The sequence below is a fragment of the Mytilus edulis genome, chromosome 1 (assembly GCF_963676685.1).
Source record: "Mytilus edulis chromosome 1, xbMytEdul2.2, whole genome shotgun sequence".
NCBI classification, from domain to species: Eukaryota; Metazoa; Mollusca; class Bivalvia; order Mytilida; family Mytilidae; genus Mytilus; species Mytilus edulis.
In genome coordinates, this window is record NC_092344.1 from 22,880,596 (window position 1) to 22,952,684 (window position 72,089).

General features: G+C 33.5%; 2 protein-coding genes across 2 annotated transcripts; one reads left to right on the forward strand and one right to left on the reverse strand.

Moving 5' to 3' along the window:
• The first annotated feature begins 3,028 nt into the window (after positions 1–3,028).
• LOC139528278 (heavy metal-binding protein HIP-like) lies at positions 3,029–8,577 on the forward strand. The gene is made up of 2 exons (XM_071324188.1): positions 3,029–3,457; positions 8,145–8,577. The coding sequence occupies exons 1-2, from the start codon at positions 3,142–3,144 to the stop codon at positions 8,543–8,545; spliced, it is 717 nt and encodes a 238-aa protein (XP_071180289.1). The 5' UTR covers positions 3,029–3,141; the 3' UTR covers positions 8,546–8,577.
• Positions 8,578–11,875: 3,298 nt separating this feature from the next.
• Positions 11,876–51,223, reverse strand: LOC139528271 (degenerin-like protein asic-2). Its single transcript, XM_071324175.1, has 13 exons — positions 50,967–51,223; positions 42,077–42,451; positions 30,955–31,118; positions 30,443–30,523; positions 29,778–29,869; positions 21,181–21,344; positions 20,094–20,183; positions 19,520–19,646; positions 17,537–17,615; positions 16,221–16,278; positions 15,341–15,429; positions 14,326–14,401; positions 11,876–13,805 (listed from the first exon to the last, which is right to left on the reverse strand). The coding sequence occupies exons 1-13, from the start codon at positions 51,084–51,086 to the stop codon at positions 13,530–13,532; spliced, it is 1,791 nt and encodes a 596-aa protein (XP_071180276.1). The 5' UTR covers positions 51,087–51,223; the 3' UTR covers positions 11,876–13,529.
• Positions 51,224–72,089: the final 20,866 nt, after the last annotated feature.

Below are 72,089 nucleotides of genomic sequence, written 5' to 3' on the forward strand. Positions count from 1 at the left end.
AGAGCATTGAGGATTCAAAATTCCAAAAAGTTGTGCCAAATACGGCTAAGGTAATCTATGCCTGGGATAAGAAAATCCTTAGTTTTTTCGAAAAATTCAAAGTTTTGTAAACAGGAAATTTATAAAATGACCACATTATTGATATTCATGTCAACACTTAATCGCTTAAGTGTTGACTACTGGGCTGGTGATACCCTCGGGGACGAAACGTCCACCAGCAGTGGCATCGACCCAGTGGTATAAATAGTTATCAAAGGTACCAGGATTATAATTTAGTACGCCAGACGCGCGTTTCGTCTACATTAGACTCATCAGTGACGCTCATATCAAAATATTTATAAAGCCAAACAAGTACAAAGTTGAAGAGCATTGAGGATCCAAAATTCCAAAAAGTTGTGCCAAATACAGCTAAGGTAATCTATGCCTGGGATAAGAAAATCCTTAGTTTTTTCGAAAAATTCAAAGTTTTGTAAACAGGAAATTTATAAAATGACCACATTATTGATATTCATGTCAACACTTAATCGCTTAAGTGTTGACTACTGGGCTGGTGATACCCTCGGGGACGAAACGTCCACCAGCAGTGGCATCGACCCAGTGGTATAAATAGTTATCAAAGGTACCAGGATTATAATTTAGTACGCCAGACGCGCGTTTCGTCTACATTAGACTCATCAGTGACGCTCATATCAAAATATTTATAAAGCCAAACAAGTACAAAGTTGAAGAGCATTGAGGATCCAAAATTCCAAAAAGTTGTGCCAAATACGGCTAAGGTAATCTATGCCTGGGATAAGAAAATCCTTAGTTTTTTCGAAAAATTCAAAGTTTTGTAAACAGGAAATTTATAAAATGACCACATTATTGATATTCATGTCAACACTTAATCGCTTAAGTGTTGACTACTGGGCTGGTGATACCCTCGGGGACGAAACGTCCACCAGCAGTGGCATCGACCCAGTGGTATAAATAGTTATCAAAGGTACCAGGATTATAATTCAGTACGCCAGACGCGCGTTTCGTCTACATTAGACTCATCAGTGACGCTCATATCAAAATACTTATAAAGCCAAACAAGTACAAAGTTGAAGAGCATTGAGGATCCAAAATTCCAAAATGTTGTGCCAAATACGGCTAAGGTAATCTATGCCTGGGATAAGAAAATCCTTAGTTTTTTCGAAAAATTCAAAGTTTAATGTTACTACATTAAACTTGAACATATGGTGATGAAGAACACTTAGTAAATGTAAAATGATTTGGTATAAAGCCACGTGAAATCAGCGACGTCACAGTTCTGTCTGCGTAAAGATATTCCCGTTAGTATAGACTTCCCTGTCTAGAGTTACGCCCTTTATAAATTTAAAAATTGCAATTTACTTTCGTTTAAGAGCTCTGACTTAATTTTTCTAATCCAAATTTTATAAAACTCAAATACAATGCCGGGAGCTAAAACTTAAGGACAGATTTTAAATTAAAAGACAGTGAATCAATAACCATGCTAGAGTTATGTTCAATTTTATACTTGGAAAATTCTAAAACGTTATCGGGGGCATTCGTGTTATCAGCCACATTCTTCTTTTAAGCTGGGGTCACAAATTCACGATTTGTACTGCCGTCCTTGACAGGACCATTCCCGATTAAAATTTGTCAAAAGTCTGCAGCTGATCATGATCCTGTGAATCGTGGATGGAAATTTAAACTTTAATTCAAATTTGTAAAACAAATAATTTAATCACGACAACAATCAGATATTGTTCAGGAAGCGTCGATATTCCACCGTTTTAAAGCGAATTTATCCCGATTATCCCGTTCTCAATCCGCTTCTAATCCAATTTGTATATCTCGCCTGGTAAAATTCGACCGAGTCTGCCACAACTGCGTCCCGATTCTACCGAATGTAATCCGACAGAGATCAGACAGAGACCAGACAGTGAACCGACGGTGACGGAAGTTATCCATTCGAAAACTGTCGGCATACTCGGGATGATCAGGTACTGTCGGAACGTTATCCTATCACGGTCCGCTCTATCGCATTGAAAACGGCTTTGTCTGGTCTCAGTCGTATTGTATTCTATAATTGTCGGGACTCTAACGTGGGTATCATTGACGAATTTCGTAGTAATAACGGGATTGTTCCGGAACGGTTTCGGCAAAAGCGGTTCGCAATTGACAAGATCTGGATGCAATCTGGACTCAATCGGCAGAAAAACAGCAATGATGAATTTCTCCAGATTGTAATCCGACTAGACAAAATCGGCTGAGTTTCCCCGAATGTTACGGGACGCACCTAACTGTCGGGGTGCTTCGTCGAACTATTCGGACCCTTCCCGACCCATAAGAATCTGTTACGAACTTAAACGACTGCGTTTAGACAGTGATAGGACATTCCAGATAATTGAGGATAGTAATCCGACTTTTTCACTTTTCGTGTCGTATTGCTGTCTGATCTCAAACGGGAACAATAATCGGCAATGTGTAAACCCCACATTATGTTATCTAAATTTCTAATTTAAACAAATCTGCTGATTAAAAGGAAAACGGTACTATTTATTCTTCCATAGGCGACAATATTAACATTTTCTAAATTTACCACATTTTAAGATAAAAACCTGGATAAAACAGGTTTATGTTGTGTTAGTACTTTATTATTCTGTTTTAAAAAATTAAAGCCAAATAGTATCATGACCAACTTCCAACAGAGCTTGTTTATGTTATCCATGCCCACCGTCATTTTGCACCAAATTTATGAAATTTTGGATGTCTTTTCGAATAATTCTCTAGAAAATATTTCAATAGGTTTTAAAATTTATATTTTAATTATACACACTGCAGTTATTAGACTAATACAAAATATATTGTACCCTAACATCCAATCACAGCGCTCCTAATTTGACTTCCTTCACTTGCCGTGGGTACACAAAAGGCCAACCTTATGCTGGGAAAATTTAATACTACCGTTTTCCCTATACACAAAAGCGAATGCGTAAATAATCAAATTCAAGGTCGTTCAAAGCGTTGTTACGATCATCCGGTTTCCGGCTGACGGAAAACCAATGAGGCAATTACGATATCTGTTTCGTTTATATACAAACTTGAGCACCATTTGAAATGATAAAACATTTTTGGAAATAAAAGAGCGTCATGTGTTTTTTAATGGTCACTACCGTTTTTACATGTACATTGTATCTCCTGTTAACCCCAGTACAGGGTAATACATGTACTGGGGATAGTGACTGTGAAGATATCGTTACCATGCCGTTATTAGATAATATGAGAGCGACATTAAAGGCGGACTTAGATGTAAGGAATATGAATGATCATCTGAAGACATATATTGCGTCGGAGATAAAGAAAGGTTTTGAAAATGCAATGAACGATGTTATGAAGCAAATAGTAAACAAAGGAATTGAAGAAATCAATGCTACTATTGCAGCAGCCATTCAAGAAAGTCTGGCAGGTATTTGTTAAATATTTATTAAATTTAGATATTCAAATTGTCACTTACTTCTTTTGGTTTTAGTGCGTGTAAGAAGTAAGTGCTATGTACCAATACATCATTCCATTTTTTTCTGTTGTAGAGCCCATATTGGTTGATGTACAACTCCTCATAATTTTTCATCATTCTATTTTTCTTTTCTTCGTTCTATCATGTTTGAATTTGTACATGTATGTCTTGTAAATTAAAAATTAGTGAATCTGGACAAATGCGTCGTTTTTTTTTACGCAAAACATATCTCTGTGTTCACAGTTTACTTGTTTTGGACCAATGTGTATCAGACTAGACATATACAACTCGTCTAAACATCAACCCAACAATGTTAGATCTGTAAATTTGCTTTCGCAAATTTTTTGTTCTTCCCTCGCTGGGATTCGAACCCATGCTACTGAGATATCGTGACACCAAATCGCCTGCACTATAGCCGTCCCGCTAGACAACACGACCACCTGGGCTTCACAATAATAAAGCTTTCGGTGGTCGTGTGTTACCTTTCGTCGTCAGTTTTAATCTAGCGTCGTACTACAGTACATGATATATAAGGCATGGAGATGTTATTATTACAGATCAGCTCAATTATCTATAGTAAAGGATCCTACAAATTAATGCAAGATACAGTCACAGAAAATAATTATATTTATAAGTACGTCTGAGTCAGTGACAACTCTACAATAGATTTATCCATCGGATCACCAGCAATGGTGGTGATACATGGCTGTGTACATTATGTATATACAACTCGTCTAAACATCAACCAAACAATGTTAGATCTGTAAATTTGCTTTCGCAAATTTTTTGTTCTTCCCTCGCCGGGATTCGAACCCATGCTAATGAGATATTGTGACACCAAATATGCAGTTAAGACAAATCATTTGGTCCCTTTCTCAAATCAAATAAATGTAAATGTTTGTAGTTTTCTTGCGTTACGTTTTGAGATTGTACAGTTTAATTACACCTTTTAAGTTACACCTCTGATAAGTGTGCTTTATCATTCACAAGAAAATATCGACAGCATCTTTTGAATCTCTTTGCATAATGTAAGCAATAATTCATATCTCATAATAATATACTTAAATATTTAACCATAAACTTGATACCAAGAGAATTAATTCAGATGCTTGTACATGTTGCATCTCATAAGACCAAAAATTAAATAAAAATAAAACAGATCAAATATCTAGCGAATTTGTGAGCAAATAATTGTGTTAGAAAGTTTTAGAACTATTCATAGCTTTTGTCTTTTTCGAACCCTTCTAGAGAAAACCCAGTCGAGAAATATCACTTAATAAAGACTTGATAATTTGGCAATATTTGCCAGTTATATTTGTTGACATTTGATTAGGAACTTTCCGTTTTGGATTTTTCTCGGAGTTCAGTATTTTTGTGATTTTACTTTTTACATCCACTTCATTTGAAGTTGTCTCATTGGAAATCATACCAGATCTACGCAATTTCAAATAGTGTACAAATATATGTAATGCGCACACATTGTTTGTCGAAATAAGCCATATCCGTTCGTTTGGAAAGCTAAAAACATACAATTCAATGTACATTTAACTAAGCCAACCAGCGCAGATAACCTGAAATCGTAGATGTTCATCTGTGTTTTCAAGAGTTAGGACTATCACACTGAAACGCAGTTGCATTAAAAAAAATTAACATAAAGTTACACTTAGCCAGGTTCAGACCACCATTTCTCTTGAAATGTCCTGTACCTTTTCATGAATATGGCAGTTGTTATCTAATAGTTCCTTTCTATGCATGTTGCATTGTCGTTTGTTTTTTGTTGCTTTTCAGTGTTTCGGTTGTTAGGATGTTTTTCTCTTATAGTTGATGTGTTTCCCTCGGTTATAGATTGTAACCCGGATTTGTTTTCTCTCAATCAATTTATGACTTTTGCACAGCGGTATACTTCTGCTGCTTTCATTTAGCCAAACCCTTGTACAATATTTGTTTTAAGCAGACATGGGATCAAATATGCTTTTTTTCGTCGGTAGTGGCATTATTTAATTGCTACATTTCGTCTGACAATTCGTGTTTATAAATCATATTATTCTATCATTAAGTTGCACATTCCACCTGGGCAAAGTTTTAATGGTTTGGCTGGCATATTATTTATTTTGTTTATTTTTATTTCTTTTTTTTCAAAACTGTTGGTCATTAGGTTTTAATCCCAATAACTTACATTCTAATATTCGTATAAACCCAAATCTATGGTACATTTTATTAAGGTAACTGTTTGATGTATAAATAAAGGCAACAGTAGTATACCGCTGTTCAAATTCATAAATCGATTGAGAAAAAAAAAAACAATTCGGGTTACAAACTAAAACTGAGGGAAACACATCAAATATCAGAGGAGAACAAAATCACAACAGAAACACAACTCTAAATGCAAAACACACAGATTCTGTATCACAATGAACAAATCAAAAGAACACCGTAATTGGAACTAAAACAAATAACTATGGCATCAATCTCCCTAACTTTATTTTATAGGTCATAAATTACAAATAAACTAGAAATCACTCCTCTTGAAATGTATATTGTTGATATTCTGTTAGCACTAGGAAGGTTTAATTTTATTATTATTTGCAAAATCATTGTTATTCTTTCCAAACAAATCTCGTCTACAGAAATAATCATTGATGTGTTGACAGTTTTAGACGTCAACAAAAAAGCCGACCACTTTTTACCACAACAGTTCTATTTTTTTAGCAAGTCACCTGTTTTTCAAGGATACTTTTATATATTCTGCCTAATTAAACCCTTTTTGTTGTATATGACGCAAAGAAGGACAGAGTTGTGCAAATGACTTGTTGCATAAAAGAACTAAATACCTGGAGTCGGTTTCACCAAAAAAGTACGAATAAGATTGATCGTAACTAATGGGCAATTCAGTTTACTAAAGATCAATCTTAGTCATAAGTGTTTTCGTGAAATCGACTCCAGTTCGATTTGATCGACAGAAAAGCAGGATATGGTTGTTCATATAAAAAAGAAGATGTGATATGATTGCCAATAATACAACCCTCCACAAGAGACCAAATGACACAGAAATTAACAACTATATGTCACCGTTCGGCCTTCAACAATGAGCAAAGCCTATACCGCATAGTCAGCTATAAACGGCCACGACATGACGAATGAAAAAAAAAGAAAAACAAGAAAAACTAACACCCATTTTTATGTAAACAAATAGAACGAAAAATAAATATTTACCACTTTAACAAACGACAACCACTGATGTGCAGGCTCTTGGCCAGGGACATGCACGTATATACAGTATGTGACGGGGTTGAACATGTTAGTGGGACCCCAACCCTCCCTTAAGTTCGGACAGTCGTGTTACAGTACAACATAAGAACTAACTATACAAATAAGTACTATTATAATAACAATTTCTTCTATGTTTAGGTTAACGAAAATGTGGAATGTGCTTTCACTTAAAAAGCGTCGGCACCCCCTATAACAATAAAAAAAAAGTAAGAAAATAATTTGTGTGACTAATATTAAAAAAAGAAGATGTGGTATGATTGCCATTGAGACGATTCTTCACAAGAGACAAAATGAGACAGAAATTAACAACTATTGGTCACCGTACGGCCTTCAACAATGAGCAAAGCCCAAAACACATAGTCAGCTATAATAGGATAAGCAGAAAAGCGCGACTTCAATGAACTCGGGTACGGATTCGATGGAATAGTCTAACAGGTTCTTTTTTAAACCGATGAATCTATATTTAACTTAATTAGCGACGACGGAGCCAGGGTCTATTAGAGGCGAAATGAACGATATTCTGATACGTGCGTACAGGGAACAGATCGGTTTGGTGGTTGCGGAATTATGGTATGAAGCGGAATAACCTACCAGTAACGCACCGAGCTGAAAATCATCTTGGTGATTTGAACGCAACAAGGTATAGGGACAAAATTCTGGCTCCAGTTATTTTTGCGTTTCTTCGCAGACATCGTTTTAACAACGTTTTTCAGCAGGACAACAACCGTTGTCACGTGTCACATTTCGATTAACTTTTTGGAGAAAAAATATATTCGTGTGTTGCCATGGCCAGCAAGGTCTCAAGATTTACCGCCAATCAAACATCTTGGGGACGAACTTGGACCACGTATCAGAAGTAGCCGAAGTCAATCGGAAACGCTCGCCCAGCTCCGAACAGCACTTTTTAGGGAATGGAACAACATCCCTCAAGACTTTATTCGTCGTTTTATTGATTCAATGTTTACTGTTTAATCGAGAAAACTTGTTATTGTTCTCTTAAAATTATGTTAGCTAAGACAATAACAATCAAAACCAAGGAGTAAACAAAGACACAAAAACAAAGGACATTTACATCAACAGTTATAAATAATAATAAGAAACAACACGAACTCTACTTAAAACCGGGAGTGAAATCAGGAAGGGTAAGCATTTCCTGCACGGTATACGGCACCTGTCGTGTTATTTCTTTAACTTTAATATTGTGATAGTTTTTTTGGTATAAATAATATAAATGATTTTGCAAGAATGCAGCGTTTCTTTTTTTGCCTAGTATATATCCTATAAAATGACGAACAATTGCGTGCATTTGTACCAAAAATAATCAACATAATTGTGAATTATAAAAGTGTGGAATAAAATTCTATTTCAGATGATGACAAGGCAGCATTTTTGGCCAGATTGGAAAACAACTTATCTAGTCTATCAAAGCATTCTACCCTGATCTTCCAGACCGTCCTTACTAATATTGGAGATGGATATAACCCCTCAAATGGAATGTTTACAAGTAAACGTAAAGGAGTATACTTCTTTTCTTGGACTACTTTGACCAAGATAGGAAACATGTTTCCAACAGAAATTGTACTGAATGGTAACCAGGTAGGGGTAAAAAACCATGGCTATGGGAATAGGCATTCTGACCATAATCAACCATCTACTCAAAATGCAGTTGTTGCAATGCAAAATGGAGACAGGGTCTGGATTAGGGCCTCAATAAATAATGGATACTGCTTTGCAGATCAGTGGACCAGCTTCTCTGGATTCGAAATATGAATAGTTCAATAAACCCTTATGATTAATATAAATCTTTTATATATTTATTTATTATCCCCGATGAAACGTTTGTGGTCTTTTTAATCATTTTTTATAGACATTTTAGAAATGTGATTGCCGATTGGTCAATTTTGCTAGTCGTTAGTTTATGTGCTGCTAAATCAATTTAAATTATGCAAAAGTTGATCTATATCATATAATTATTTATCATCTATTTTTTTTCACATAATAATAATATTGATAAACAAGCAAACAACACTATAGAGTCTAGTATACCTAATCCCTATTGTACAGTCGTCACGATAATTACTCTGCTGCGGTTAAAAGATGACATCATCAATGTATATATCGTACATTTTCTATGCGGTAATATGTAATTGTAAAGTGAAATCAAAATTGTTTGCCAAAAATCTAATGATACGAAGCACTACTTTCCAAATGTTTTTTTTTAACCGACTGGGACGTCGCCCGAGTTACCAAGGTCCTCTTTTGCTACACGGTACACTGTAGCATTTGATTTATGTGTTCCACGGAATCTGCTCTGGGATACCCCAAATTTGACGTACGTTCAACCATAAGGTTTTTACTACTTTGAAAATTCAGATACTTTTCATAAATTAAACAGATATAGGAAGAGGTGGTATGAGTGCCAATGAAACAACTCTCCATCCAAATAACAATTTATAAAAGTAAACCATTATAGTTCAATGTACGGCCTTCCACACGGAGCCTTGGCTCACACCGAAGAATAAGCTATAAAGGGCCCCAAAATTACTAGTTTAAAACCATTCAAACGGGAAAACCAACGGTCTAATCTATATAAAAAAACGAGAAACGAGAAACACGTATAAATTACATAAACAAACGACAACTACTGTGCATCAGAAAGCCTAGTTGCGTTGATATTTTCGACTGTTTAAATACACGTGCTACAAATAAATCAACAACTATCATTTCTTCTTGTAAGCACAAAAAAAAAAAAACACAGAAGGAGAAAGTGTAAGACATGTAATATGTTAATCACAACTCCTGATTTTACCAGTAATTTAACAGGAAAAATCTTTCGAGCCTCTAGACTGTTCTTAGCAATCCTTTCCAGAAAGATAGAGAACATTTCTTGTTAAGGGAACTAGTCCAGCATACTGTGATGTTAATGGAATGAGTTTATTTAATACTACCCAACAAAACCAACGTAATCAAGGCCAAAAAATTAACATTAAAAAAAGTCTTCCAAGTTTAGATGGCCCTCTGGGAGCTTTGATAACGGTCTTTCACATTTTCATCATTAGCTAGGGTTGTATAAAATTAGAACTATTTTTCACTGCCTGCTAATTTGTTTTAAATGTTTGAGAGATTATGCATTTAACAAAGGATGCATGAATACATTTTTTCCAATTTACAGACTGATTTGTATTATTTATGATGTAGCGCTTTTCCGACTTTTTAAACCAATAAGATGAGGAAAAAAGGAAATTCCTTTCTGTTTACTTTACCAATAGATGAATCTATGCAGTCAAAATCAGCAACGTTCTACATTTGACTGTTCCCACTCGCCTTATAATTACAGCCCTCTGGCCATGTTATTATTAGGGATCTAAACATAATTCAACATGAAAATCTCTGAAAGGTGATTTCTCATGATCCTAAGCTGAGAGAGCCCCATCACATCAATTGGAACCATAACTTCAAAATGATTATGGATTCTATTGAGGACTACGCCAGAGCATGGGCTAAACGAGAATAAGATGAACTGGATACTTTGTCAGAATGGGTCAAAACAATCAGGTCTCTGATAAAACGATCCATTCTCAAGTTGAAAAACCGGTGTCAATACCTTTGGAGTTCATCTGATTCTCTTAATTTTTCTTTATTCTCTTGATTTGTCTTTTTAGTCGATTTATAAAATGTGCCTATTGGTCAACTACTGTTCACTGACTTACAACATATAACTTAGTATTAAAAACAAAAGGGAAATGTTAGTGAGCAAACTATCTTGTTAAACTAAATCAAAAACAAAAAGTAGCGTGTGTGTTGATAAATCTTTGTCTGTTAAAGATTCAATTTACTAGTATTCATTCGTATGTTTTAGTGTCTTATTTATTAGTCTTTGTACTTTATAAGTTTTTTTGTCTATAGTTTTGGTATTTCTTTTACTCTATTGTCATTTCGTCAGTCTGAAAGACTCATCTGTAACGCTCGAATAAAAAAACAGTTAAAAATCCCAAATACAGTACGAAGTTGAAGTGCATACATCTATGGTAATATATTCCTCAGGTAGAAAAGCCAACGTATTTCAAACAATTTATAACCATGACAATATCAATGATAATTCATGTCAACATAGAAGTGCTCACTATTTAAAGTTATTCTGCAGAAACGAAGAGGATCAACGAGAAACGTTTGTATTAAGTATTTGAGTTTCAAACATTTTGAACTAAATCAATAAAGAGACTTTATTAGTCGAAATATGCATCTGGTTTAGTAAAAGTGGAACCGTGACCGTAACTGTTATTTATCTAATAATTCTATTGAAAAATAAAATAAATACTGACAAATAACCAAAGTAAGTTATATCACAAAAGACGTTTATAGATACGTGAATGCGAGATGTTGGAAGATGCACTGGACAGGTTTTCTTCAATGACAAAGTGTTGAAATACGCATGACGATGGCAGTGGTTTGTGCACACGTAAAATGTTCCAAATTAGACTATATGTACGGGGTGTTACATGTGTAATCTATGATGTATGTCTTTGTTTGTACTATCTTTCCGTCTGACTGATGAAATTACTTCAATCAATCATCTATTCGAGCCACTAGGATTTACAGATACATTAGTGATTGAATTGATTGTTAATGGGACGACTAAATAATGTTTGATGGTACTTTTAGAAAATTGCCGATTTAAAAGGCTTAAGCATATAAATAAACATCAATAAAAACGATAATGATGTGTCAACATTGGTTCCTTGTCATCAAACGTCAACTTAGTGTACTGTTTTGACAAATTGATAATATTTGTTCATTTTTCAATTTAGAAATTACCAATTCTTGTTTGTTTGAGATTTTATCAAGTTAGAAAAATCTTGACGACAATGCATTTACAGTCAGAAGTTATGTTATATGAATAAAGCTAGCAAATAGTTTAATTGCAAACAGACAATTAAGCAGGATACAGGTTGGTACTTAGCATTGTGCAATTACGCAAATATTTATTTCGTGTTTGCATTTAATTAAAGGTATTCCTGAAACAATGTTCGAGTCCAATTAAGTCTGTAACATAGTTTTATAACAAACATTGCGGTTCAATAAAAAAGTACAGACACACAGTTTATTGTATATGATATGTTTTTTTCTGACCTAGCTAGTCTTACAGCGTTCAGTGTACGATGTTTACATACTTGTTAGCCTTTTACCCTGCCCAAACCTAGGTTAGTAGAAAAGCACTTAAACGTAAGGACAAACAATAAAAATCAGTTCGGAAGGACTGTATTTGTCTAATTGATATAAAGCACAAAAAAGATGACAACCGACACTAATGCACTGGTCTTAGAGTATTCAAATAAATATAAATATCCAGTTATACTACATTTTTAATTTACCATGTGTTTTTCAAAGCAGACTAAGTATCTCCAGCTTAATGTAAATGCAAATGTTATACAGTCTTGAAATTGTATAGTATCGAACGATGGGTCGTCACACAAGTGTATATTTTGTTTTCATATTGAGCCAATATTACACATATATGAGTTCAAATGTCCCCTAGAGACCCTATTTTTCAACAGATTTACTAAATATATTTTGTATATGACACCAGTTTAAGTATAACAATTGCTTTGGCTGAACACTTATGCTTCAAATAGTTAGTGATTTTTTTTTATAAATATCAATCAAATGCAAAATCGAACCTTTTCTTCCCTCGCGTACCAATGAAAGCATTTCAAACATGTTCACACATATATCAAATTCATGTAGATGGTAAATATGCTTTCGAGAAATGGTGGAGACATGTTTCGAGGTCAACTCGATAGTTAATTAGATGGCGTCTAGACTAAAATACTACACGAATTGATGATATAAATTATTCAGCTCATGCCTAGTAAATTGTTTAATTTATATTTTTTATAATTTGGATGTACGTTTTAGTATTTGATAAATTAATGTGAGAACTTGAGTCTAACCAAAGATCATTGACAACCACTGCCCCTTTAAAGAAATACTTTAAAACAAACTGTTAATACAGACATATGTCTTACCTTTAATCATTTGTAATAGTATTTGACAAATGTTGAAATTTTATTGGCAATAATCAAACATGTAAAATATGCCAAACATGCAAGGTCAATGAGCCATGAATGGAGGTACATGCGTAAAATTTGATGAAATGTCATTGCTTTTACAACTGCATAGCAAATACAATTGATGTATCATGACAGGCTCCCTTTAAGGCAATATAAATACACACTAACACATGCAAACTAAAGTCAATAGACCAGGACTTAAAAGTTTGTGCCAAACATTAGCTCTGGAAATGACACTTGCAACAGCTAATACATCTGCGTTCCAAATATCATTGACTTAACATGACTGGTTCGACACAAACTTGAACATGTAATATATGCACTATCCAAAGTCACTAGACCATGACTGAGGGAGCATGGATAAACTGTTAATTTGAATTAATCTGGTATTTATATCAATTCTGTAATTCACCAGAAACATCAATATATTTGAACGGACTGGTCTATATTATTTCAAGAAAAGTTCAGCGTAAATGTTTTAAACATTATAATGAATAATAAAGTATGATGATGAAACAATGAAAAACAATATGAAATTAACTATGTGTGCAACATATGTTTCTGTTGGAAGTCAAAGGTTTGTATAACTCAAAGCAATAAAAGCATTTTTACTACACATAATTTACAGGTTTTGTTTATATACAATTTCCAACACCAAATATTTATATCTTAGATGGTATTTGTCACACATGACTTTTCCAGTCACTGTAAGGATTGCCATTTCCATTAAAATATTGTTTCGGCAGTTCCTGCTGTCTTGTGTCCTTTCTTACTGATGGGTTAGATTTCCCCTTATATCTATCAGATTGTTTCTTCTTGGGTACAGGTGGTGTTCTGCATTTATGAACACCAAAAGCACAACATTCCAACATTAATTGGAAAAGTTCAAACATACTAATTATAGATAACCCAATCCATAAACCAATAGCACCACCGACATCTGAAGCAAACTGTTGTACCTAGAAATGAATTATAAAATAAATGTTGTTGTATTTAACAGGGATAGGGCACATGAATAGCAAGATTCTGACTTCATAAAGTCCATTGAATCAATAGTAACTTATTAAGATTTAATTTTTGCATATTAGTGAAAGAAAGAAAATCTTCATTAAAAACTAAATTATAATTTATAAAAACAAGAATGTGTCCCCAGTACACGGATGCCCCATCCGCACTATCATTTTCTATGTTCAGTGGACCGTGAAAATGGGGTTAAATCTCTAATTTGGAATTAAAATTAGAAAGATCATATCATACAGAACATATATACTAAGTTTCAAGTTGATTGGACTTCAACTTCATCAAAAACTACCTCGACCAAAAACTTTAACCTGACATGGGAGAGACGGACGAACGGACGAACGGACGAACGAACGAACAGACGGACGGACGGACGGACGGACGCACAGACCAGAAAACATAATGCCCATAAATGGGGCATAAAAATATATTAACAATGAGTAAGTATAGACAAATTACCTCTATTTCTGGTGTCTCTTCAATTAATTCATAATTCAAATCTTCAAAATATATTTTTATCTTGACAAAGTTATGCCTAAAATAAAAATGATTACATGTTAAGATTTTTAAGTGTGTTGGAGCGCACGTGTAATACATAAAAGTGGTAATCGACATCATTAGAATTATCAATCAATTCACAGACACACATAAGTAAACAACTTTAATAGCAACCGAATTACGAATAGGTTAGTTGACGGGTGAAGCATTTTCTGCTGTACCCTACGATTTCGATTTCAAATTCAAACATTGATAATCAATTTGGTCATAGATTATAATCCTAGACAAAGCAGACAAAAATGAGATTGAAATTGCGTGAGTCCCAAAAGAAGTTAGACTAGACATGGGGACAACATAACAAGGAAAACATCGATCTCCTACTATAACTGCATAATAAGTCTGATGGTTCATAAAAATTATATCCATTGGCGCATGTTTTAAGAACTGAAACATTGCAAAATTGGTAAGGTAAAATGTCGGTTGTTTCTAATGACTAGCTGTTATTTCAAATTAATAGTAGGAGATCAAGGATATGATTGATACTTTTCAGAGAAGTATATATCGAATCGCATGTAACACTTGATCAAAGACACACTGGACTGGGCTTATAATTTCGCCAGACGCGCATTTCGTCTAGATTATACTTATAAGTCACCTATTTCGAAATGTTCTCATCTTTGAGCTTAATTAGCAATTGTTTTTGACATTTGATGCTATTTATGACGTAAAGCCACTTGAAAAAAGTGAAAACCAGATAAGTAAAAAGACATTACAAATTACAGAAGGTGAACTCTACTTAAATATGAGTGATACAAGATATTCCAACATCAGGAATTAATGAAAACAAGACGAATCATCGAAATGACTCAGCAGAAATTGAATTTTACTATATTGTTACATTGCTACATGAAATTGTTTTCAGCATTGGATAAATTGATAATGTATATAATTAGAGAAGAGAAATATTAGTTCTTACCCTAAAGCACGATAATCGTTTGCTTTACTTGTCATTTGATCGCAAGCCTGTTTCGGGAGTTTTTCACATACGCCTTCCATTAAAACATTCTGTAATATAAATCATGTTTAGGATAAAGGCAGATAATGCAGTATGGGAGTTTAAAAAAATAATTATTTGTTTATACTTTGAAAAAATGTATATCAAATACGAAGATGTGGTATGACTGCGAATGGCACAACTATCCAACAAAGTCCTAACGAATTATACCTACCAATATTTACTCCTACTCCTGAATAATTCGTTTAAAGAAGCAAATAATCATATTCATAATTAACCAGGTTACCGATTTCGAGTCCATAAACTACCACGACAGCACTGATCCGATTCAACATGTCATTTGTGAAATAATATTTCAAAAAATATCATTACCATACATTTTTAACATAAGAAAGGTGAGTAAGAATTTTTCATGATTCAAGGTCATCGGGTACGAACGCCAAAAAAGTAGTCAGAGATGAATTGATGCGTAGAAACGTAAGGAACGATATGACAAAAAGTTATAGATCATAGTTTTATCATGTATGTTATTAATAGAGCTCAAATTACAAATAAAAAGTCAAGGATTTAATAATAAAATGAGTGTTTTACATCCGAAATTTGATTTTTTATCAAGAAAGTAAAAGAGAATCGTGAAGTTGTATTAAGGTGTTTTGTATTGTTTTATTTTTTGTTATTAATATGAATTAAATGCACTCTGAATTTCTATCTCAATTCATTATTTTCAAACGTATCATTCCTGTCGTCTTCCTCTCCTACAGTCTACATCGCTTAATTAATTCCATGTATATCACTGTGACAAACGGCTGACCATTTATGAACACAAACTATGTTTACTTACAGCATATTCGTCAGTAGGCCAGTTCCTTGCACTGAAAGATTTCCCAAACTGAGTTTCTCTACAATATTTAAATAATTGTATTATATTCAGTTTCTGGTCAGGTAAAAGCACTAAATTCAATATAAACTGAGTACCCTGAAAACTGTTTATCAACACTGTATTCTGTGCATTTACAAATTATTTTTCGTCAAAATGCCGCTGAGAAGATGTCGTGAAATTCTTTGATATTAAGAGACCGTAATCATAAAATTTAGACGTAAGACCAAGAAAAAATGATTCGCGTGAGTTGACGACACAAACACCAACTGGTAAAGTTCTGATTTTTGTTGTTTTTCCTGATAACTACTTGAGGATTTTTTTTTGTAATAGCCCTTTCATGTTACCGTTGTGAGACATGCGTGATATATCAATTCAGATAATTACTTAGTTCCTATCAATTTGACAAAAATGATAAGATGAGATTTTTTTTAATGAGAACTTTAGTAATCCTGCCAATGCGGTATGAGAATGAACCTCAAGGTCTAGGGATATGCAAACAATAGGATTGACTAAGTAAGGGAAAAACAATTTTAAAGGTTCTTTTTGCATTTGTAGTATTGATTCAAGATTTATCGCCATAAATAACGCATTGAGCCAAAAGTTGATGAGTATTGACCACTAAGTTATTGACAAAAAGATTAAAAACAGTTAAAGTTTAATTACGATGTTCCTATTATCATTGGATGCAATTCTGGGTGTTATCTTTATGAAAATTTCTAAAAACTAATTTAAAAGTTGAAAGTTTACGTGATTCAATGAAAAAACCGTTTCTAATTAAAAAGCTCATTCAAGACCATCAACGGGTAACTTCCATACTATGTAGATATTTATATCAATTATTCAGGTCGTGATTATTCTATGACGAATTGCAACAAATTAAAGTACGAACACACTATTTTATATAGGATATAAAAGTTAAAAAAAGACGTCAGAATGAAGGAAGACATGCCGGCCTTATTCATAACTGCACGAATTCGATTATATTCTGAAGTTCATCTTTTTTTAGCAGAGCTGGCACAGTGGTTCTTACTTGGTTTACCATAATATGATATATATATATATATATATATATATATATATATATATATATATATACATGTTTAAAAAATTCAATAAAAGATAGAAAAACAAACGTAATGTTATTGGGAGAATTCTATGACATATGATATATGAGTTCCGATCCGACACTCTTACTGTTTGATATTTTCTTTGAATAAAGATTGTTGGTTAAGTCCACTACGGCTAAATTGTATGCTTCAAAAATGTAGACAACTTACTGACAAGGCTTTACACATTCAGGACATTCAAGCGTTCTCCCTTGCAAGTCTGCTTCGAGCTGAGCCAAACACACCCGTTCTACCAAAATAAAAATAACAAATGTAGTCTTATTTATAAGTCCAAACATTTGATTAGCAATAGTAACACAAAAATAAAATTTATATAAAAATAAATGACATGAGGTATTTCCTATGTCTATTAGGCAAAGATTCACCAAAAGACATAGTGAAGAAAAGATGTAAACTCATTTACTTTGTGTATGTATATCATACAAAATATCATACTATTTAAATGTTTATATGCAAATATATATCATAAAATAATAAGAACAGATAAACAATGCGTTTATTTCACGAGCATGTTTACTAGTAAATACATTTTGACCTGGAATGGTCGTTTTGACCTGGAATGGTCGTTTTGACCTAACAAATGAAATATTAAGTTATTGTAAGTCTACCATTCATGTTTAAGACTTATCCATGCTGTTCAAACAACTTGCTATAAGTCAATAATAAAATATTCAGTCTATGTTCAGTAGTTGCTAAATTGTCTGAAAAGGTATCGAACATAACTGAATTGTCTAAACAGTAATGCATTTATCGCAAAGGAAGATATGAATATTGATTGAAAGACTGAACCTGACTGAATAGATAACTGTAAGAGTTTTCAGCTGGTTTTAAGACAAAAATTACCGTTTGAGACTAAAATGCATTTACTAGTGGTTTGAATAGGGTAAACCAGAGTGGACATACTGCACTGTCGCTAGCAATTATCTAACTGATTATGACTCAACATCAGTATTTTGATTATCAACATCAAAGTCGTACTGCATTGAATAATGTCGAATACGTGGTAATAATTCTAAAGAATAAATATCAATGATCTGTTATACACAATAACGGAGGAATCGTAAAACTGGGAAAGTAAAATAAAGATTCAAATACGTTAGGCAACACTTCGATGTTGACATGAATATCAATAATGTGGTCATTTTTATAAATTTCCTGTTTACCAAACATTGAATTTTTAGAAAAACTAAGGATTTTCTTATCCCAGGCAAAGATTACCTTAGCCGTATTTGGCACAACTTTTTGGAATTTTGTATCCTTTATGCTCTTTAACTTTGTACTTGTTTGGCTTTATAAATATTTTGATATGAACGTCAGTGATGAGTCTTGTGTAGACGAAACGCGAGTCTGGCGTACTAAATTATAATCCTGGTACCTTTGATAACTATTTACTGCGAATGTAAAATAAAGATTCAAAGACGTTTACTTATCTCTATAACACGAAAAAAAAATCATTTTGACAACATTTTTTAGCATTTATTTAGACTGCTTTTCATAAAATTCCCTAACATGTTATGTTCAGGGCCAATAAACTTCAAAGATACCATTTCAACACATTTCAATATTGTGGACATTGTAGATACTTATTTTTAAGCCTTGTCCATTACTATTTATAACGTTGAAACTACTATTAAATAACTAATTTCTAACATGAAGCCCCTCAATTTAAAAATGCAGTGTTCGTAAATTATTGTGGTGTAGAAGCGAGTAATAAGAAAATGTCTGCAAGTTCAACACTTTTACAACCCTATTAAACTACTAAAGGAAACATTCAGTACTTATTATTACATTTATTTGGTAGGATAATGAAAACACGATTTATATCAAGCTTTTCTTTAATTTACCTGTGCGCTTTATTGTGGAAGTTCGTGTCGTCATGAATGTTATATTTGATTTTGGAATGAAAGCTAATTTCAGAATGCCGCGAGATTGAAAACGGACGAATGTTTTACACAGACATGCCGGATTTGTTTTTTCTTCAATCGATTTATGAATTTCGAACAGCGGTATACTACTGTTGCGTTTATTTATGTTGCCTCCAGACATTATTTTTCTAGTTTCATACATATCCAAAATTTCGGAATTTGTACATTGATATTAATTTCTTGTTTTCAACTCCACAAAATGATTTACCTGTTTCACTCAAGCATGGTACCACAGAAAACGTGTAATTTAAAGTGAAGAATAGGTCCGATTCTGCATTATCAAAACAACCACAGGAATCCACAACCAATTGTTGTTTACAAAAGTTCTGGCAAAGCTGTAACATACATGTAATTGGATGTCATTTTTAAAACATATAGAACGAAACGTACATTATTTACGGTATGTTGATGATATTGTATTTTAGCAATGATCGTTTTAAACGTATTTTTAATCATTGCACTTCTAAGTAGTTTACTTATGGCAAGATATTCCCGTCAAGAGTTTAACCCATATTTCGAAAATTTTACACACTTAGATTAAAAACCTAAAAACACTCACTGAGAATTAAAAATGACACACTGATAGTTCTTAGTAAAAAAAATATTAAATGTCGAAAAGAATTGACTGTCAGAAGGGATTGAAAACTATATGACACTTTGACAACTTATAGGTGCTTCTATGGGTGTTTTTCGTATAAAAGTAGAATATAGAATTATTGGAGCAAATTGTATCACTGATCTGACAAAATAAATGTTTATTTGAAGTACCTTAACTATCTTACCGTTCTTGTGTATTTAGCACCATAATTGCTTTGATATGCAGTCACATCTTGACATTCTCCGTATGGTGACCCTTTACGTATCAATTCTACCTTAAATTGAACAGAAAACAAATAATATTAAAACAACAAAAGTGAACCAGCAATATTCCTACCCTTTACAGCATTTCTGACAGTTTAATTTGGAACTAGGAGTTTCTTGTAGCTATGGTGCTATTAAATAAAATATTGAATATGAATCTGCTCTTTATTTCAAGTTGATTGAATAGATATTTTGAAATGTATTAAAACAATCACACTTTATTGTTAAGGAAACAGTACGCTTCTCAATGATCAAAATTAGTGTTTGTCAAATTGCTATATATTCAATGAAATATTTCTGATAGGGTGTGTGGTTCAAATATTTTGAAATCCTTATATTTTTATCAAAGGGTGAAAGTTGATATCTTGTAAAAAATTTATGAAAATTAAACAAGCCAAATTAATTTTAGTCATGGTGTTTGGTACCACGTTTATCTTTTCAATTTAAGATGACTTTAAAAGAGGGACGAAAGATACCAGAGGGACAATCAAACTCATTAATCGAAATAAACTGAAAACGCCTGGCTAAAAATGAAAGAAGACAAACAAGCAAAAAATAGAACACATGACACAACATGGAACACTAAAGACTTAGCAACACGATCCCCACCAAAAACTAGGGGTGATCTCAGGTGCTCCGGAAGGATAAGCAGATCCGGCTCCACATGTGGCACCCGTCGTGTTGCTTATGTTATAACAAATCCAGTAAATAGTCTAATTCGGTAGGTCACATTTATTTAGCCTGTAAGAGTTTCAGAGATTTCCAATACGGCAAAAAAAAAATCGAAATTCGTATGAAAGAAAAATTACAGCTGTTGCACATATGAACACGTCAATCATTGTTCACAATAAAGTCGTGTAACATTCTGAATTATAAAATAATCTTTGTAGATTGTCTCAATCATTTTCTCCTGGTAATTGTTTGAAACAAGTTGAATGGATAAAAATATTACTGCTATATCAAAAGTAGTAATCCTGACGAAATAATATAGTCACATGATATTCATACTTGTTTTAATGCAACGTGAGTTTCAAATCCGGACGCCACGTATTCTCCCTCATCTGAAGGGAATGGATAAGTATATAGATCGTGAATCTGTATCCGAGCACCATATCCTTGTGTAATACCAGTCAGATATTCCTCTGTTTCTGTGTACAATGTAAGTTCTAAACCTTAAAAAAAAACAACACATTTTGCAAACACTTCTCTTAGTTTGAATATACCAAAATTTGATCAGAAACAGTATTGTTGAAAGGAAACAATTATATCGAACTTGAACTGATATTTGACCTTGCTAAGATTTATCCTAACGAACGAATAGTTATCTAAGAACTCATTAAATAGAAAGGATTCAATCTCATTCTTTTTACATGTAAAGTCTGTTGATTTACCGCGAAACCTCTCAGATATTCAATGATTTATCGAAAGCAATGCTGCGTGATAAATATATGCTGTATACTGTTATTAAAAGATTAACAATAAAGATAAAAAAAAATACAAAAAACAAAAACGTATTATCGCAAGCTGTGTAAGTTAATGGCATAAACTAAGCCGCAGATTATAAGTGAAACAGTCCTTCATTTTAAAATGTTGTTTCAGTTTTGGAATAGTTCGAAATATCGGTATTCTGCATGCTATGATTTCAGAGAACAATGCTTGTCTTCGCTATGATATTGTTGGCTCTGCATCTCATTAAATACTTCTTTATCAGTTTATTATTAACTGCTTCAGTCTATGGAAGAATCGAATCGATAAAAACGTTTCTTATATCAAACAGCTATATTGTCTAATATGAATTGTAAATATGCAGACATTCCATGCGGGAAATGTTTTTTTCGGCAACGAAAAAATAAGAAAAATATAAATTCCACAACTGCAACAAGTGTATTACGATATTTTTCCACTCGAGACATTTAAATTTTAATATTTAAAGCGCGAGGCTTGCCGAGCTTTTTAAAAATTAAAATTTAACTGTTGAGAGTGGAGAAATATCGTAATACACGAGGTACAGTGGTGGAATCTGTTTCTCTAATGATTGTTATCCTTCCTTTTCAAAGATTTGAGGAAAGTTGTCTACTTTTGATGTGACGTCATCAGACATGGTCGCCTTTTTTCATGACGTCACAATTTCACAAAAAATTAGAGAATGCGAAGTTAAAAACTTATTGTTCAAATGTAAATAACAATTAAGTCTAAATATACATTCAGAAGTTAGTTAAAAGCAAACGTTTATGTCCGTGTAAAATGTGAAGTGCTGTGTTTTTATTATGTATATAAATAAATAAATGCTTTAAATTCTAAAATCAATGCAATCCTTTTAAAATATGATAGTAGTGTTTTTGTTGTATCAATAATAGTGATTATTAGTATTAATATTAGACTGCTATACCAATATTTTGACAATTTTACCTATTATGTCTGTTTTGTTCGCGCATCGTTGTAAAATTTAGATATAATGGAATTTGATGCGACTGTCATACAAATGAAAGATTTAGCGCTTTAAATCCAGGTTCAATCCACCATTATCTACATCTTAAAATGCCTGTACCAGGTCAGGAATATGACCGTTGTTGTCCATTCATGTGGTGTGTTTTATCATTTGATTTTGTCATTTGATTAGGAACTTTCCGTTTTGAATTTTTATTTGGGGTTCAGTATTTTTGTGATTTTACATTTTAGAAGTATTGTATGTTAATATGCAGTTTTAAGGCCATTCCTAAAATTCAAATTGTTTTTGGTAAAATTAAGATTGGAAATGGGGAATGTGTCAAAGAGACAACAACCCGACCATTTTTATATCATTCTATTCTACTATTTTAGTAATAGAGCAGTGCAAGTGCATGGTGGATACCTTTTCTGTAATAATTCGATTTATCTAATCGATTGGGTTTTAGTCGGCATTTATATTTTCTCGCAAAACGTTCTTGAGATATTCCTCCGCGTGTGTCAACATAATTTTCCTGTACGTGTACATATATAAATGATCTTTTTAGAACACAATTAAATGATATGTAAACGTTTTGACGTTAGATATATATATATATATATATATATATATATATAAACGTTTACATATCATTTAATTGTGTTCTAAAAAAAATTATTTTATAATTATTCATTAAAGAAATGGATTTATAACAAGCGATAAGTATTGTTATTTTGCACTCAAAAATGTCCGCGTATTTCCACGATCGGCTACCAGTCAAAAACGAAAGATAAATCTCTGTGGCAAAATAAATCGGAATGCCCTCATGGTCATGATGTAAAAGAGCGTCCACGCGTCGAGCTGATTATGTGCATAGAGATATCAAATTTCGAATGGGAAAATTCTTTGATATCCAACAAGAAGTGTTTTCCTTCTCAATATGTTTTTCTCTGTTAATAATAAATCCATCTTCTGTTTGACAAGATTTTTCATTCGTAGTATCTGACGTTGTTTAATTTAGTGTCTGAGGCTGCTCAATTGGTATATTCAAAGTTTGGGACATCAGAATTTGTACATTTTTCTTTGTTTGGAATTTTTATTTTACCATTTAAATATTCCTTATCAAGTGTTATGGGGAACCTTATTGGATTGGATTGTTTGAATGAATTTTTTCCCCCTTTTAAGTAATGACATTTTTTGTCTGTTTCGATATTACCAATGTAAATAGGCTATACAGTAGCAGTGTGACCTATATTAGAATATGTATAATATTTACAGTAGACGCATTTAAATTCCGCCATTGCATCATCAGTTCAAATAGAGTTTGTCGGTAAAATCATATGATCGGAAACAATGGACTAATCAACAATCAATAGGGTCAAGCAACATTTTCGAAATGATAAGCGTTAATTTTGATACAGGAACTAAATTTGAGTGATATTGGGAATCAAACATTAAACCGGTCATGAACTATGGTTGTGAATTATGTTTGTAGTTTTCTTGACATACATTGTAACGTGTTATCGTATTCATTTTATATGAGAAAACTATCGCAGTTATATTAGAAAAGTATGGCATTAATAAATTTTTGATATTAAAATCACATCGCTATTATATAAGAAAATATCCCATTGATATAATAAAATATAGCAGTATCTTTGACTTATAGGTGATATTGGCTTATCAAACAATTGAATTCATCTCAATTGCATTCCACTGGATTTGCTACATGGATGTGTACATCTACAAATGATAAATCGTGCATATATATGGAACGCCATGACTGCCTTATGTTAATGATCAGCATTATATTCAGTGCTCACAACATTATATGCAGTCCTCACAACATTATATTCAGTGCTCACAACATTATATTCAGTGCTCACAACATTATATTCAGTGCTCACAACATTATATGCAGTGCTCACGTCATTATATGCAGTGCTCACATCATTATATGCAGTGCTCACAACATTATATGCAGTGCTCACAACATTATATTAAGTGCTCACAACATTATATTAAGTGCTCACAACATTATTTTAAGTGCTCACAACATTTTTTGCAGTGCTCACAACATTATATGCAGTGCTCACAGCATTATATGCAGTGCTCACAACATTATATGCAGTGCTCACAACATTATATTAAGTGCTCACAACATTATATTAAGTGCTCACAACATTATACGCAGTGGTCCAAACATTATATGCAGTGGTCACAACATTATATGAAGTGGTCAAAACATTATATGAAGTGCTCACAACATTATATGAAGTGGTCACAACATTATACGTTTTTTGTTGTATGATGAGATTGATGTATGATGAGATCATTCGGTAAACTTCGTTTTTTAGCGGAAATTACCGAATCCATAATTGGTAAATTACGGTAAATTAATGCCCAGCAAACAAATTTCAACAGTTATTATTATATATGTTATCATTAAGGCAGTATACAATATTTAAAACTGATTGAAATAAGTAAATTAAGAAGTATGGTCAATTTAACACAAATTTATTCCACACCAGGGCAGTTTCAATTTATTTTAAGGATCAGTTTCACCATATTCACAACTTAATATGTATATAAAATTATATTTAAGTCTTTATTAAATTGCTTCGCCGAACGCAGTTGAATACAACCCTGAACCGTTCGGACAAAAATGGACACACTATTCACACTTGATTGAGGTCTGAATTTGGAATGTAATTAAATATTTGACACATAATAGGTTTCTGACACAGAATAACTGTAGTCAAAGAACTAAAAATTGGTTATATAATTTGAATTTATACTTATTTTTTTTGCTTTTGCAATACGCTGTTGCGAATTGCCCCACCCCCTCCAAAAATTAAAAAAATACCCTCCTTTTTTTGTTGTTTTGTGCAATATACTATGCTGTTGCATACTAACCCCAACCTCAAGAAAAGAAAAATGTATCCCCCACTTTTTTTCTTTTTAATTTCTGAAATGTGATATGGGAAATAAAATCTTTACACATAATTTTAAAGCAGTGTAAGGGAGGTAATCAAACATGTCTGGATTACCTTCATATATTTGGATTACCTTCCTTACACTGGTTTCAAATTGTCTTAATTGACCATTAACCAAGAAACCCTTGTTTTTCCCTCTTTTTTGCCTCTAATTCCTAAACGGTTTGAGCCATAACACCTCCCCCCACCTACCCCTCCGAGCAAATCATAACCATCCCTTTTGTAGTTTGGAAACTTGTGGTATAATTTCGGAGAGATTCAATACACTTAATGACTGGAAACTACAAAAATGTTTATTTCGACCCCCTTTTTGGCTCCTAATTTCTAAACAGTTAAGACCATAACCCCCCCCCCCCCCCCAAATAAATCCCAACCTTTCTTTAGTGGTTATAAACCTTGTGTTAAAATTTGATTGATTTCTATTTACTTAAACAAAAGTTATTATCCGGAAAACATCTGTCTTCGGCGACGCTGACGACGACGACGTGATAGCAATATACGACCATTTTTTTTTCCATTTTTTCTTGCAGTCGTATTAAAACATGTAGATTTATACACATATATTGCGCATTTCTGAATAAATATATTCAGATTACTCGGGATTGTAATTAAGATATGTTATGACCCAGTATTTTTCAAGGAGAACCAAATATCTGTCAGAAGTATACTGTTCATTGCATTTTTTTTTATCAATGTTGGTCAGCAATTGCAAATAGAATTTTACTTAAACATTTACGATTTATAATCATATTTTAAAAAGGCATGTCACAGCAATGTTTGGTGCAAAATAACAAGTTTGTGAATTTAAATTCTTTAAAGAATAAAATTCGGACTATGCTATACATAAAAGTCAAATTAGTTTCGACAATTTTCCATTTTTTTCCCGTGAGTGATCCATATCCATGAGAAAGAAGCCCCACAGAAACAATCAAGATCCGTCGTCAAAGGTAACTTTCCAGCTAACAAAAAAAAAAATATTCAGATATGAAATTTTCAACCTTTTACATTGATCCTAACATGGGGTATGGAAAAAAAATTAGTAGCAAAAATAACAGAAATCCCCCGACTATAGACAAGCTTGTATGTGAGAAGAATTAGAACGCCAATAACAACAACGAGAAGAATTCACAGTAAAACAATACTAGAAGTTTTCCATTAATATAATTATATTACAATTGTATATTGACATAATAACGAGTATCGTTTTTTTTGTGTGCTTCTGTTACAAAATAAATTGTGTGGACTTAAAATAAAATCAAAGAAGTGCTCAGCAACAAATAGCATTCCTCTTTTATGTGTTGTTGCTATCATCTGGACCTAAACACAAATTTGAATCTTTTTTCGAGGTCCATTGTTATCAAAGAAGTGCGATCTAAAAGATATCATTCTTCTATGACTTGTAGTTGATTATATTTTGTATCTTAATGTACCTTAACCAGAATTAATTTAGGTCAAGTAGTTATCAAAGGTATCTTGATTATAATTTAGTACGCCAGATGCTCGTTTCGTCTACATAAGACTCATCAGTGACGCTCATATCAAAATATTTATAAATCCAAACAAGTACAAAGTTGAAGAGCATTGAAAATGCCTCTTTTTTCATGGACAATCGTTACTATCAAATAATAGTAAATCATTCTTTTTTACTCACAGTTTGTTTCAAATTTTACCTAAATGCAAAACTTAGATGCATGTTTTTTTAATTAGTTGTTAGTGGCTTTGAACTAGCTGTCAGTAACTGCGAGTGCTCTCAGATCAGTACTTATAGTGTCTTTTTGTTGTTGGGATATACAAGTACCCGCCCACGTCCACTCTATTTTCTTGTTAGATGTATTTATATTTGTACCCATCTGATGAGTTAAGCATTTTACAACTGATTTTCATAGTTCGTTCTTATGTTGTTCTGTTACGCCACTGTCCCAGGTTAGAGGGAGGGTTGGTATCCCGATGGCATGTTAAAACCCGCCGCACATTCTGTATATATGTGGCTGTCCCAAGTCAGGAGGAGCCCTTATTTCAGTGGTTGTCGTTTGTTAATGTGTTATATACATGTTAGTTTTTCGATCGTTTGTTTGTACATAAATTAGGAATGTTTTAGTTTATCATTTCGGGGCCTTCTGTAGCTGACTATGCGGTATGGGCTTTGCTCATTGTTGAAGGCCGTACTGTGGTCGTTAATTTCTGTGATGTCATTTTGTCTCTTGTGGAAAGTTGTTTCATTGGCAAGCATACCACTTTTTTATATATATTAACCGTGCAAACTGACGAACAAACGTAGTAAACGTTTTATTCATCCCCACAAACTCAGTTTTCATAAGAGATGATAACTTTAAATAATGATGTTAAACTGGGTCTTGAAAGGGTAAATTTTTCTTATGAAAGTTTATATTTCTATATAAGACTGCTGATCATACTTAGAAGACAAACTACTTGGTGTGCTAAAATGCTTGTAAAAGACATGGAATAATTGATGTAAAGTTATGTTAAACACCTACAATGAAATGCTTTAAACTGCATTTTCCATATCTGTTAGATACTTATTCATGTAAAAATGCCAAATTCTGAAAATCGATGCCAAAAATGACTCTATCATGAAATAATAAGCTAGCGTAATATGGCACTTATGTGTTATAGAAAGCTGACTGTTTTATTTAAAAGGTAATTAAGCTTTTTAAAACTGAGTACGGACTATAAAGTGGCACCTTGCTAAAGTTCTTCAGTAGGAAATGAACTCGAGGAATATATCATACAAATTGTCCTTCGATATTTCATTAAATAAACATTTTATTATTTAACTTACATTTTGCCATTCGTATTTCTTACAACGAACAGAACTACTTCAATCATTCACCTCTTAGTTTCATCTTTTCCTTACTTATTTCAATCAGTTTTAAATATTGTATACTGCCTTATGATAACATAACTGTTTAAATTTGTTTGCTGGGCATTACCGTAATTACCAATTATGGATTCGGTAATTTCCGCTAAAAAACGAAGTTTACCGAATGATCTCATCATACATCAATCTCATCATACAACAAAAAACGTATAATGCTGTGACCACTTCATATAATGTTGTGAGCACTTCATATAATGTTTTGACCACTTCATATAATGTTGTGACCACTGCATATAATGTTTGGACCACTGCGTATAATGTTGTGAGCACTTAATATAATGTTGTGAGCATTTAATATAATGTTGTGAGCACTTAATATAATGTTGTGAGCACTGCATATAATGGTGTGAGCACTGCATATAATGTTGTGAGCACTGCATATAATGCTGATCATTAACATAAGGCAGTCATGGCGTTCCATACATATATGTTTCTTTTAATCATCAATACAATCGTCTCGTATCAATACAACTTGCTTGTTATTATATCACACAATTCATAGAAATATTACAGGTCAGCAGACGTATGTCGTGTTAAATGTCACCCTGTTTTAATAAAAGAGTCATTATATTATACAGAGAAATCATCCTTTCTTCATACAAATGTTAACATTCGTCTGAAATTTCCCACAATGCAACTCGTTAATATAAGAAAATGTCGCTATTTGATATAAGAAACGTTTTTATCGGTTCGCTTCTTCCATAGACTGTGCTTTCAATATTTATTCAAATGTTGAGTTTTTATACAAATTGTTTTTTCATCTAGCTCGTATTTTTATAACTTGTAAATTGTTATCACTATTAACATGCTGTCAGGTGACCCATAGAGGCGTCTATTACATGAACTACTGATGTACGTATATTCTAGATAATTATACTAGCATGATTTCAGTTTGTTCTTATGTTGTTTGTTACCGCTACTGCTCCAATAGAAGCTGAGGGAGGGGTCGGCGCATTCAAACATGTTTAACCCAGCAACATTATGTTTGAATCTGTCAAAATTAGTTAGGTGATTGTCATTGGTTCAGGTCAGTCATATTTGTTTTTCGTAATTGTTTTGTCATAATGTCAGTGAATAGAATCTAAACTTCAAGACCATGATGTATTATGTGCGAAGTTGATACGGATTATTTATAAATAAGGTCTCGGTATCTTCCGTTGAACTTTTTTTTTTATATAAATTCAACTTAAACAATAACCTTGGGTCGTTCTGAACGTTGATTTGTTAGATTTTTCGAAGGACGTCTCGAAACCCTTAAAGGAATCTCTGCTTTTATCATGCTTACCACTATCTGGACCTGCTGACGTGACTACAAATTCTTCAGACTGAATTGTAAAACAATTCCCATAGTCCTCTGTTTGAAACCATGTAAAATTTCTGTAAAATGTATTTAGTATTTATATACGAATTTTAAGCAAGCAAGTTTTATATCATGACGTTTTAAATGTTTCAGATAATTTCTCATAACGTAGCTTGATATCAAATTGGTTAGACAGACAACACTAATGCAGACAATGCATAACAGTCATGCAACTTAACTTAAAAACACTTGGTATATCTTAGTGTAACGGTATATTTTTTAGGCGTGAACACAACACCGTTCGATATTCTAATTCATAAGATATCGCACCTTTTATGTTTACTTGACGCTTGGAAAACTGTTTTATAAAGTTGTATTTCTGATTTTTGGCAGAAAGTTTAAAAAATCAAATCATTGCGAGTGCAAACAACAGATCACTTGAACAGAGAAACTAGCACCGTCTTAGGCTTTTTTCTTTAATTGTTGATTGTTTGACGTTCTTCTGATCAAGAAGTTCCACGATTTTCATTTAAACAACTTATTAATTGCTTTTTGTCAGTTTGCTTATTGAAATTAGGATACAGTCCAACCGAATTATTTGACCTACTTATGCGTTACTTATTTTCTACTGAAAATGTTACTTTACTTACGATTGATAGCATTGATATCCATCAAATGAACAACCAATCAACAAATTATTTAACTGATGCCCCGCCTTTCGTCTGGTTGACCTAAGAGAAATATGTTCAGCATTTCAAGGTTAATGTGATAGGTGAAGGTTACAATAACACAAAGTAGTATTCTTCATTCATTAATTGTGTTAGGACTGACTGTAGTTTATTATGATTTATTTTGTTTATGAGTAACTATCAACTCGAATCGTAAGGACTCCTGACGATTGGTGTTTATATTTATTCAGTAAGTCAATTGATTGGCTTATACCCAATATCTCCTTTTATTCATAAGTATTCAATCGAGCAACTCATTGGAAAATATCATATATCTCCTTTAATTCATATGTATTCAATCGAGCAACTCATTGGCTTATACCCGATATCTCCTTTTATTCATATTTATTCAGTCGAGCAACTCATAGGCATTTATTTGATAACTCCTTGTATTCATGTATTTGGTACAAAAGTGTCACGAGCCAATATATTACCTTGGATGTTGCATGTATAGAGCTTGAAATGTCTGTGTTATCTGGAAGTTGTTGTCCTTCTTTTGACCGCCTTTGTTAGTAAAATCGTAGCTTCTGGACAGATTGTCGAAGTTAATATTGTCGAATTCATCAACATATCTCTTCTTTCGTTTCTTTCCAGGAGGCTACAATTTACAAAATACATTTGTGTACTGCAATTATTGTAGGTTATATAGTCACTCCTTCTGCTAATGAACTGCTAAAATAGTTGTTCCCGATGATATCAGCGGATGAGTAGTCAGTGCTTTGGAACTGACATGATTTATAACACAACATTCTGAAATTCCCTGTAACATATCATTCAAACTCGGGATAAAAAGACCTGAGGTTGATTTTGGTTATTCTTTTCCTGTTTAGTATTTATACATGTCCTTGGCCTTTCTAATTTTTTGATTTTATATAATGTTCCAAAGCCGACGAACCGTTCAATAATTAAGTCTTGCTAAAGGAAAAGCTTTGATAAGTTTACCCAGTTGAATTGAAAAATAATGTACACTATAATGGAGCAACTATTTTACTTCAAAGGGGGGAGGGGGTATGTTTTTTTTCTGAGTCCGAACATTTTTTATTCAATATTTCGACGCAATCAATCCAAAATTTAACACTAAAAGGTTGGGGAATTATTGAATTTTTTTTTTGGTCATCTACTTGACCAAAATATTTGTTTTCATTAAATTATGGAACAGATTTCTTTTTTTGAAAAAAAAAAACCCATTACCCCTCTCCCCCTCTCTCCTCTGAGGTTAAATGGTCGCTCCCTTATAGTACGGCAGCTTTGTGAAAAATTGTGCACATCCTGCTACAAGCATGAAATTTGACATAGACCTTCCTCAGTTATTACTCTTTTATTTCAGATAGGGAAGCATTTGAAAAAAATGTCTCACTTCCGGTAAAATCCAAAATGGCGGACATGATACTTAAATCAGCCCAATATCAGAGGCCAGTGTGTGAAAAGGTGATTTTATCATGCTGCTGTAATAATATTTGGTGCAAACATTTGTTATGTACTACTTTTGGGTATATGATATAGATAAGCTGTCTTTAGAATCCAACATGGAGGACATTGTACTAAAATATGCTTTGTACTAAAATATGCTTATATTTTAGGGAGGGTTGATTTAAATGTGTTTTGTACGTACTGCTACTATCAGTAAATTAAGCAGGAACCTTTCTATGATGCTGCTAATGGATACAATGTATAAGATATATGTCTTTGAAACCCTTACTTCCGGTTATATTCAACATGGCGGACATAGAAATAATATGAGGCAGACATTAACTGTGCCGGGGACGAAGTCTGTATTATTTTTTTTTAATTTAAACATGTTGATAAAAAAAAACCGGAAATACCGTAACGTTTCCGATATTGGTTCTGTTGTTAGGGATTTAGTTGTGACGTTATTCAAGTTATGACGTCATATTCAATGTATACAAAAAAACGCTGTTATCAAGGTAACCTTTTTTTCATATCAAACAATTAAAAATGATTGGGTGTTGAATTCCTTCCTATATTTGTTGATATGTTGATAAATATACATTTTATTCAAAGTCTCATGCAAACGATGCAAACAAGACCGGAAACGGAAGAAGATCAAAAAAAAAAAGTTAACAATTTTGAGTTCATTAGTAGAATAAAAAATTCGGGAAATTTTCCCGATTTTTTTTTTTTTTTTTTTTTTATTGATTTTTCTACCGTAATTGGGGACTTCGTCCCCATATCATTATCTTATTTTGATATTCAATTTTTTTGCAAAATGTAAAGAAAATATTTTTTTTTGTGCTGGTCATTAAACTTTTGGCTTTAAGTTATCCTCTAAACCACTTATTCTAGTCTATAGTTAATGTTTAAATACAAAGTTAACACTTCCGGTAAATAACACCATTATGGCAGAAATTTCAAAGATGAGTCTCAGTCCAGATCTTCGATGTAAAGTTGCTTAAAGTAAATTAAATCACTTAAGTACTAAAACATCTTTAAAATTACTGATTTATGACCGCAAATACATGTTTATTCACAATCGCAGAGCTGATTTTCCTAATTTACAGAGACCGTGGTATTGTTGTCTACATCAATAATGTACAAGCTCCTGATAAGGTGGAGAGACCTCACAAAGAGTTATCCAAAAGGGTTCCAATGGATCGTTTTTTTTCCCTTCGCCATTCATAAGCGTCTGGACTAGTAAGTATAGGAACCAATTCAAAGCTTGTTACTCATCCACAACCGCCATGGTATATTGCACGTTTTACATGCTAAAAAAATAGACCGCGTCGTTCAAATATCCTCATAAGCGTCTGAACTAGTTAGCATAGGAAAAAATTCCAAGCTTGTTGCTCATCCACACCTGCCATGGTATATTGCACGTTTTACATGCTGAGAAACACTAGACCGAGTCTTTCAAATAGCATCGATAAGTCTTTTCTCTTCCAAAAACATGTTTTCTTGCTTCGTAAACCCCATCTTAAAACTTTTTTCGATATTACTACAAAACCACATATCGTTTTATCAATGACATTATCAAATCCATATCTGGTGATGTTGGCTGACCAATCATCATTCTAAATCATAAAGTCACATCTTCAAACGCCATCCATGTCAACAACGAAGTTCCCTTTCAAGTAAACGTGCATTTGAAAGGTCATGAATTGATGTATATCTAAAGCTTTTCCCACTTCCAAATACAAGCCAAAGTTCGTCTGCTCCTATGTCACGGAATAACGAAACAGTAATGACAGTGTTTTGGACGTATCGATAATAAAAGCGAGTAAACACAAAAGCGTCTTCAATGTTTCGTATGCTTTACTAGAGTCTAAGATATACAAAGAGACGTCGTCAAGTGACGACGTTGCGGGCCTATTGTTACGTAAATGGCGGTAAAACGTTAAGCAAATAAAAGAGTATAAAATACTAAACTGAAACTATAACTAATTCACAACATTCTGGGGGCCGCAAAATGCAATTACTGTTCATGTATTGTTCATAAAAAAGGGTATTGAAAAAACAATTAAAGTTCATATTTCCAATGGCACCAGTTTCACAATTGGTCTTGTTGTAATCAGTCCATTTGATGTACGAAGTTTGACTGCTCTCACTGCTCCATCTTTCCCGGTGATCAAATCTTCTATTACTGCTAGTTTCCACATCATTCTCGGTGAATTGTCCATGATTTGTACGACGGAACCGATTTCCACATGTGCGCTTTGGTCTCCGGCGACGCGATGAAATTCTCTTAATCCGGTGAGGTATTCCATTCTCCATCGTTTTGCAAAGTGTTCAATCAAAGTTACTTTATGATTAAAACGTTTGTTTGCTTCTGTGAAATCTAAATTTAAATTATTGTCCTCTGAATAAGAATTGTTCTCTTGTGATAATCTTCTTCCCTGCAGTAGATGTGACGGCGTTAGCGGCTCTGGATCTCGGATGTCGGACGACACATATGTAATCGGACGATCGTTGATTACACGTTCAATTTCTATCAAAGTTGTTCGTAATACGTCAGAATTTACTTGAGATTTCCCGAGCACTTTTTTCAATGTCGTTTTCGTAATTCCAACTAGTCTCTCCCACCATCCACCATACCACGGTGCTGCTTTCGGAAGAAATTTCCAATTAATCTGAATGTTCATTTCCTTCGGAATATCATGTGAAGCGGAAACAAAGGTTGGTGCATTGTCGGAATACACAGTACTGGGAATTCCTCTCCTACTAACGAATCGTCTAAATGCTAATTTGAATGATTCGATTGTCATATCTGTAACAAGTTCTAGGTGTACGGCACGAATACAAGCACATGTGAATAGGCAAATATACGATTTTGTAACAAGTCCATTATCATTAACGAATAGTGGTCCAGCGAAATCAACACCAGTTGTCGTAAACGGAATCGTATCGGTGACTCTATCTTTCGGAAGCGGAGGTGAAATTTGCTGTGGAAACGCTTTTCCTGTCACTTTTCGGCACTTTACACATTTTTGTACGATGTGGTTTACGCACTGTCTAATGGAAGGTATCCAATATGATTGGCGGATTTGCGTTATTGTCTGTCCAGCTCCTGAGTGTAACATCTGCAGGTGCGCGTTCAATATAATTAAGTCCGTAAATTGATTTTTCTTCGGTAGTAACACTGGAAACTTCGCGGAGTCGTCTAAAGGTGAATTGTGTATGCGCCCGGCGCATCGAATAACACCTTCTGTATCTATGAACAAGCGCAATTGTCTTACTAAAGGTAGATTCTTGTCCTTTGACGGGTTCACGAGTTGCTCCTTTTCACTACTAAATTTTCCATTTTGAATATCTGTAATCCATGTACGAGTTGCGCGGTCGATTTCATCTTTCGTTATATATTTTCCGTGTCTAGCATATTTCCTCAAGTTATACGGTCGCTTACTTTTACATAGATTCACAAATTTAAACACGTAGCATGTAACTCGTAGTAACTTCTTCAATGACGAGAATCTTGATATATCGATTATTTTCGAAATTCCATTTAATACACACGGATTCATCTTTTCGTTGTCATCTGTTGTCGTTAACAAAAGAGTCTCTTGTTTAACTTGTGGGGTCCATGTAGGCCAACTGTTCTCATCCGATATCCATGACGGTCCTTGCATCCACAAAGTCGACTCCTTGAATTGTGTTGATGATATTCCTCGAGTTTGAAGGTCGGCTGGATTTGAGTCTGTTGGTACGTATTTCCAGTCGTAGTGCTGTGTCGTTTCTTTAATTTCTATCACACGATTCTGAACAAATCTTCCAAATGATTTTAAAGACGAAATCCAGTGCAGAACGATCTGACTGTCACTCCATAGTACTGTGCGTTGTGGTTTTAGGGTTTTCGTGAGGTTTTTAGCCATTCGAGCTCCTATTACTGCAGCCATCAATTCTAGCTTTGGTAATGTCATTTTGGCGAGCGGAGCGATCCGGTTTTTTGCAACTACGAGAGATGAAGTGTTTCCTTTACATAAGTAGGCACTGGCTCCATAAGCGCGTTGGCTGGCATCAACAAAGACATGTAATGTGATTTTCTCGTTGCTTTCGTTCTCATTTTGATCGTTGAAATAATGTCGTGCGATTTTCGTATTAACTGTTACATCTCGGATGTCATCTAAAATTTCACACCATGATTTAACTATGTTACTAGGTAACACCTGGTCCCAATCGTATCCTTCTTTCCATAATGTTTGTACCAGTAGCTTAGCTCTTACAGTCACTGGTCCAAGAATTCCGAGTGGGTCGTAAATTGACGATGATTTACTCAATATTTCTCTCTTTGTCGCTTGTGAATTGTCAATATCTATACGATCTTCATTTAGTTTCGCAAAAGTCAATATGTCTGACTTCACATCCCAACGCATTCCAAGAATTTTCGTCTCGCTATCCTTATCAAGTACGTTTGCCTTTGTAGCTTCGTTGCTAAGTTGATTGCTATTTGACTTCCATGTTCTCAAATTGAATCCTGCATTTGTCATGAGTTCTCTAGATTCTTCAAAGAAATTTAAGGCGGCTTCTTCCGTATTAACACTTGTAAGTACGTTGTCTACATACAAATCACGCTTGAGTATTTCAGCAGTAGCACTTGTAACCGTTGATAAATGTTTCAATAATGTAGCGTTAAGAATAAATGGCGAACATGTCGCTCCGAATAAAATTACCTTGAATCTGTAAGTCTCAAGTTCACTCTTGGGGTTGCTTGGATCTCTAAGCCAGAAAAATCGGGTGGAATCGCGGTCTTCTTCGTCTAGTCCAATCTGAAGGAATGCTTTCTCAATATCAGTTGTTAAAGCGTATTTCCCGTAGCGGAATCTTGTAAGTATATCTGTTAGCTTATTAAGCTGCGGCGGTGTAGAAGAAAGGCAATCATTTAAGCTGGGTGATTCTGAATCTTGACGACAACTGCAATCATATACTATACGTATCGGTGTAGTCGATGAATCTTTTTTCACTGGGTGGTGCGGAATATAGTGTACTCGATTAGTAGTCTCATCCGGGGTCTCAACCTTCTCTATAAAACCTCGATTTTCTTGGTCGTTGATAATGTTACCGTATATCTTAAGCATCTCTGGTTCTTTAGCTAGTCGGTTTATCAAGTTGTATGTTCTCTTTCTGGCGATCATCTCGTTGCTAGGCAACTCCGGATGTTCCTGTTTCCATGGGAACTTGGCGATGTACCTATTGTCTTTCAAATGAATGTTATTCTCTTGGTAAGTGGTCATTTCTTGTAAGTCCGTTTTCGCTTTTACTTCACTGTCATTTTCTGTTCCTATGGATTCGATTTCCCAAAATTTATGTATTTCACATTCTTCTAGTCTGTGCGGGGTCAAAATATTCATAATCGATGACGTTGATTGATTATTACTGTTAGTGTTCAATTGTATAGGTCCTGATAGCAAGTATCCAACTTTGGACTGTACAGCGGTTGGTCCGGAACCTCTAATTACTCTGTCTCCAACTATATCCCAATAATAATCGGCGCCAACTAAGACTGATAACTCAAAATCCTCGTCCTGTAAAGCTGGGTGGGCTAACTTCAATCCATTTAAATGAGTAAAACTCGACTGGTTCCTTGCGTATGTATGTATCGGATAAGCAATCTGTGGTACTATAAGAACTTCAATAGGGATAAGCGTATTCGTTAGACCTTTTATATGGATAGTAGCAATTTGTAAATTTCTAACCTTCTTGTTGGATTCACCGAAACCGGATATCGTTATCGCTTCTTTCCTATGTGGTCTCAGGTTCAATAAATCGGCCATCTCTTGAGTGATAAAGCTTCGCTGGGCTCCTTCGTCGACTAGTATATTGGCGGTGTTAAAATGTGTCTTGTCATACGTGATAGGTGCTATCGCGGTTTTCAACAATACCTGCGATCTAACCGATGATGTGGATGAATGCATGCTTGCGACTGCGGCATCGGTGTCTGGTTTTGATGTACTGCTATCTTTAGACTTGGTATACAAGTGTGTTTCATTCTTTGAACAAATACTGGTATGGTGTCGTTTATTACAATTTTTACAAGTTTTATCGGATTTGCAATCTGCAACTCTGTGATTTCCTAAGCAATTGTAACATGCCTGTTTCTCCTTAACAATGCGTTTTCGAGCTTCAATTTCCGTAACAGTTTTACAAGCTAATGGGGCGTGAACTCCTTGGCAAAAGATGCACGGCTTCTTGGTTATGTCTCTTTTCCATTTATGATTTGCGTAGTTGCGATTTGTACCCGTAAAGAATGCTGATGTGGGTGTGTAATTTGGCTCTATATCATCACCGTTTACCGACTGACCCGCTTCCTTAATCGTTATCTCATGTTGAATAGCTTGCCGTAACGACGGCAAGTTCCAGTGGTCGCCTCCGTGGGCACGTACCATGTTTTCTCGTATATTCCCAGGTAATTTATTTAATATTATGGGCACTAAAAGGCTTCCGAACGACTCGTGAGACTCCCCTATACTTTCAAGGCCACGGATGTAGTTTTCCATACTGTCGTAGAATTTTTTCAAATGTGTAATATTTGACGTTGGACTAGGAAGGCTGATTAAACTCTGCATGTATGTTTGTACTATCTTATGTGGTTGACCGAATCTTTGTTTCAGTACATGTAATGCTTGTCCGTAATTTGTGTTAGTTATTTGTAGACCTGCTATGCATTGGGTGGCTTCTCCGAACAGTTGAGATTTCAAGTAATTAAATTTCTGCACATCGTTTAAAGACAGGTTATCGTGTACGGCAGCACTAAACGAATCCCAAAAGGGTTGCCATTCTAACATATTCCCACCGAACGTTGGTAAATTTAATTTGGGAAGTTTGTGGTACATGCTGGAGTTTGAAAAAACGGACGCTGATGTATTTGCGTGCATGAAACTGGGTTGTGGCTGACTTTCTTGATGATTTGTGTAATTAATAAACTCGTGTGCATTTGGGTTTAGCAATGACTTACTTGACTGTTTGACTGTGATTTCCGATTCCTTAATGATTTTTGAAAGTTTAGTTACACTCATTTCTATGTCATATGTGTATCTGTCGGCTTCCTCTATTTCTTCGCTCACTTCCTCTTCCGATAGTTCCTCCACAATCTTCTCGTTCAGTTGATCGATCGTTTCCTGCTTCTTCACAATAAGTCCTCGAATGGTTGAAAGTTCACTAACGTCAAATTCCTGCAAAAGTTCCTCGGAACTCGGTTCCACTTTCTTCAGTAACTTTGTAAGAACTCCCCGATGTCCAGCTCGTCTGGTCTTCATCTTCGCGGTACTCATCTTTTAAATTCGTATTCTTCTGTTTTTGTCACGGCACCAATGTTTTGGACGTATCGATAATAAAAGCGAGTAAACACAAAAGCGTCTTCAATGTTTCGTATGCTTTACTAGAGTCTAAGATATACAAAGAGACGTCGTCAAGTGACGACGTTGCGGGCCTATTGTTACGTAAATGGCGGTAAAACGTTAAGCAAATAAAAGAGTATAAAATACTAAACTGAAACTATAACTAATTCACAACAGACAGCAACATCAGTATCGACTGTTCGAGTCATGGCTCTTTGTATCACTGCACCAGACACATGTATCTTGATTATAGTATAAGCCTCTTCATGTTAACATGGGGCTAAACTTGAAATACAATCATGTGATGGATAACACAGAACATCCTAAGCATTTGTTGCTACAACTATCTTTTCCTTAAAATCTATTGAGTAAGCTCCTGTGAATAAAAACTAAAAGTTCTTTCTTAATGTCGTCATCTCTCGGAAAACTTTGCCAATTTTGAGAAATTTGTTTTGACCCTGAATTCGTCTATGTATTCCCTTTCCCCTAAATGTAGCTCTTGTTTCTTGTAGCAGCCTCCAAACTACCGGCATTGTCTATGTACGTATCCGAGACTACATCCCCTGTTATTACAGTTCCTGGATTCGTCTATGTATTCTCTTTCCCCTAACTGTAGCTCTTGTTTCTTGTAGCAGCCTTCAAACTACCGGTATTGTCTATGTACGCATACGAGACTACATCCACTGCTGTTACAGTTTCATAACGAGTATGCTGATAGGGTATTATGCTCTTAGCTTAAAATAACCGTGAAACTGTTACAAGAGTGGATGAAGTCTTGGATGCATATGGTAGTTGTAGCAACACATTCAGGATATTCTATCTTAACCACCACGTGATGTATTTTAAGTTAAGCACCATATTCACATTAAAAGGCTGACACTAGAATCAAGGTGCATGTGTCTGATGCATTGAAACGAGTCATTATTCGAACAGTCGTTACTGATGATGCTGTCATTACTGTTTCGCTATTCCGTGACATAGGGGTAGACGAACTATGGATTGTGTTTAGGAGAGGGAAAGCTTTGGATAAATATCTACCAATGACCTTCCAAATGCACTAGCGATGAGTGATATCACACACATATTGTGATCAATGTATTTACCGGTTGTGATACGTTTCTCTGTTTGCTTGAAAATGGGAAAAAAAGACTGCGTGGGAGACATTGATGGCATTTGAAGATGTGACTTTAACATAAAGAATGATAATTGATCCGCCTAAATCACCGGTGTTTACTGTTAGTTCGCAAAAACTTATCAGTTGGAGTTACCATGGTTAACAAAGCAAGAAATAACTATTTTCGCAAAAACGAAGGCTAATTGAGACTAATATGCCCTCAACTTAGTCTAGTCTTTTCCAGCATGCAAAATGTACAATACACTAAGACACGTGTTTACGAGACAAGCTTGAAATTGGCCTTATGCTACCCAGTCCAGGCACTAATGTATGACGAAGGGCCAAAGAGGATCACTTTTAAAAAACTCTTTCTGAGGCCTCATCATTTTGTCAGATCTGAAGCTTGCACATTGTGGGTGTAAGAAAGGTTGCCGCGGTTGTTGTTAATGTGGAAAATCAAGTCTCCCGTACCCTGCGTCGTGTGCATGTGGTGGTGACTGGTAATAAACATGTTTTGGCCAAACAGTGGTAATTTTTAAAATGTTTTAGTACTTAAGTGATTTTATTTTGTTTTAATCAATCTATCCAAAACTCTACATTGAAGATATGGATTGAGGACTCATCTTTGACATTTACGCCATATTGTTTTTTTTTACCGGAGGTGTTAACTTTTTATTTAAATATCAACTGCAGAATATGATTAGTGGTTTAGAGGATAACTTACAGCCAAAAAATTCAATGACCACCACAAAAAATACCACTTTCTTCACATTTTGAAAAGAAGTTGCATATCAAAATAAAAAAATGATATTTCTATGTCCGCCATTTTGAATATTACCGGAAGTAAGGGTTTTTAAGACATATTATGTCTTATACATTAATCCCTTAGATGCATGAAAGAAAGGTTCCTGCACAATTTAATGATAGTAGCAATACGTGAAAACACATTTCAATCACCCTCCCTAAAAAATAAGCTTATACTAGTACAATGTCCGCCATGTTGGATTTTACCGGAGGTAGGGTTTTTAAAGACATCTAATCTATATAATATATCCAAAAGTAGTACATAATAAATGTTTGTACTAAATATTATCATAGCAGCATGATAATAATACATTTTCAAATACTAGCCTTCGATATTGGGCCGATTTAAGTATGATGTCCGCCATTTTGAATTTTATCGGAAGAGAGACATTTTTTTCAAATGCCTCCCTATCTGAAATAAAAGAGTAATAGTTGAGGAAGGTCTATGCCAAATGTCATGCTTGTAGCAGGATGTGCACAATTCGTCTGAAATATGCTTGTAGCCGCTGGACTATTGATCTCAAACCTTCATAGATTGTCTTTCAGATATATTTGTTCATGTCAGAGAAACTGTAAAAAGTGTAAACATGGTCCACTTTGGAAATCTTGTTATCAATATTTTTATTTTGAGTTGAGCCAAATTGAATGTTTGCTGCTCCATAAAAGTATTTTGCGACAACATGTTTAAACCAATGTGTTTTATAATTAGAAGCTCAAATATCTTTTGTGAAGGGGTAAACAAACCAACAGTAAAATAGACGACCACACATAGAAAGCAGTAAATAGAAATAATTAAAATAGTAATAATGATATTATACTGAGAATAATATAACTAATTTGGACTAAACTTACCACATTAAACCTGGAAGGATCTGTCTGGGCCACAAGAGATTGCAAAGCCTCTGACATAATATTTAATTCACTTTTCTTCACGGCATTTACGTTACACACTGTTACCGCTGGTAGAACTAAATGATTAAATCCTAGAGAAATGGAAACTTGAACATCAAACTGTAGAAATTGATCTATTAGAGAGTAAAGATGGAGTGTCATGCCAGCTATACCACAAAGAAGAAGAAAAACCCAAAACACTTTAGCGTACCATAATTTGGCAGCATTTATCCAAGGTAAACCTTGCATAGAGGTCTTTTCGGCAAATCTAACACATAGTCTATTAAACGATTTCTGTTTTCCCTCTGAATCCAATGATTCTGTTTCTTCATTTTCCTACAAAATGTAAAAGAAATGACATTTATAATTGATGACAATTATCAACAAGCATCTTTTTATTATGTTACAAAGCTTTTCATTTATGGTCCTGTTTAAATTTTACGTATAATCCCGACTACAAACAACAGCAAATAAACTCATCATAGACACCAGGACTAAATTTTGTACATAGAAATGATAGAAAAGATTTTCTGTGAGGCATCATATTTTGTGACAAAGGTTTACTGTAAAAAGGTGCAAACCTCGACTTATTTTCACACATATATGGTTTTTGTCATAAATTCATTCTGAGATCTACCGGTTATTACAAATCATATAGTCAAATGATAATTTGTCAGTAGATGCATCATGTATTGGACGTATATTCACACTAAGTTTTGTGACCTTGACAATAAAAATATAATAATGGCATAGTATAGTGATCTTTTATTGACGAAGATTAACTAAAATAAGTTGACACAAACAAATTGAAGTATGCCTTACTTTGGTTAAGTTTGGTATTACGGTCCAAATATAAGCAACATCAAATCATATGGGATGACTTATTGTCAGTTCATACATCATGTTTGTGCCAAAGGCCATCATGTTAGTCTTAATGTGACCTTGGCCTCATTTAACGAGCGATTTACTTAATGGAGAACTTGGTCTTACACTAAATAGATATCATAATAAAAGTTCGAGTGGTGTTTTTTAAAATTTACTTCTTGTAAATGAAAACAAGCTAAGCTATCCTGCTAAAATGTATCAAATAATGTTCAGCTTAAAAGTTGACTATACGTTTCAGTGGATTACCTATCTTAAAGTATATTGCATTGTACATAAAATGGAACTGTTTTAAAAATAATTGAAAAGATAATGATGACAAGTTTTAAATGTTATATGAAACAAACTGACATCTTTTCTCTGCCTATAATTCTACTTCTGATTTGATGCATACATTAATTCTACAATGCTCTGTATATCATTGTACATATAAACTAACATACCTTATAACAAATACACTTGACCATGTGAAATAAATCTCTGTATGAAATGTTTATTTAGAATTTACTCAATCACGGTTCGATTCTTTGTTGTAACAAAACTAATATTTGATTAAAATATGAATTTAAAAACAATATTGACCATATCTTGTCGAATATGTTGAAAGTTCAGACTTTACATATTAAGTTAAACTACAAATAAAATAACGCAATGTTCTTGTCCCTTTGACAATGGGTAGAATATCAATGTTTAGGTTCAAATATTATTTTATTTGGACACTTCATTAAAAAAAACATTATTTCTTTTATGAGAATTAAAACTAGAATAATAGATAAGTACATATGTAACACTCCCAAAATGAACTACCACATTTAAAAAAAAAATACTGCATTATAGAAATGAATGCTGTTTTTTTTCTTTAAATAGAATTTGCAGAGTATGATAAATGGCTTTTAACAAATAGCGGCAACTATTTCAAGCAAATTAATATTAAAATCAAATATTGTTTGAAAATGCACAGGGAGTATTTGGTGATTTTCTCGAAAATAATTGTATGTTGTCACACATTGTTGCAAAGCTAAATTTAAAATAAGAATATTTCTTTTATATTCTTACATGTTAGAATCTGGGATACGCTTCACTAATATCTGGCAATCAGGCATGAATAGGACAAGCTGACCTTTTACAAATATTTTTCAATAATCTGAAGCAGAAGTTTGTCACTCTACAACATGACTTAATTAAAGGGCAGTATCTGTATCTTCAAAATAAGACCAAAGTAAGCCATGAGGTACATGTATTTCGGTCCATAAGATATTCAAATTTACCGTTATATAGTGGAGTGATATATCAAGAAAAGGTCGCTTATTTTAAGAGTTTAATGGACAGACATACCTCGCGGCTTAAAATCCACATGATAATAGAGTAAAAATTCTACTATTTAGGCCTTGTGTGATATCCCTGCATTAAAAATCAGTACATCCTTGTTCAGAGATAGTATGGGTATTGAACAAAGTCTTGTATGTATAAAGGTACAACAAAGGTTTTTGAGATGTGATCGAGGACGGCTTTAAAGCCCTACTAGCTGGTTTTGAAACATTCGGGTGTGTCTTGGACGTGTCTGATCGATATAATAAGAACCATTCTATAAAATTAGCAGAAAGAATGAGGAGTTAAATTGAGAATGGAAACGGGGATTGCGTTAAAGCGACAACAAGTTTTATTTTTAAATGGTGGTAGATATAAGGTTCTTCAGGTCATTGAATGCATAACAATTACAGATTGTTAAAGAAAGGTTTGTTATAAATCATATCAGTACCGAAGTACTGAAAAATGAGCTGATACAACCGATGATAAAAAATAAACAGACTCTGAGATAAGACCTTGAATCGATTAGTGCACTTTAATTGGTAGGTGAACTTTAAACAACTAGGGATGTTTTAGTATCGAATATTTGTATCGAAAGTCCACATCCATACTTTTTTAACAAAATGATAACAGCTTCTCTTGTAGCGTAATATTTCTGTCAATTGTAATTCACATGTAGATCAGGTTTTCGGTTTTAGTAAAGTTTGTTATATATGCCATTGTTTGTTTTGTTTTTTAAAAAGGGGTACACACTATTTCTATATTGCTCTTGTACGTTTTGTCCTATTGACATGAAATAAACTTATAAAAATAAAATAATGGTTTACTTTTTATCAATTGTGAATTTAATGAAGAGTTGTCCCATTAGCACCGTCATCTACTTATAACTATTCATATACATATTCTATCGTGTTCATGCCATCATTTATGATCCACGAATAGTTTTAATAGTTCCAACATTAGTTTGGGTTTAAATAGTCTGTAATGAGTTTCATCATTTTTATCATTATTAAACTATACAGTACTTTCATGTTTCTCTTTTATTCTTTATGGTATTTTAACAAATTTTTCCCAAAAATATTTTGTTATGTTGTCATGTATTTATTACATACCTAAATATTAAATATGAATATTTTTGTCGATAACTAGAGTAGATAAATATTTGTTTCCATCTTAAATGTTGGAATCCGGCTGATATACCTCATTTATATCTGACAATCGGGCATAAATATGACTAGCTAAATACGTGGTGCATTCCTAGAAACAACGTTCTCAGATATTACGAGGGACTACCGGAAAATTGTCCAAAATGTAAAAGAAAATACGATTTGTTTAAACCCCCCTCTTTTTTTAACCTTTGTTCACAGTTTTCTGAAAAATCTCGATCACTTTGGTATCTACGATAAGCCTAAATCAATGGGTGGAAAATATACTGCATACAAAAATACGACACAGATGTTATCCTTTAAAAGCTGGTTTATACAGTGTTAATTTAGTAACTGACCCATGATGTGAATTCGAGTGTCCATTAGAGGATCAATTCATTTTTTTCTTAGAATGTCAACTCTACATAAATTTTAGAAATCAGCTCTTTGAAAACATTCAACATTTAGCTGCTATCTCCATAGAATACATTTTATTTTGAAACAGACGAAATTAACACTCCTTTTCAGAAATGTACATAGTTATATACGCCATACAAAATGATTCTTTGATTAATATAGCTGTATCTGAAAGTGTACTTGTATCCAACTGGTACTGTTTAAACATAATATGTGTATTGTATATATTTTTCATATTGTACTGAATTATATAATTGCTGTCATTTTGAAATTTTGTATAGTGTACATGGAGAGGATTATCTTATTAAAAGTTGTTATAACTTGTATCCAATCCTATTGTATATTTAGACAATAAAATATGTTTAAACTAAAAGGTATTATATCTATCTTCAAAATAAAACCAAAATTAGCCTCGAGTTATTTCGATCCATTAAAACTATTAAATCTACTTTATTTACCACCGTACTATCAAGTAACAGTCAGGAACATTTGATATTGTGTTATCAGTAATAAGGTAAAAAAGATCAATTTTAAAACTAATATAAATATAGCCTGTTTTAAAATTTATCTTGTTTACTATTACTGAAAAAATTAAATGCAGTAATTTATCTTTCAACAAGCAATACATAATACGTTAGTTCAATCAAAAACTTTTTATTTTATTCGTTGCATCTGACATTATGGTATTAATTCTAAATTGCTGAATCCAGATATTGCTACATTGATAAAGAGTTATGACATTCTTATATTTACTGAAACTAAAACTGATGATTTAGATGACTTGAAATTACCACAAAATTTTACTTTTTATGCAAAAACTAGAAAAAAAATAAAAAGAAATTAGGTGGTATTGTTGTGGTTTATAGAAAACACCTGTCGAAATTTTTAAATTTCATAAATTCTGAATCTGAAGTTGTTCAGTGGGTAGAAATTTCAAAGAATATATCAAATTTGCGAGAAAACATTTCACTAGGTTGTATTTATACACCCCCCCCCCCCCCCCCGAAAATACACGATATACTTCTGAAGAGTCGTTTTTGGAAATTGAAGATGAATTAATTAAATACTCAACTGATACATATAAATATTGCAATAATTGGTGATTTTAACGCCCGAACTTCTACTGTTTCAGATTACATTATTCCTGACGAAAACTTATTAGAAATTTTAAATGTCATTAATTTTTATGATAATGATGATAATATTTGTTCATACCTTTATCTTAAAGATAAAAATATCCCTCTTGAGAGGTATAGTAAAGATCGTGGTAGAGTAAATATGAATATGGTAATATGTTAATAGAACTTTGTAAAAGAAGTGGTATTTATATTTGTAATGGCAGATTATTTGCTGATAAACATATTGGTTGTACAACTTGTAAAGATGCAAGTTTAGTAGATTATTTAATTATGTCTCCATGTATGTTTGATATTACTTCAGATTTCGGTATTGTTGATTTCAATCCTATGTTTTCTGATGTTCACAATTATAGATTATATTTTTCATTTTCGTTTCCCTCGAGCAATTCATTAAAGAATTCACATCATACAATAAACAGTAATACTTGCATCAGGTGGGACAGTACAAAACAGACGATTTCACTCAGGTGTTGACAAACGATACAGGTAGCTCATTACAACAGTTAAATGATCATATTTTGAATAGTATTGAAATTGACACAGCCACCAGTGAAAGTGTTAACGGTCTAGTAAATAACCTAGGTCGTGTACTTTTAGACACGGCTGAGACTGTATTTGGTAAATCAAAAAAGAAAAAACACAACCCCGACCATGAAAACAAACCATGGTTCAACAAAGAATGTCGAAGCAAACGAGATGCATTTCATAAAAGCGAGAGTACATATAATAAAGTAAAATCAGATGTAAACAAAACCGTATTAAATCACACAGCTCGAGAATATAAAAAAAATTCTACAAGTTAATTATCACAAATATAACGATAAATGTTCAAATGAGCTGAGAACATTGTCAAAGCATGACACAAAAGGATTTTGGAAAACACTAAAAAAAATGTCTTGCACTAAAAAAGAATCACCACCAATAGATATAAATACATTTCACGATTATTTTAAGGATTTAAATGCGGGTGAAGAAGAAGATATACATGCACCCGATCTTGACATTAATCAGATATCGAGTAATCCCATTTATGATGAAATATTGAATGGAAGTATTACTGAACTGGAAGTCTTGGAAGCAATGGAAAATTTAAAAAATAACAAGGCTCCGGGTTCTGATAAAATACTTAATGAATTTTTGAAAAATTCACAACCTGTTTTTATATCATTGTATTGTAAATTATTTAATGTTGTATTAGATACTGGAATTATTCCAGACTCTTGGACAAATGGAATTATTAAACCTGTGTTAAAAAATAAAGGCAATCCTACAGATCCTGATAGTTTTAGAGCTATTACACTTATCAGCTGTTTGGAAAATTTATTTACTTCCATTATTAATACTAGACTAAATTTTTTGGCGAATGAAATTTCGCTTATATCAGAAAATCAAGCTGGTTTTAGAAAAGGATATGCATCAACAGATAATATTTTTGTGTTACAAGCACTTGTAGAATTATATTTTTCATTTGGAAAAAAAACTTTTTTGTACATTTATTGACTTTAGAAAAGCTTTTGACACTGTTTTAAGAACTGGATTATGGCAAAAACTACATCTTAGTGAAATCAAGGGGAAATGTTTCAAAGTTTTTTTAATATGTATCAAGGTATTAAATCTTGTGTTCAATATAATGGTGAACAGTCAGAATTTTTTCCATGTCTGATTGGTGTTAGGCAAGGGGAAAACTTGTCTCCGTTTTTATTTTCTATTTTCTTGAACGATTTGGAACAATATTTTAGATGGTATTCCTTTAGAACTTTTAAAGTAAAAATTTGAAAACGAACTTCATATATTTTTTGAATTCTTCGTAATTCTGTATGCTGATGATACAGTAATCTTTTCAGAAACTAAAGGAAGCTTGCAAAATTCCTTAGATATTTCCCAGTTATACTGCGAAAATTGGAAACAGAAGGTGAATGTTAAGAAAATTAGAGTTATGGTATTTAGCAAGAGGAAAACTAAACAAAATCTGAAATTTACACTGCAGAAAGATTTACTTGAAATTATTGATACATTTTCGTATTTGGGTGTCATTTTCAAATATAATGGTACATTTGTTGATACCAAAAAGAAACTTGTAGATCAAGCCCAAAAGACATTGTTTTATATTTACAAAATTATACGGAATGAATCATTACCTATTGATCTACAATTTAAACTCTTTGATTCTATGATAGAACCTATCTTACTGTATGGTTCTAAAGTTTGGGGCTTTGAAAACCTGAAAATTATCGAAAAAACTCACTTGAAATTCTGCAAAAGGGCGCTGAAAGTTAGAAACACTACTCCTTATTTTATGGTTTACGGAGAATTGGGTAGATTTCCTCTTGAAATAAAGTGAAAATTAGAATGATTATATATTGGTGTAAAATTGTAAATAATGAATCAAAACTATGCAGTTTATTGTATAGACTGATGCTTGGTTTAAAGCCTAAATCTAAATACACCTTTAAATGGGTAAATTGTATAGAAGCAATATTAAACGATACTGGCATTGGATATATTATGCCAATCAAACAAGCTACTGTGATAAAATGTACTTAAAACAAATACTTTGTGATCAATTTGAACAACAGTGGTTTAGTGATATTGAAAACTCATCACAGAACAATTTTACTCAATATGTAAAAAAGATTTTACCTTAGAAACATACCTTTTAAAACTTCCTGAATATTGCAGGTTTTGGATCACACACTTTAGGTGTTCAAATCTGCGTCTGCCTATCGAAACAGGCAGATGGCAAAATATAGCGAGGCATGATAGAATATGTACTTTTTGTAAGAGTAATATTGGTGATGAATTTCATTTGTTATTTAAATGTACTTATCAAAATATTGTTGTATTAAGGGAAAAGTTTCTACCAAGCTACTACACACTGAATCCTAATTATAAAAAAAATGGAAGGTCTTCTTTCAATATGTAATGAACAACTGTATAAACGACTTTCTATATTTATCAAAAACATTGCCAATATGTTCTGAAATTGTTAAAAAAAAAACCATAGTTGTATATTATTGTTATATATCTTTATGCTATATCTTTATGCTATATCTATATCATTGATACCACATAATTACTTCGTCATGTTTATATAATGCTATTATGTATTACCTCATGTTACACATGTATCTGTGTCTGAGTGTTCAAATAAAATCTTGAAAAATCTTGAAATCTTGACACAAATTGTTTTGTTCTGATTAAATCGTTTGTCCTACATGCTTGAGTTCATTCGGTGTATTACGGTGTCAGAACAAATTGTAAACATGTCCATCTAAACAAAAAACTTTTAAAATTACATTATGTATTGTGTACGAGTTAGTAATAAAAAATGAGTTCTATTTCTAAACTTCATAAAACTTTGTGTGAATAACATTTTTTTTTTTAAATTGCTCTTACAATAACCATTATTCTAATCACCAAGACCAACCTTTATTCTTCTGGGGTGCAGGACTTTTAAACCAAAAAAATATCTGGTGATTGTTCTATGCTCAGTTTAGAAGGAGTTCCGTTTGGTTTACCCATAGAATAAACTGTAACACATCGTTATGTATTTTTTTCGTATGGTACAAGGTGTCCTATTGAACATTTTGTCCCCATTTATCACTTAAATAAGCGGTCTACCTATATATTTGACCGCCTTTCTTTCGAAAATAAAGCGAGTTTGAAAAGTATTATGACAGTTTTCTTTTAGAAAGTTTTCCTTTATTATGGCTATACAGGGAATTACATACTTTTGTTTAAAACTTTATACTTCGACCTTAATTTTGGATATAAGTTTCTCGTAATTCTAAATTCATTGATCTTGTATATAATATATTATATATTATATAAGGCAATATTACAGTGGCAATCTGACTAAATACGTGTAAATTCTCAAGTCTAACACCAAACATTAACATACATGAAACTAAGAATTATTAATACATTTTTCGTTCTCCGATAATAATTAAACAAGCCTACCCGTAAATGGTCTCCATAGTCCACAGGAGGGTCTGTATTCTTGGTGTTCTTGAAATATTCCGATCCCATAAAATAATCCTCATCTCTGCTCTGACTTCTAACATCATGTCGTCCATACATACTGGTTAAGTGGTATGTCTGATCGAATATTTACTTTTTAAATCACCTAGTAGAGCGGTAACAATGTGTGTTTAGAAAAGTTTAAAAAATGTGCGATTATCGTGACTTCATCACAATAAAGTGACAACTTGTGTTCTGTAGCTTTGAATTTTTCCTTAAGTCGTGATTAATAATTTGCGTCTGTCATTTAAATTCCATTTTTAAAGATTTAAAAATAGAGAATGAGTGTAAAAGTATTTTTGAATTCTTTTTATCATGTATAAATAGTTTACTATATCATTTCATTTATAAAACTACACGTCTTCAAATCGTTTCATAATTTGTTTTTCTGTTAAATTGTGATATTCGCTACGTTAAGTTATGAAGAAAATAGAAATATTATTCTCTGATACGGGTACGTTAACCATCTAGCAAGCAATCATTCTTTCTGATAGCATTGGCAAAATATTTGACTTAATATCTGAGGGAACACGAGAGGTTAGAATGAGCATATCAAAACAAACGCAGTAGGTGTTTTGCTTCACGTTAAAAATTAATTTATCAGAAAAAAATGAAATCTAAAATACATCTTTTATCTACAATGGCAAAAAGATACTTTCAATTGTCTCGGTAATAATAGAATAGGAATCTAAGATTAATGCCACCTATTTGAAATTTGAATTTACTGACAATTTGTAAATTATACATATATTAGAATAAGTGAACAACATAAAACCATTGATGCATCACATTCATGACTTACACAAGCACTTACTGTATTCTATTAGAGGTCGGTCATTTACAAACGTATCAACCGTATCGTATACGTTGATGTATTCGCATCTGCAGATATATCGAAAAATGTTATGTGATCCCGAGCTTATTAATAAGACCATGCTTCATTTAAAAAAAACTAATTGGAATCTCTTCGAAAAAATCAAACATACAGTTTCAATATTTATGAAAGTGGTGTTTTGTAAAAAAAAAAAAATAAGGGGTTCTATCAACTACTTTTACATGCCGTTAAAAAGAAGCCAATGTAGGGCAGGTACACGAATATCGTACAGTGACAATCCTTAGTTTAATAATCTAGTTAAAAAAATATTTCAAGTTCTTAGATGAATAAACACAAAAAAAAATCAAATGTACTACTTATATATATTTAAGGAACTTTGAATATATGTTCATTTGCGATGTTATCATAAAAGGTAATAGAAAAGTACTGAGTATCACTCTATTTGTCAAATAACAATTTGGTTCTACGTGAGCACAAGTTCATACACAAACAATTGATTTTACCGTATTCACTCCTATCATGCCTGTAAATTCTCCAACTATCCGGAATATCTTTAAAAGTCGGGTTACATATTCCACAAAAACTCGAAATTTCCTTATTGTTTTGTAAATTTTTGCATTAATTAATCAGTCACCCATTTGCATTATTGAAAGTACATAAAATTAAATTTTCGGGATCACATACTGTTTTTTGGTATATATGCAGTTGCGGATACGTCAACGTATTTGATACGGTAGATACGTCTTAAAATGACCGACTGTCGGTCGGTCATTTAAAGACGGAGGTCGGTCATTGAAAGACGTATCAACCGTATCATATACGTTGACGTATCCTCATCTGCAGATTTATCAAAAAACAGTTCATATGTGATGTCGAGCTTTAATTCTATGTACTTTCAATAATGCCAATGAGCAACTGATTAATTTCTAATGCAAAAAAAAAAAAAAAAAAAAAAAAAAAAAAAAAAAAAAAACAATTAGGAAATATTGAGTTATTGTGGAACATGTAATCCGACTTTATTTAAAGATATTCCGGATAGTTGGCACGGTTTACAGGCATGATACATGTAGGAGTGAATACGGTTAAATCGTTTATTTGTGTGTTAACTTGTGCTCACGTAGAAGCAAATTGTTATTTGACAAATAGAGTGATACTCAGTACTGTGTTATTAAATGTGCATGTATTTATAGGACATCTGAAGACAACTCGTATTTCTTTTACCTCTAATGATAACATCGCAAATGAACAATATTCAATGTTCCTTACATGTATATAAGTAGTACATTTGATTGTTTGTGTGTGTTTATTCACGTAAGATCTTGAAATATTTTTAACTAGATTATTAAAGGATTTGTACGATATTCGTGTACCTGCCCGGCTCCTTTTTAAGGGCTTTAAAAGTAGTTGATAGACCCCCTTATTATTATTTTTACAAAACACCACTATTGCAATTTTTGAAAGTGAATGTTTGATTGTTTCGAACGTAAAGTGTTTTTAATCTCGGGAACACATAATATTTTTGATAAATTTGCAGATGCGGATACGTCATACGTATACGATACGGTTGATACGTTTTTAAATGACCGACCTCTATTTAAATTATTAGAACTACCCAGGCGTGAAGTTGAATTATAAAACAAATAAAGTTAACGTTAACTGTAATCACACACGTACTTTAAATTTGCTAATAAAAGGGAATTGAATCATCCAATTCATATGAGTCGAATATGGCATGGTATTGGTTGCAAAAATTCGATATTTTTCATTTAAATCCAATATTTTATATTTAATTGGTGTATTTCTTCATTTATATGCAATATTTTTTCATTTGAATGATATATTTTTTCATTTAGATGCAATATTTTTTATTTAAATGGTATAATTTTTCATTTAAATGGTATATTTTTCTTAGTGATACCAATAATATTAAATTTATAAATTAGCAGCCAATCCTTTTTCAAATATGTAGAAGTACACCTTCTAGGGTGCACTTGACTTTAGTGACTTAAGGTTCATGTGGACCCTATGGCTAAAATGGCCGTATTTTCACCTCAAAATTTACTCTGAGTACAGACAAACCTGCGCATCTGTAATTTTTTTCAGGCATAGCATGCCCTAGATAAATGAATTTTAAATATGTTTTATGTTTCAGAAAAATAAAAACTTACCAAGATTTTGCCGTGTACTTTTTTTCATTCCTCCAGAAGGTGCCAAAATAAAATAAGTTGGAAAACAGGTTTGAGAACTTCCCCACAGGTAAAAATTAAAGTGAGCATTTTTAATTGACATGGACATTAGATGGACAATAGATACCTGACAATAATTGGTTATTTAAACTGTGTACCTGAGTGGACCATATCAAGGTAAACTCAACTGTTTGTTAATTTTATCATCTTCTGCAGAGACGAAAAAAAGTGTACGGCAAAATCCAGTTAAGTTATGAGTTTTCTAAATCATACAATGCATTTGAATTCTATTTATCTAGGGCATGCTATGCCTTAAAACTTTTCCAGATGCACAGGTTTGCCTGTACTCAGAGAAAATTTTGAGGTGAAAATACGGCCATTTTAGCCATAGGGTACACATGAGCATTAATACGAGTTTTTGGTTTTGAATATAGTTGTTAATGACTTTTTGTTAACAATAAACGCTAGCACATTTAGAAGTGAGTAAACTCACGGGTGTCATTCGGTTTATCGAGAGAAATGATCGTGAAAGAATATGCAACGGCGGTCAAGTATTGAGAGACGATCGTGAAAGTTCTGGTAACGGATCGTGAAAGACATTTAATCGAGAAGACATATGAAAGGTCAGTAAATATTCTAATTTAATTAATTACACAGACACATTTACGACAAAATAAAACTGTCTGTCAAAATGATTCAACATTATGATCAGTATGTGAGAATATCCAGTTTCAAAAGTACATAGTTATTACAAAACGACAAAAGGCAGATTGCTTCTCGACATTTAAATGACATAAAAAATGTAAACAAACACGATTTTTTCACAAATTCGACTAGATAAACTACTTTTATCAGAATAAGGGTATTGTATTTGAATTAATTAAACGGTTCTCATAGTTATTTTGTATAAATATAATCTGAAACTTGGTAAATAAAGAACTATTTACACAAAATTGATTTTTTGGATCGTGAAAGATCACGTACCGCATTTTTGAAGATCGTGAAAAGGATCGTGAAAGATTTGATGCTACGAAGATGTTCAAATTATTATTCCATTATATGACAATTGATATTTGTTATTGGTATTGAGAAAGGCTAGATAGGTCAACATCCTCAATAGGTTTAAGCATTTCAAATATTAATATTTTTAGAAAATGAAAAGAAAGAGAAATAACAACTACGGCAATAAGAAAAGAAAATGGGTGACAAAACGCCGAAAAAAAATCCAGTGAAGTTGAGCAAATGGAAGAGGTTGCAGATGCAGATAACGTTACAGAAGCAACACATGAGTATTGTGAAGATAATGTAGAAATTAATGAGATAGTTAAGTTATTACCAATCGTTATCAAAGAAATAGCAAGGTTTGGATTCCTACAGTATCTTTTAATGTTGTTCAATCTAATAGCAAATAAGAAATTCGACTTTTCAAATATTTGCTTTTTATTGTTTTGTGACATTTTAAGGTTTTGGAGTACACCCACAACACTATTAATTCGGTATCCGTTAAAAGAAACCAAGCAGTTCTGGTACATTGGTAAAATTCTACGAAACGTCCACCACCAAAGGCATCGAACCAGTGGTGTAAATAGTTATCAAATGTACTGGATTATAATTTAGTACGCCAGACGCGCAAATACATTAAAATTATTATTTGGGCATTTGTGAACATGTTGTTTGTAAAATAGATGGATGATTGTAGGATGAAGCTTTATATTGTCATGTGAAGTACTCACTTATCACGAGTTATAGGATACCCACATTTTGTATATTGGATCCTATAAACTACATGTCCGTCAGACAGGATTCACCTGACCCTGAATTTGCCTCATTTCATGGATGAAGATTCATTTTAGTGGTCAAGTCCGTATCGAGGATTCGTTAAGCTTTAGGATAACTGTTTGTTGTTATGATTGTAAGGTGTACATTTTCGACTTGTGCAAGGTTTCAACTAACATTGAACTCATTATCATGCATCATTCGGCAATGTTTGTTTTATGTTGTTTGGCCTTTTGAATATATACCTGTGTGCTAAAGCGACAAGGTGTTTCGTGTATGGTGTACATCTCTGTCTGCATGTTTCCATGACCATGATGACTTCAATTGTGTTTGATTTATTGAATGATAGTAAGATGTCTATGTCTGGCTTTCGGTCAGGGTTCATATACTTTTAATCTTATGTTCCGAATTAATTGGCCAAGCATAACTTTTACATGTGTCAGTTTCTAAGGTACTGTAAGGATCGGAACACATTTATTTGGTGTACGGGGTATTTGTAGAGATCTGTATGGCATGGTTCATCTGACCTTGACCTTTTTTTATGAAACATTGACAATCTTAAGCGCCTTTGACACTTCTAGTAAAACCCTTGATATTATAGACGTTCAACAAATATACTATCATAAGTAAAGCAAACAAGACATTACAAAATGTTGGTTATCGTTCAATTCCAAATTACACATAAAATCTGCTGTTTTTGCTATGATTTTTTGTTTGATGGATAACATTTTGGTTTAAACGTTGCATATCCATATTATTGGCTTACTAGAGTCGGTCTGCCTGAAGTGCACTAGACTGATTCACAGAGCTGAATCTTGCTCACTTATTTAAACACGTTATTAGTTGTTGGTTTTTTTTTCAACTTTCGAGGTAAAGTGTTTAATAGAAAAAAGATAATAGCTGTAATGTTCATCCTTATCAAAATAGTTACAGGCTTCAACCACTTGCAGATTTATCAAATGGTAAAAAAAAATACTGATTTCTGATTTCTAGTATTAAGTCTGGTCACGCATTTTCTTTCACGATCGAAATAATACGTTGCCTGATCTTTCACGATCAAGTTTGTGGAAATTCAACAAATTCAAGGTTTTCATAAACAAATTAACGCTTTTAATGAAAGAACATACTATAATTTTACTGTACTATCATATACACCAAAGATTAAATTTCAAATATATCATGATATTCTGAAATATGACCATTATAGGTACAAAAAGCGTGTTATTTGTAATTAATTTCATAGACACGCATTGCGCCTTTTGTGTTTTTTCAAAAAGTACTTCATATTTTTGTTATCTTCTTTCACAGTTATGTCGAGGAAGTTAAACCATTTTGACAGACATATTTTGTTGTTCGGATTTGTTCCGCGTTTTGAAAATTAAACGATTTTTTCAAAGATTTTGCACTCGAATATACATTGAATGTCTTTCACGATCCGTTACCAGAACTTTCACGATCGTCTCTCAATACTTGACCGCCGTTGGATATTCTTTCACGATCATTTCTCTCGATAAACCGAATGACACCCGTGAAACTATGTTACAAATTTTATAATAAAAATCTCTTTATTCAAGTCTGTAGATTTTAACTATATTTGCCACAAAGCTGAGACTAGTCTCAGCACAAAGTAACGATTTTCTGAACAAAGTTTCCCTTGTATATATGCACAACATGGCAAATTTCTATTGTACTATTGTTGTTTTGATTTGATTGCACAATTTCGTAATACAAATGGCTACAGAAGGACTCATTAATCTTAAATTCATGACGGAGAAGTGGTGATGGTTTAAATATCAAATGTTAAGATATAGACGGGTATTCGTAAATTGAAAACTATCATGTATTTAAAAGTGTTGATAAATGGGTACCAAAGACAAAAAGATATCTAACATAGAAAACACATATTTAAACATGAAAATAATCTATTAAACAATAATATTAGATATTTTCTCAGATACGCCAACGTATCAGAACGGATACGATACGTCTTTAAATGTCCCACTGCTATAATAGAGCATTTTCATTATTCACGTATCGGGATACGTGCACGGATCGACGTATACGTATCGAATAGATTTGTTTACAGTAATGATTTCACCCCGATCTCAATTAGAATTAAACGCATTATATAATATTTATATGGGGACATACTTGACTTAATCCGTATCGACGTATTGTATAACACATATATGAGGAAAGGATAAATTAAGTCAAGTGGGTCCCGATGAAAATATTATCTAATGCATTTTATTTTAATTGAGATCGGGGTAAAATCATTATTGTAAACAAATCTGTTCGATACGTATACGTCGATCCGTGCACGTATTCTGATACGTGAATAATGCAAATGCTCTAATATAAAAAAAATAATATCACGTTTTCTGAAAATATCTTAATGCGATTAAATTATAACTATGTATATAATACTATCTGAATTCATACATGTTTATGTATTTTGATATAAGGAAAACATAAATAAAACCATTTTATTGGGGAAAAAAACATGTTGTTATTAAGGTTCATGTGGACCCTTTGGCTAAAATGGCCGTATTTTCACATCAACATTTACTCTTAGTACAGACAAACCTGCGCATCTATAAATATTTTAAGGCATAGCATGCCCTAGATAAATAAATTTCAAATATGTTTTATGTTTTAGAAAAATGAAAACTTACCAGGATTTTGCAGTTCACTTTTTTTCCTTCCTCCAGAAGGTGCCAAAATAAACTAAGTTGTGAAACAGGTTTGAGAACTTCCCCACAGGTAATAATTGAAGTGAGCAGTATTGATTGACATGGACAATAGATGGACAATAGATACCTGACAATGATTGGTGATTTAAACTGTGTACCTGAGTGGACCATATTGATCAAGGAAAACTCAACTGTTTGTTTATTTTATCATCTTCTGCAGGGACGAAAAAAAAAAATGCACAGCAAAATCCAGTTAAGCTATGAATTTTCTAAATCATACAATGCATTTGAATTCTATTGATCTAGGGAAAGCTATGCCTAAATAAATTTCTAGATGCACAAATTTGTCTGTACTCAGAGTATTGCATTTAGCCAAAGGGTCCACATGAACCTTCATTTATACAATTATTGATAAAGAGCTAAACAATCTAGGTAAATACCTTTATTTAGCTGATAAGATTCGTTATTAATAATATAATGTTTATATTTTATTATCTATATTATTTGTTGTCATTCTCCGCCAATGATACAAACTGTTTATAATTATTCACTGATGCTATTATATTTGTATATGTAAATTCTATAAGCTGTATTGCTTCTGAATAAAAGACTTTTATTATTATAGTCTACAAAAGGTTTAAAATCTATTGAGACCTCCAATGGTGGACCTGTTGAGATTTATGAATAGAGAAGTAATTAATAGACCTCCAATGGTTGACCTGGTGAGATTTATGAATAGAACAGTAATTAGTAGATCAAACTGTCCTTAGTAAGCAGCATAACTAGACTCGCAAAGGGTACAAATTATAATTGTAAGAGAAATACTTGTGTATATACAGTCCGGAATGCGGTTCGATAAAATTGCTCCCCTTGCTTATTTCGCTCTCCTGTCAAATCATGTAATTTCGCTACCTCCAATGGTAGACGCTACAACGATGGGTGTCGTCAAGAAAGGTACGATTAAAGGAATTAGACGATCACCATTAGTATAGGTGAGTTGTTTAATAGTTGTTGCTTTTGGATAAATGCATGTTTTGGATTTATTCATAATCAGGAATAGCTGGAAAGGAAAGAAACGTGTTGCTACGTGAACCCGGAAAAGCTGGGACAAATTTAAAAAAAAAATCTAGAGACGATCGTTCTGAGTGTGCCACCTACACATTCAAACGTGTACACAAGCACAGTATTCCCTATCTATGTAATGTGTTTTCATAATTATGTGATATAGGGAAAAAAAGGTAGCAGCTTTTTGTATCTTGTTGTTAAGCATTTCCAGGGGGGATAATGTTATTTTTCACGGTGTGTTCGATAGGTTTGTTACATTGTAACATTATATAATACACACTCATAAAGTGGATTAAAATAGCCTCCCACACTCAATTAACTGAATTTCAATTATTCTATTTACCGTAGTTATTCTGTTACACCTTTCCTCAATTTGTGTATTTCGTTCGATTATATTCTTAATCTGTTTATGTGTTCCAGTCTAGGAGGATTATTCATCTTTAACCTTATAAGAACATTAAAACATCGTATCATCGCTACCTTTCCCCTGCTCACACAAATCTCAAACTGAACATTGCAAGGTCATACCAGTTCTGGAGAACTTTTCAAAGGACAAACGTCATCTAGGACACAATTCGTGGCTAACCACAGACTTTTTACCATTTATAGATTGGTTTAAGAATAAATTGTCAGCACCTGATATTCTTATTGCTTGAGCCCAATCGTGGTTATACTTAATGGTCAGGCCATTACAGTAAAAAGTCTGCAACTTGCCTGTTGTGTCTCACAGATAACGCCACTCCACAGCTACACAGCAACCTACCTGTTGAGCCCTGCATGTACGCGTCATCCCTTGACGTACAGTAAATTGACGACAACCTGTCTTTACATATCCAGACAAGGAACGACAACCTAACAACGTTCATACCTTTACACTGACAGTGGACTACATAACTTGTGTGTACTAGGCAGCAACCCAACAACGTTGAGTCAACATGGATCCCAGTCATGTGGAACAACAAGAAGAGATACAACCCCCAGAGGGAAATGTCACAGATCTAGAACTATTACAAAATCCGTCTAATACCACACATTTAGATGAAAATCCCGAGACTAGGCGAGTACGGGATCTTACCGAAAAAGGTAAAGGAGCCTACACAGAAAAACGTAACAAGTTCTGTGAGGAATTAGAGGTCCTTTGGTCAGATATAACGACCCAGTTATTGGAAATCACCACACCTCCCAATGGACTTCAGCAAGTCTTAACAGCCCAGGACAATCTTGTGAAAGCCTGTACAAATTATCGTAGGCTCACAGACGAATATCTGGACTTTCTAAAAAGGACCAGAACGTTGGACAGTCAAAAAGACATAGACGCATGTAACCTTATATTGGATCTCCGTCTGTCCAGATGGGAACTGGCCATGGACTCTTTACACGAGCATCGCCTTGCCCTCACTAAGGCTAAATCAACTAAAACAAGGACCTCAGGGTCAAAAGGTAAGACAACCTTACGCAGTGGTAGCTCTAACGTGTCAGACATGTCAAGTCTAGCACGGAGGAAGCGTGCCAAAGCAGAGGCCGCTAAATCAAAAATAGCCTTTGTTGAACAACATTCACTTATCCTACAACAAGAGGCAATGATAGAGGAACAAGCCCTGTTCAGACAATCTGAAATGGAACAGGAAGCAGCGCGCAAAAAGGCTGAGATGGAACAGGAAGCCACACTTAAAAAGGCTGAAATGGAACAGGAAGCAGCACGCAAAAAGGCTGAAATGGAACAGGAAGCAGCACGCAAAAAGGCCGAAATGGAACAAGAAGCCGCACGTTCAAAGGCTAAAATGGAACATGAGGTAGAACAAGAGGCTTTACGCAGAAAAGCACAAATCAAACAAGAAGCTGCACGTGTAATCCGAGAAAAAGCCGAGCTGAAGGCCAAGTTAAACCTTCTAGAAGCACGCAGAGAGGCTGCAGCCGCAGAAGCCGAGGCTCGTATCCTGGAATACGATGACAGCCAAACGTTTAGCGATCTCCCTGACGAAAAGGAAGACCCGCTCCAGCGTGTGCAAGATTTCGTCAATAAACTTCCTGTATCAACCGCTGTAAAGGAAGTAACAGGACCTCAAAAGAAAAAACAAATTCCTGTTAAAATTGAGCTGAGTCATGAAGCACCAGCGTTCGTGCCATCTGTGGCACTGAACTTGCCATCACAAACACCTGAGGTCTTGCCTACACGTACTAAGTCACCAGATGTTAATGTATTCCCAGATCTGGGAACTATAACTGGCATAGGAAAACAGGGCGTTTCAGAAAAGATCCCTGTCTTACACCAAAATCAAGGCGTCATAGAAGAGATCCCTGCTGAACACCAAAAACAAGGAGTTAAAGAAGAGATCCCTATTGAACACCAGCAACAAATCAACCTTACATCGGAGATAACAAGATTCCTCTTACGTAAGGACCTGCTTTTCTCCCGGTTAACAAGCTTCAATGATCGGGCAGAATCCTTCCATACTTGGAAAGCAAGCTTCAAGAACGTGACTGATGAGTTACAAGTCTCTGACTCTGAACAGATCGATTTACTGATCAAGTGGCTCGGTCCAGAGTCTGCTAAACACGCCCTTAGCATAAGAGCGTCGAACGCCAATAATCCTACCATAGGTATACAGAGATTATGGAAGAGGCTTGACGAGCGGTATGGTGCTCCAGAAATGTTGGAAGCCTCTCTCATGAGTAAACTTGCCAAATTCCCAACCTTGACGAATAAGGACAACGCACGTCTTTATGAACTGTCTGACATTTTATCAGAAATAGAATATCACAAGGAAAATCCCAAGCTGGGATGTTTGCTAGAATATTTTGACTCTTCGTCCGGGATAAATCCTATTGTGGAAAAACTACCATACGGACTCCAAGAAAAGTGGATTACAAGAGCTTCAAGATACAAGTCAAAATATGAAGTTGCCTTTCCACCTTTCACAGAATTCTCTGCCTTCATCAGGGAAATTAGCAAAATTAAAACCGATCCTGGGTTCATCTCTGGGTCAAAGGTAACACCAAATACAAAAGACGCTACGCCAAGGTTCACACCTCAGACGTACTCTAAAGTCAACGTCCATAAGACGGCTGTTGAACAGCAAACTGAAGACAGCAGTCGACAACAAAATCTGTGTATCCTACACAAGACAAAGCATACCTTGAATGAATGCCGAGCATTCCGAGCCAAACCAATCGAGGAACGCAAGGAACTGTTAAGACAAAACAATGTGTGCTACAAGTGTTGTGAGTCAACCACACACAGAAGTCGGGACTGCAACGCAAGTATCAGTTGTAACGAGTGTGGAAGTGAACGACATACCACAGCACATCACATCACTAGACCACAACAATCTGAAAGTTCCCAGTTTAGCTCACCCAGACAAGCCTACGGCGGGGAGCAGTTAGCTGAAACAAAGTTAACCTCTGTAAGTTCGATCTGTACAGAGATCTACAAAGATCATAAGAGCGAGAAATCGTATGCCAAGATATTACCTGTGGACGTGTACCACAAGGACAAGACAGACAAAATTATCAGGATGTACGCCATTATTGACGACCAAAGCAACCGGTCTCTTGCTTCGCCTGAATTCTTCAGTCTGTTCACCGTTCGGGAGAAACCTGAAAACTACTCTCTTACGACATGCTCCGGCAGAGTAGCTACTTCCGGGAAAAGAGGAAAAGATTTCGTCATAAAATCTGTACATAGTGACGTACAATTTGATCTGCCTACATTAATTGAATGTAATAATATTCCCAATAATCGAGACGAAATTCCTACTCCTGAAGTTGCAATGCATCATCCTCATCTGACAGAACTCAGAGGAAGTATTACACCACTAGAGGAACGTTGTCAAATTCTACTCCTAATTGGAAGGGACCTTATAGAGGCACACCACGTTCTTGAACAACGCCTAGGACCATCCCGAACTCCATTTGCCCAAAAGTTGAGACTTGGTTGGGTCATAATTGGAAATACATACATTGACAAGCAAACTGTTCCTATCGAAGTCAACACAAAGATAACTTACGTTTCAATCACGGAATCAAAACAACGTCTTGCCTCAAGACCGGAAAACAATAATCCAATTGTTGTTCAGTCTAACGACAAAAACTTTCATTCGAATGCCAAGGTCGCTAAATCGCATTCAATACAATTCCTTGAATGTACAGGACCTAGTACCAAGCCTGGTAAACGCACAAATGCATCTAAAGGGACATCACTCGCGTCACTAAAAGCAAAATCTGTGACTTCTATAGAAAAATCTATAGATAAAGAAAGTTTCAATCCGAAATCAACAGAACCTAAAGTTCATGGAGAGGAAATCAATAGCATTCACAAACCTATTCCGAAAGAAGGACCTATTGCCAATCTCAATCTGCCATTGCATGAGCAACGTCTACTACGAGAAGGATTTTTTTGTTTACTATTGATGTTGAACGGTTCAAAGTAATAAAAAAAAATCCGATAAAACCGTTGAATGTAAATGATATGAATCTCAGAAGTCTTATATATTGTCCTCTAATATAAGACCGGAGGTTCATATCATTTACATTCAACATTATTTATCAAACTTTTGTTTACTATCAATGTTGAACGGTTGAACGGTTCGACATTGGTAGTTAAAAAAAAAAATCCGATAAAAAATAACGGTTCAACATTGATATAAACATGTTGAATGTAAATGAAATGAAACTCTGAAGCCTGACATTATAGGACTATCGTTTATTAGTTCTTTATCCTAACTAAATTTTTTTTGTGGTGTACATTACAAAAAAAAAGAGGGGGGGGGGGTCAAACACAAAAATACCTTAACAATCCTACACTATCTGTTTACAAAATGAGAGAGATATTTCGTATTCTAAAACTAATTTTTCTCACATGTTTGTTAGATATGTTGAAAATACAGACAAAATTAATGTTTAGTACGTATATCCATCCCCTCTTTTTCAATTCATTAGTTCAAGATACAGTTCTGAAGAATATGCAATAACCTACATTATTCTAACATGAGAAGACCAATAAAAACATTTGATATGATTTGAAAACAAGGCCAATTAAGTAAGAACTTTGGGTTTCGTAGACATAAATTATAATTCAACATTTTCGATTAATATTTTAAATTTTCTTTATTTCATATTCTAGTATATTTAATAACATGTTTATATTTTGTGATGCATCTGATGTATAAATCCAGTGGCAGATCCGGGAAAGAGCTCTTAGTTCCGATCCGTTTGTACGGGGAACATGTGGTTGCAACCCCCTCTTTAATTGCCTGTTCGATTTTTATGTTTGCAGTGTCGAAAGGGGAGATAGACAGCAGTTTTATCAAGAAGTTATGTGAAAGTTCTGCTATACATCCGACAGTCAGGAATTATTCTGAAGTACACATGTCGACCAGAGGCATAGAACAGAGAGGAGAGGTTTTGAAGTACCAGATGCTTTTCTGATATTTCAATTTGAACTCATGAAAGCAATATATAAAGATATGTAGGAGAAATAATCTATATGAATAAAGTTATGCCACAAAAGGAACTTGTTTTTTTTTTTTTATATACATAATTTGTCAAACGTATCAATAACAGAAGAGATGTGAATGCATCCTTCATAGCCTTGTAATACTGATGGTTACTGATGATATATCAGTGCCATTGGTTTCCCCTTTCTCCTTCTTCATAGAACTTGATCAGCTGAACCCTTCTTTTTTTTTTAAATTGGAGCCCTGTTCAAGAACAGAATAAAGAGCATAATGTTTAATTTTCGTTATCTTTTAGAATCATCATTTTTTTTTTTTAAATAAAACAGGTTGTACATTCTACATAAAATATGCTAGTCAACCGTAAATGTCAACACCCAAAAACGGTCTTTAAATTAGTATATTCATTTTTCAATTTACAAAATATGTCAAAGGTTTAAGCATGCCAAACATTACCATGTGACTTGAATTTTTGATTTGTCAATATCAAGCAAACTCGATATTTCCCATAACATCATAATAGTTCCGTTTTTATTATTAAAACATCAAAGGACTAACTCTTGTACAAAACTGTAACAGATTATCAAAAACTGTCTAGTAAGTACAATTTTAACCCAAGCCGCTGCTCTTTTAAGCACCGTTTTAGCAACGGCTTGGTTGATTGTTAGTGTTTGGTGCAAAGACTGAAGACTTGAGACAATAACATGGAGGTAAGTATGTATAAGAACAACGTTTTAAAGAATAAAGGCGGATTCGGGGGGACGGGCTTTTGTCGGAAAATATGTTTGATTAAACATAGGGAATCACTGAAGCATGACTGGAGCTCCCCTTCCTCCTAATGAAAAATTCTAGATCCGCCACTGAATATTGGTTTGAACAGTGTGATGGAAGTCTTTAAATGTATATAAAAAATGAGTCTTTGTGCTGGTTATTTACATACGGGAACGAACATTTAATTTCAAATTGTGAAAAAGAGTGACGGGTAAGATTCATTCAAAAATATCGTCTGATCCAAAATTCGTTCGAAAATTTTTTTTTGTCGGGCAAAATTTAAAACCAGAAAAAATATTATGAATTCTGATCTTCTTAAACCTTAAAGTGTTAAGTTTTGAAAGAAAAAAGTATTTGATTGGTTGAGGCGGACAATAAATGGTCGCGCTCAAACAAGAAAACCATACCCCCTTTAAAGTTAAATGAATAACTTAATTCTTTGTTGATGGATTGTTTCCTGACTTGCTTTGGTAGAGTATTGTTGCATGTTTCACATTCGAGTAATATATATACGCATGTGTAGTACATGAAATATGAAGACACCGGTGTACTACTATAGTACTTGACTCGAATAGTGAGCATGTATGAGAAAAATAGAGTGAGCCAATTGTAAGATGCTATAAGATAGACTAACAAGAATGTGTCCATAGTACACGGATGCCCCACTCGCACTATCATTTTACATGTTCAGTGGACCGTGAAATTGGGGTCAATACTTTAATTTGGCGTTAAAATTAGAAAGATCATATCATAGGGAACATGTTTACTAAGTTTCAAGTTGATCATGTTGATTGGACTTCAACTTCACCAAAAACTACCTTGACCAAAAACTTTAACCTGAAGCGGGACGAACGAACGAACGAACGATCGGACGCACAGACCAGAAAACATAATGCCTCTCTACTATCGTAGGTGGGGCAATAAAAATGTATCGAAAATGTAGCACAAAAGAAATCATGAAATAACTCGGTGCAATCCCAATCTAAGATGCAAACACATCAAAACAAAAACAAAATCACACCATATCTCCACATGACACAAAAAAAAAACCCAACTGCAATCAACAAATAAGACGCAAAGAGTCACAAGAAATTTAAAAAAAAATCCATTCGCGGGCAACTACAGAGTTCTTATACTGTATGATCGAACACAAACATAGCCAAAATATGACACCAAAGAAATAAGACGCAAACTCAGGGGCGGATCCAGCCATTTTAAAAAGGGGGGTTCCCAACCCAGAGTTAGGGGGGGGGGGGTTCCAGCTATATGCTCCCATTCAAATGCATTGATCGGCCAAAAAAAAAGGGGGGGTTCCAACCCCCGGAACCCCCCCTCTGGATCCGCGCCTGAAACTAAATTACAAGAAATTACAAGATCAATAAATGATGTATAAAAAATAATTCTGAGCAACAATTGGTTAACACAAACAAAAGGAATACAACGATATAAATATATGCAACTTCACAATGATCAACCAATCCGGGTTACTGTATAACTAAGATGTAACAAAATGTGTAACAAAACTTTTTTAAATTATAATACAGAAATTATGACTGTCGGTGTAAATGTAATTGTTTAGGAAAAAAACATGTCAAACATGCAAATATTATTTAAAAAAAATTAGTTTTAATCACTTAAAAGTCATGTGATGTTACATATATAGGACGGGTGTGTTCGATGCGTAAATTTATTAACAAAACCCCGTCATATAACATCCAACTTTGAAATTACGTCCAAATGTCAATTTTAGGTGTGCCACTTTGGGAATGGTCTTAAACGATTGACAATTCATTTCTCAATTTTTGTAATTTTCCCCAGATTTTTTCTATGTCGGGCAAAAAAAAGTAGCAGTTTTTAAGGAGACCCCCTAAATGACGTAACAGCTTGACTTATGGTCGTTTTAAAAACGATTGTTTGCAAGTTGCATTGTTAACAATTGTACAATATGAAAATTAAACAACGTGAATGCAAATATTTATAATGACTTTACGGAAAGTAACTTTTGTGACATCTTGACAACCGTACACAAAGTTTGTTTCACTTTTCTACCTTCTAAACACAAGAGGTCGAATTCTTTTGTTCTAATTAAACTGCATATCGGACTGTATATATATACACACTATATTTGTTTAATTTTGTCTTTGTGTGTGTATTGCATATGTGACCAAGGAAAAAGCAGCTTCGTTTATTATTTTGGACTTTAATTTAAAATTATCAATTTTGATATTTTAGACTTTAATTCTCTGTGTTTTATAATTCATTTTATTTTATAATTTCGTTTCTATTTACATTTCATATCAAGGACTTAAAATCAACATGCTTTGATATGCAATTTAATTCTTAGTTTGGACATTGAGTGACATGTTTCAATCTGTTAGCTAATTAGTGACATTTTACTTTATTCATAATGTATGTTCTTAATTGTCTTAATCAGATTATCATTTAATATTTATTCTTCAAGTTCTAAAAATAGTTTAATCTTTGTCAGTGAACAATATTACTCAAATTAACTGTTATTTGTTATGTCTATACTTGTCAATTCAATAGTGTATAAATACTTGTTTATAATTTTTATATGGAAGATTTGGACTTAGGACTTTACACTGAACACAGTCCATCTGTAATAAAAGTATTAGTATTCCATACTGAATTATTGGTTTATTCATCGCTAGTTCCAGAGTCTCAGAAGTTAGTTTTCACCAGAGTTTCAGTCTCAGAGTTCTCATTGCTATTCACAGCAATCGTTCATTGTGTGATCAGGTGCATCATACAGTTTCAGTAGCAAGAGGCCATTCAGTCAGGCTCTTGTTGCACACATCACAAGTCACCCAGTTTCCCCGGTGACACATATAATGATAGAATCAGTCAATGGACATTTTGAACAATACTTTTTAAAGCCTAATGTATTAACCATATAAGAAGCTCCCCAAAAGCGGCGTGCACCCTGCTCCCTCTGCCTAAAATATCGTTTTGGTAAACTAAAACCTATATACATATAGCTGTGCAGTGAAGCCTTTGAGGATACAATCTAAGAATACATTTCAATAATCAATATCAACGGATATTTTCCAGTAATATATAAATATGTGAATATATTCTTTCCACATTTATGTGTTTTTTAAACTTTATTTGTTTTTTGTTCGTTCTGAAAGCGAGTTTTTATTTATTTAAATATATATGTAGAACAACAGAGTTGGTGTATGTTGGTTCGATTCCCTCCCTAAGCACTCATTTATATCGGCTGGTACAAAGCGGGCAGTTTAGCGTAGTGGCCCCACACTTACTCTGTTGTTCCTGTGTCAAAAAATTCAAGAAGCCACGGCAAGATCTTCCTATCTTTTTTTTTCGGAGACCATATACAACAAAACCATGGAAGAATTGTGAAAATTATACCATAAAGACCTATGGTATAATTTTCGGTTATTGAGATTTATACTCTTATTGCATTTAATTCCCATAGGTTACATTGTACAGTTTTATGTTAAATTAATAATATATATAATAAGTCTGCATGTTCTATAGTTAGTTATTTTCGATGAGCTTATTTTTATGTAATCCGTTTGTTGTATTTGTCACTAATTTAAAGAAATACGTGTTAAGTTTATTCAGTTAAATTAAATATTTGTTTTGTTATATAAATTGTTTCATCATTATGGTGGAAGTGTTACACTGACCAGTTCCAACTTTTACAATTGTAATCCTTGCTGAACTACCAAGTTATATAGCATAGCGAGAGTTAGTCTTCAAAGTCAAAGACGGTGTAGATTATTCGTATTGGTCATTGTCTGTGTAGTTGCAGGCCAGCACACATAACACAAAGTCACAAGATACATTGTACACCAAGTTTCAATGTGTGATATGTATTCGAGATCAAAAGAATGAAATTGCCAATAACATTTTTAAATAAGTGATGATATTAATATAACCAAGGAGGTTACATGACCTCCTTGCTATAACTGATAAAAATGAAGAAAAATATCGGAAATAAACTACCGTTTTTTTCTCACATGAGTCAACATTTATCCTATTAGGGTCAAAGGAGTAGGTCCGGTAAGAGCCGATTTAGGCTCAAATTTCAAGTTCATCTGATGAAAGATTTTAGATTCTCATCACATATTAAAGTGTCTACTTCAGTCGATTCAATTAGTTTATGTGAAAGATTAGAACTGATTTAGTCATTAAAGACGCTCAAATTCAAGCTTAGATATTAAAAATCTATCAAATATGCCATAATATGTCACTTTTCAGATTGTTTTTTGTTAAATATGAATATGACTGCATTCGTTTCAACCTTCAATGTAATGTATTATCATCAAATACAACTTACATTTAAATATATATTAAGAATGAGCACTAATGCGGCCACTTCCAGTTAAGAAAGAACCAGTCAAATGCTAAAATTGTGAAGATTTCAGTAATTCAGCATGACTTAATGATGCTAGTACCCGATATATGTGCATTGTATTGTCAAAAACAGCTCATATTTAGGTAGTAGAAGCATTCTACTTCCTAATAAATAGCTAAAAGTTTACATTTTAACAATTTTGTAAAACTGCTATATTTTGGGGCCAAAAAGGGGTCTGACTGGACCTACTCCTTGCTCCTATGCATGGATTCTTAAAGGGCAAATATGTTCTCAGTAACAGAACAAAAAATACCCCATGGTAAAAACAAATCAGTTCTTTTTTAATGATCTGTTCTGTTACATGGATTAGACAAGTTGCTTTCTTTAAAAAAAGATAGAAATGCAATCGTGAACCTAAAATGCCTTTTTGGTAAATAAGATAATTGCTATATAAAAATACATGATTTTGCCCAATTTTTATACGCCCGTCTAAGACGGGACGTAATATGGTATACCGTTGTCTGTCCGTCCGTCCGTTATCCACACTTCGGACAATTACTTTTAAAAATACGCTTCCACCAACTTTCATGAAACTTTGTTGGATTGTTTATATCATATGATTGACGTAAGCTCCCTTTCTATTTTTATAAATTTCAGATTTTTTGTTTCCATGATATGAAGTTTTATCCTCAAAAATGAGGATTTTTCAGTTTTCGGACAATAACTCAAAAATGCTTCCATCAAATAATGAAACTTTGATGAATAATTGTTTATATCTCTTGGCCGTTGCTCCTTTCGTTTTTTTTAAATTTCAGATTTTACGTCACATCAGTGTTTTTATGCCCAAAAAAAAGGGCGGATTTCCTAGTTTTCGGACAATCACTCATAACACTTTCACAACATTTTATGCGACTTTGGTGAAATGTTTTTATCTGTTGACTTCAGCTACCTTTCATTTTTTTTTAAATTTCAGATTTTACGTTTTTTAATTATGAATTTTTATACTTAAAAAGGGGGGATTTTTCCAGTTTTTGGACAATAACTCAAAACACTTTCACCTTTCGAGTTAGTTTTTCGGATAATAAATCAAAAATCTTTTCAGCAGTTTATGATGAAACTAATATGATGACTTGTTTATATCTATTAAACTATAAGTATCCTTTTGTTTTTTATATAATTTTTGATTTGATGTTGTACAGTTGTGGAATTTTTCTTCTTGAAATAAATGTCGGAAACGGCCAGTTAACAGGCGCGTAGCTACGTTTACGTCAAAACGCCCGGGCGTACACTTGAATTTTGATAAACAAAAAAATTAATCTAAAGAAAATAAAAAGTTTTTGTTAGACGCACATCATTTTTATAATTCTTTCTTCATTGGCTTGTAATTGCGCATCAAATGAATGAAATTTACTTTTCAGCCAAATGGTATCATAAATACATTTTTTGTATTATCTATTTGTTCATTTTCTGTCAAGTCTGAATCTATACTGTGAGTTCTATATGTACTCACTTCCCGTTTGTTTAAAGCAATTCATTATCTGCTGAGATTCGTTTTGTGGTTTACAGTTTTGTCGACCCGGACGGTGACATATTTATGACGCAAAAGCGAGACATGGCGATCCTAGATGGCGTCGGCGGCGTCAATATTTAGGTTCAGTATGTTGTTCAACTTTTTTTTTAAATGACAATAACTTTACCAAACCTTTGTGAAATTTTACGGAAGTTGAACAGAAACTGCTTATGGTCAAAAGAGTAAACTGACTGAGAGCTTAATACTGAAATTATATGGAGATGGAGTTAATTTTCCAGTGATTTGCAAACAAAATTAACAGGTACTATAGATAATAGTCTGCATGCATGAGGTTTACATCTTTTACACAATTTCTTTGTCAAAATTTCATCGAATTAAATGAAACTTTAGCAGAATCAAAGCATTTAT

Coding starts and splice junctions, on each gene's coding strand:
- LOC139528278 (XM_071324188.1), top strand. CDS start 3,142: ATGTGTTTTTTAATGGTCACTACCGTTTTTACATGTACATTGTATCTC. Junction 3,458..8,144: donor CATTCAAGAAAGTCTGGCAG/GTATTTGTTAAA, acceptor ATTCTATTTCAG/ATGATGACAAGGCAGCATTT.
- LOC139528271 (XM_071324175.1), bottom strand. CDS start 51,086: ATGTATGGACGACATGATGTTAGAAGTCAGAGCAGAGATGAGGATTAT. Junction 29,870..30,442: donor GGATATCAATGCTATCAATC/GTAAGTAAAGTA, acceptor TACATTTTACAG/AAATTTTACATGGTTTCAAA. Junction 16,279..17,536: donor GAATGTGTAAAGCCTTGTCA/GTAAGTTGTCTA, acceptor TAAATATTGTAG/AGAAACTCAGTTTGGGAAAT.